Source organism: Ahaetulla prasina, chromosome 5 (genome assembly GCF_028640845.1).
Source record: "Ahaetulla prasina isolate Xishuangbanna chromosome 5, ASM2864084v1, whole genome shotgun sequence".
Classification (NCBI taxonomy): Eukaryota; Metazoa; Chordata; class Lepidosauria; order Squamata; family Colubridae; genus Ahaetulla; species Ahaetulla prasina.
In genome coordinates, this window is record NC_080543.1 from 57620044 (window position 1) to 57680991 (window position 60948).

Consider the following 60948-nt stretch of genomic DNA (forward strand, 5'->3'; position numbering starts at 1 on the left):
GTTTTTAAATCGGCTGTGAACTGCCCTGAGTCCTTCGGGAGAAGGGCGGTATACAAATTTGATTAATAAATAAATAAAAAATATAGGGAATTCAAGAGAGTATAACATGATCCAGAATAGCAATAGCATTTAGAGACATATAAAGCTTCACAGTGCTTTACAGGCCTCTCTAAGCAGTTTACAGAGTCAGCATATTGCCCCCAACGATCTGGGTTCTCATTTTACCGACCTCAGAAAGACGGATGGCTGAGCCAACCCTGAGCTGGGGAGAATAGAACCCCTGGAATGAGCAGTGGGTAAGCCTGCAGTACTGCATTCTAACCACTGTGCCATTACAGATAATGGAACACTAGACCAGAACTAGGCACTTTAATAATATTGAGGTGGTTGTTTACTCTAGCCTACAGCAAAGTTCATTGTGGTTTAACAAAGATAAAAACATTCCTGTCCAGCCATTTTATGTATTATATTTAAATACATAGTTCTAAAGTTTAAACTGAAAAATGATAAGACTCCTAGATGGGAAAGTGCTGTACTGAATTTACAACACACATCTATGTGGAGTGATATGTTCATATACAGTATTCAATCATGTTTTCCCCTTTGGGATGTAGTATATAGATACCTACCCTTTTCCCCCCAAAATAGGACATCCCTTGATAACAAGCCCAATCAGGCTTTTGAGTGCATGGCAATAAGGTCAAGTGCTTATTTCAGGATTCAAAAAAATATAAGACAGGGTCTTATTTTTGGAGAAACAAAGTATTAGCATTTTTAATATTTTACAGTATTTAGAATTATATTGTATTTGTATACTTCACAGTTTATAATCCAGCTTTAATAACTATTTTTATATCAGAAATGAAATCCCCAAATCACTTACTTATAAAGTGTAAAGTCAAGCAATAAAGCTTTACTAAACAGACCATATAAATAAATTGTACACAGATATACACAGCATTGTACAGTAGATAGAAATAATTGGGCATAGGAGTACCTAAAGGAGTACCATAAAGGGCTTTATAGTTGACGACCATCACTTCTCATTTTATCCAGAAGCTTACTAAAGCAACCAATATAGTTCATGGAACAACGACACATGGACATAACAAGTTATTCACTTTGTATCAGCTGTAGCTTTTGATGATCTTCAAGGGCAGCACCATATAGAGTGTATTTTATTGCAATATAATATAATATAATATAATATAATATAATATAATATAATATAATATAATATAATATAATATAATATAATATAATATAATATAATATAATATAATCAAGGTGTTAGTGAGCATCTGAACTGTGTCCCACTTGAGGAAAGTGCACAACTGATATACAATATGAACTTCCTGGACACAGCTGTCACTTGCAGATTGAGCAGTAGAAGATCCCCAGGTTGCACTCCTGCCTTGGAGAAACACCACCTTATCTAAAACCAACTGTGAAAATGGCACACAGCCAGAGCCACCCAGTCCTAATCAAGATTGAGCCAAAACCTGTTCCTCTCTAGACAGCCTCCAGATACTGAGTTAGTAGAGGTAGACAAACATGGTGATTTTATAATAGGCTATATAGTTTGTATTTTAATTCCTATTAGACCCATGAGTACTTTAGTAGGGTGGAACAAAAATAGGTAATAACTTTTCAGACCTCTTTTATTTTTTAGAATCAATGTATATAGAAGATTATAAAGGTATAGGCACGGTATAAGTACACTAATAGGTTATATCCGTGATGGCGAACCTATGGCATGCGTGGCACAGGTGGCATGCAGACCCCTCTCTGCGGGCACGCCAGCCATGACTCCAGCCCAGTTCTACCGCACTTTCACATGTGCCTCCTGCCGGCCAGCTGGTCTTCGGGTCTTTGCCGCGCATGCGCGGGGAGCAAGGTGCATGCTGACAACACACATGCGCATGCGCAGGGCACATGCATGGGGAACTCATATTGCATTTTGGGGGTTCCTCCCGAGGCCACCCCGTGCCCCATTTTGGGCCAGGAAAGCCACTTACATCAATCTGGAAGCCAAAACAGAACGCGGGGGGGCCAGGGCGCATGCATGAGGAACGCTCCATTGCATTTTGGGGGTTCGGGCATGCACGAGTGCATTCGCGCGCACACGTCCGCACTTTGGGCACTCGGCACCAAAAAGGTTAGCCATCACTGGTTATATCATAACAAACAAACAAAAAATCATTTTACTCAATTACCTCAAATACCCTGTCACCACAAGTATCTAATTCAAGTTCTTTTCTATAGGTAATACTCAACTTGCATTGAGAATTGTAGCACAGAATTTATGTTGCTAAGTGAGAAATTTGTTACCTGAATTTTATCCCATATTACGACCTTTTTTGCCATTGTAACTTTGACGATCACTAAACGACCTGTTGTAAGTCAAGGGCTACCTGTATTTAGAAGAAACAAATATGCTCCGCAAATACATTCCAAAAATTATAATTAACTAAAGTTAAGCTATAGTTCACACTATATGCTGGTTTTGAGGAGGGGAAAATCAGCATATAGTATATTTATTTATTTACTTTGTCTAGTACATATTAGATAATCTATATAAGTATATGCATGAATTGAATACATAAAATGAATACAATTAAAGGGAACATTAGGACATGGATGGTAGGCACGCTGGTGCTCTTACGCACACCCCTTACAGACCCCTTAGGAATGGGGTGAGGTCAACAGTAGACAGTCTTAGGTTAAAGTTTGGGGGGTTTGGGGATGAGATCACAAAGTCTGGGAGTGCATTCCAGGCATTAACAACTCTGTTACTGAAGTCATATTTTCTGCAATCTAGTTTGGAGCGGTTCACTTTAAGTTTGTATCTATTGTGTGTTAGTGTATTGCTGTGGCTGAAGCTGAAGTACTCATTGACAGGTAGGACATTGTAGCAGATAATTTTATGAACTATACTCAGGTCATACCGAAGGCGGCGTAGTTCTAAATTTTCTAAACCCAGAATTTCAAGTCTGGTGGCATAAGGTATTTTGTTGCGAGCAGAGGAGTGAACAACTCTTCTTGTGAAATATTTCTCGACGTGCTCAATTGTATATGCAGTGTGGGTTCTAGACAGATGAGCTGTATTCAAGAATTGATCTAGCAAATGTTTTGTATGCTCTGGTATATATTATATTATATTATATTATATTATATTATATATAAAATTTTTTAATTTTTTTAAAAAAATTATATATATAAAAAAAACTTAGAAGTCACCAGATTTCAAATAACTTTGGGCAGCTTACTTTTTAAAAAAAAAAGTAGGAAAAATAAATACAAAAAAGAAACACAACACAAAATGTAACGTTTCTGTAGCTGTTCAATGTGCCACCGGAAGTAAATCAGCTGTGTTTAGGGAATCTCGAATCATACAGGTCGATACTTTCAACCCCACCTATCGAGATCTGACTTCAAACACTACCGCAGTTCTATCAAAACAACTTTTCACAAATCTGTTGCAGTCTCCAATTCCGACAGTAGATGGAATCTAACGAAAAAGCCCAGAGACAGGCTCTACGAATGTACCATTTTTCCGGGGAGGGTCGGAGCGTCTTTGTGACCAACCGCAAAAGCGAGTCGGTCTTCGCATCGTTAAATTAGGAATCGGAACGAATACACGTGTAAGAAATTTCCTTACGACCTTTCAAAGATAACGTTCCATCCGTAACCACCATCTCCTCGCCTCTCCTGAAAAATGGTATTTCCCCAACCTGGCCGCGGAAGAGAGAAAGAGAAGCGTGACGTTCCCAAATCCAGCCACCCTTGAGACGCGCCGTTCCGTACTGTACTCCGCTTTTTCCTCCTCCTCCCCCCCCCGCCCCCGCTCCCTCCCATTTACAGTATTTTCCGGCTGTTGCCTCAGTCCCGCCCAGCCGTGGGACACGGACACGTCGCCCCTGCAAGAGGAGCAGCTGTAGAAAGAGCAGCAACGGCGACCCTTTTCGGACGGTGAGTCGGAAAGAAAACTGGGCTGACTTGGGGAAATTGCAGAAGGTGCCATTTGCTCCTCTTCCTTTTTCTGCAAAGGCGGCTGCGAGGTTTAGTAGCGAGGTGAGAGGCTGGATTCTCCCCGCTCGCGTTCCTTTCACACACAGAGCCCTTTCCTCTACTAAGCAAATCCCCCCCCCACCTTCTCGTTCCGGTAAAACACGTCGCCCTCGGTCCGAAGCGTTACTTCCCTTTATGGGAGCAGATGTTATCTCAATCCTTGCCAGTTGCAACAGAGGACATAACAACTGGGCGAGGAAGGAGGTTTGTGACGCCCCTTTTCTAAATCTGAGCTCAGAAAATCGTCCAGGTTATTGCAACCATATGTATAATATACCTTTCCATGTCTTGCCTTTTGTTCTTTGGCTCCACGGGTTGGTGCGTCCGGTGATTTCCGAGATTATACACGATGCCTCCTGACGCTGCTCTGGTACCAGCTGCTTGAGATCGGTTTGTCTATGTAACAGCTGTTGGGTTTTGTTTGCTTTGTAGGTAGCAGCAGCCTGTAAACAGCAAGGAGAGGAAAGCTTTTATTGCATCACGGGAGGATTGTTGTTGTTTTTAATCTTCTTTGCCTTATGTACACACCATTGTTAGCTGCATAATTTATTACCACTGCCTTTAAAAAGGTTTAAAGTCGTTTAAAGGAAAAAAGCTGCTCAATTCCATTTGGACGATGTGATTTCCATGTGATTTCCGTAGGGCAACGCATCACTGTTTCCTGGGTGTAAGCAAAATGGACTAAAGCTGGCAAAGAAAATACATTGCAATACTATCTAGATGTTAAATTATTGGTCTGCTATTATTCATGAAATAGCACTTCTGCCTTTAACCAAAACCTCTATTTTAAAGCAGCATTCTATATCTTTTTTAAAAAAAAATAGTTCAGAATAGTCTTCCATTTCTTCTTAGTTTTTGCCATCATTAAATAGCTAAATCCAAGATTGTTGCATATGCAGTGGGATGGACAAGCTGGAATTAATTTGTTTTTCCATCAGTCACACAAAATAAGTGGATAGTGTGCATCAATTCTCCGATTAAGTGTTTTAATTGTCATGAAAATCAACAAATTCTATCAGTTGTGACTTTTCATGTTATAGTGTTCATCTGCTAAAAGAGAACGTTGATTTTGGGGCATCTTTTTAAAATTTAATATAAAAGTAGGTAAGTTATCTTGCAAATAAATAGGGTAATATCATCCTCAACTGTTCAAAGTTATAGTGGTGCTAAAAAAGAAACTTTTGACCTGTCTTCACATTTCTACTGTTGCAGCATCCCTGGAGCCACTTGATTTTGGTACTTGGCAACCAAAATGTATTTATGAGGGTTGTGGCATTTTAGGGTTACACATTTTAGTGGTGGGTTGCTACTGGTTCTCCATGGTTTGGGAGAGCCAGTAGTGGAAATCTTGATATGAGAGCGAACCGGTTCGCTCCTAACATCATCTGGGCCTGCCCGCCCCCACGCTATACCTACCTTTATTCCTTTGTTTTTAGCTCAGCTGTAGGGCGCAGAAGAGTGGATTGCCATGCCTCAGCTATTTTTTTACTCAATGCATTTGCATGAAATGCAATTTTGGCATGCGCAAAGCGCGTGTGCGATGCAAACCAGTGGTAAAACTGGTTAGAAGAACCCACCAGTGGGTCACACGATCACCATTTGTGACCCTCCCAGTTGGTTTCTAACAAAGTCAGTGGGTTAAACCAGATTTGCTTAGTGGCCGTGTGATTCACTTAACAACCATGGCAAAAAGGGTGCAAATTTAGGCAGTCATATAATGATTTACTTAATGACCAGATTACTTAGCAACAGAAGTGCCAGTCCAACTGTGGTCATAGGTTTTCTGCTGTGGTCCCTACCCTCATGTGAGATCCATTCCTACACTCTTTTCAGAAGAGTCTTAAAATTTGGGTCTGCCACTTGGCTGCTACATTGGGGATGATGGATGGGGTAGAGAAGATTCTCAACCCCCCAAGCTGCCCAACTTGCTTTTAATGTTTTTATTCTTAATTGTGTTTAGCATCTTTTAACTTTTTTTAATATTGTAAGCTGCCCAAAGTCACTGTATTAGTGAGACAGGCAGCATAGAAATTTAATAAATAACTTGAGGACTACCTGTGTTTACCAAGTATGTAGAGCTTCATTTTTTAGAATGCAAAAACTATCAATATCATAAAGTAAGCCAACATATTTTTATAATAGCAGGATACTAAACTAAATTAAAGGTAAGTTCCATCATTATTTATCAAACTTTATGCTTTTAGGGCAGTGATAGCTAACCTTTTTGCCATCGTGTGCCAGGAGGGGGGGGGTCATGCATGCACATGTCCACACCCATAATTTTATGTGCCCCGCCCCCACGCATGTGACTATCCGCCCCCCCTCCTGGCACGCAATGGTCCGGTAGGCCCATTTTTCTCTCACACCTGGCTCCAGAGCCTCTCTATGAGTCTTGGGGGGGGCACGAAAAGGCCTTCCCCATCCCTCTGGAGACCAGAAACGGCCCGTTTACCAACTTCCGGTTGGACAGGATGATTTTTACTGTCCCCAGCCTCCAGAGACTCCTGAAGAGGCTCTGGAGGCTGGGGACAGCAAAAAAGTCACTTTCTGTCCAACCAAAAGTTGGTAAATGGATCATTTCTGGCCTCCGGAGGGCCTCGGGGGGGGGAGGCAGTTTTCGCCCCACCCAGACTCATAGAGAGGCTCTGGAGCCAGGTGAGTGTGAAAAACGGGCCTTCCCCACCACCATCCAGGCCCTCTGGAGGCAGGAAACAACCTGCTTCCCTACTTCTGGTAGGCCCAGAAGGCCCGAAAATCAGCTGGCTGGTGTGTGTGTCAAAGTTGAACTCGCGTGCCTACTGATATGGCTACACATGCCATCTGTGGCACGTGTACCATAGGTTCACCATCACGGTTTTAGGGGTTGCTCATCAGATGGAATGTTCAGTTTTTTGCTAGAGTATATGATCCTGTTTCCAGGACAGTAATAAGCCTATAGTTGATCACTCAGGCTTATCACTTTCCTGGAAGCAGGATCATGTACTCTGGTAAAGGGCTATAGAGCCCACCTGATGAACAATCCCTAACAGCAGAAAAGTTTGAGAAACAACGTTGGAACCTGCAGGGCTAGCCAATTTATGACTGGAATTTTTTTACAAGCTTGACCAATCCACTTCATTTTTTATCAGTATTATGTGTTTTCTCACTGAAGCATGTAGTTCCAGAAACATATGTTTGGATTAGACAGATCCATGAAAGAAATTGGCTAGTCTTTGCAATGGATATATATTACTTTCAAAATTGAAGACTATATGCCCCTCAATTCCAATTATTGGTATTTGAGAATACAATAGTGCTCATATTTTGTTGCCTTCTCAAAGGCATTAAAAGGTGGGCCTAATTATTCACTAAATATATTTTAGTTTAATTGAACAAAAATTTTAAACATTCTTAATTCTAGGTTCTTAATTGAGTTTGCTGTCCTTCCATTAAAAAAAGTTCCATTATTATCAATGTACCTGGGGAATAATTTTGTGGTTTCTAGTTTTAAATAGTAATTACTGGACATAAATCCATCCAATCATTCTACTGCATTTATAAATCTACTGCACTCAGACAAATTAACACCTACAGCAATCAGAGTAGAAAGTAGAAACAAGAAAGGTAGGTGTACCATTCATAACATCTACTTAGATATACACCATTAGATCTGAGGATTCTCTATTGAATCTATGTAGGATAGCTGGAATCAATTCTCATTTTTAAGATTTCAAACTAATTTGGAGTAAGAAATTCAGGATTCCCAGCAGCTTCTAAAACCCAATCTAGCATATGCATGTACTCTCTGCTGTTTGGGGAATCCTGGGAGTTGACGTCTGCACAACTTAAAGTTGCCAAGGTTGAAAAACATGGTCTTAGATAATTGCCTTTCCAATTGCCGTTACCTGGATGTTCTTATTTATAGTAGTTGTATATTTATGTGTTCAGATATAAAAACCTTTTTATAGAGATATACCTACAGTTTCAAAAGTAAAACTTTTGAAAAGCTATACGGGGATTACAGTCGAGTAATTAAAATATGAATATTGCTTATTCCATACATTACATTTCATGTGGCAAAAAATAAATTATGTCAGAGAGACAGAATGCTAGAATGCTAAATGTAAAGTGTACATATTCACATATTGAGTTAAGTATGTGATGCTTTCTTTTAGTCATGAACTGCAAATGTGTGTAATACCACAGTCCGTAATGTGTAATCCCTTTTACAGTGGTAATGCTGCAGATTGAGCAAAAAATCCAAATCAGGATATTGCCTGGCTTCTAGCAATGCTGAAATGAGAAAATGGTTTCAGAGTATCAAATAGTAATACAATTGATAAAAATGGATACCTTGATATTATTGCTAATCTATTTTTCATATTGCTAGGAAAATAGATATTTTATATGTAAAACATTCAAACAAGGTATTTTATAGAAATAGATGAAGAATATATCTCACATTATTATGTACTAGTTTATTATAGCCATCCCACTTCAAAAAGCTCTGAAATCTTTGAAAGCTTAACTATTTTATTAGTTATAACATTTCTAACTCTGCTGTGTTTTGAGGCATGGTAATGATAGCGATAGTAGTTGCTATGTAAAAATTTACCTCATTATTTCATAATAGAGTATTTAATAATAATATTGTACGATTGCAATGTAAGAACCACTAATAAAAACAATTGTTATCAAAAGAATATCAACAACATATAAAAACAGCAATAAAAACCCATCACTCATGAATGTCATCTCAAAGACAAAGAGACTGACCAAGCAGGATTGCCAATAGAAAAGAACAGACTTGGCCAGCTTCTCTAAGATCCTGGATTATTAGTAGGTCATTCAGTACTTGGATGAATATTCGTTATTATTTTTCTGTCAAGTAGAGAAAGAACAGCCTTTCCTGAAGAATATGTTGGAAAAGCTACCCCTTCAAGAAATTTTATTCCAGAATTTGGTCTGGAAATCAACTGGCAACCAATGAAATTGTTATAACAAGGGAGCAGTATGTAGTAAATAATTTCCCTGTAATTGTCTGAATTCAAAGAAGTTTTTGAAGTTATCCAGATATTTAACATATCGTTGCAATCAATTGATATCACCAAATCTATGTATTCCATTTTTAATTGCATTCCCTCATCCAATCAAGTCTCAGTGCCAGGCCTAGAAGGTGACAATAATTCATTCAAGCTATGAAAAGAAATAAGAGGTCTCCCTGATACATTGTATTGATTTAAAATGTATTTTCCTAAAATTCACGTAAGGAAGATGTAACTGATACTTTCTTAAGTAATTATATGTTGTACTCTCTTAATCTAAGATATAAACTTTTGGTATTGATATTTCATGTGATTTTCTTTAAGTTAATCATTAATTTGGTTGTTAATGCAGGAAGAAATTGTTTATTGCTTATATATAATCCATGAAATAAAATACATTCAATTTAGTGAAAATTAGTTTACTAAAATCATCTCTTTCTTCTGGATATTTACAAAAATAAAACATAGCTAGAAAATAAAATATGCATTTATTTATATAAATGTGTTTTTATGTTTATATAGATAATATCAATTTAATATTGAGTATGAGTTGGTCTCAATTCTACAATTTCATATGAAAGTAAAATGAACAATATTTACATATATTGAGTACTCTGAATATTGAACTACAGCACACCAAAGCTGTGGTCCTTGAGTGGTTTTCTTTGTTTAGCATTTTATGCTGAGTGTAAGTTTATTGTTTTTATTTAAAATATTTACAGACATATATATATATAAGAAATAAACTTATCAAAGGTTTGCTTTTAGTTCCTCAGAGCATTTTGATATGATCATTTAAAATGGATCCAGAAGAGCAGGAGTTGCTTGGCGATTATAGGTACAGAAATTATTCTTCAGCAATTGATAAAGCTTTGAGGAACTTTGAATCTTCAAGTGAATGGGCAGATCTCATATCTTCTCTTGGGAAACTCAACAAGGTGTAGTATCTGTCTTTTTCAATTATAAGTTTTTTTAATAAGATGTTAAGAAAGTAGCAATATCTTCTATGTAAGGTATTTTAGTGCAATATATTCCAATAGTGATGAATAGCTATGAAAGTTGGATTATAAGAAAGGCTAAAGTCGAAAAATTCACATTTTTTGAATTGTGATGTTGGACTTCAAGAAGATCAAATCAGTCAATCCTCAAAGAAATCAATTCTGATTGTTCTTTGGAAGGCTAGATACTAAAGCTGAAGCTCAAATACTTTAGCCATCTAATGAGAGAACTCATTGAAAAGACCCTGATGTTGGGAAAGATTGAAGGCAAAAGGAGAAGGGGATGACAGAAGATAAGATGGTTAGATAGTGGCCTCAACACGAAGAACATGAATTTGGGCAAAGTCCGAGAGATAGTGGAGGAGGAGGGGGCTGGCGTGCTGTGGTGTGTGGGGTCACAAAGAGTCCAACATGACTTAGCAACTGAACAAGTACAATACTAAAAATCTACAATAAAATATCTCCTATAATAAATAATAATAAAGAGGCTAATAGCTGTTCAACTAGTTTAAAACAGAGAACATTCACAAAAATCAGATCCCAGCTTTCTCTGTATTAGATTATTTCAAGTACAATGAAGGAATATTTTTCAAATACTCGAAAACCTTTTTGTCTGTAGGAAATCATGTGTACATAAGAGAATGAAGTCTAAAAAGAGAATGACGTTTACCATTCATAAATATTATTATTGGGAAATTGTTGGTTTTTAGTGTATATATTTGGATGATCCTTTCCAGTACTAAGTACAGTGAGATTAAAGTGAGAGCTCCTGTTTTTCTACCTCTTGAATGAGTATATTGGATCGTCATTTAAAGATCTTTTGGTTTCTTCAATATTTTTAGGCTACACGTAGACATCATACTTATATTTTATTTCAGATTTTGTTGTTTCATTGTCAAAGAACATTTCATTGTATATTTTCCATATATGTTTATTTTCTTCCAATGTAATTTCAATTCTAAAAATGAAGCTTTCTTATATACTGTATGACGGTTTTCTTTTTCAAATTATATTTATTTTTGTTAGTGTTGCTGGCAAAAAAATTCCTCAGGAAGCTACTTTGTATGGGATTGTAACTAATTCTGTTGGTTTCTTTAGAAAATTAACAAGTCTAGGTGAATGCGGTGCCCAGGTATAATGACAAGTTAGGTTCAAAAATATATGCTCTCTTTGTACTTCTTTATATCAACACCAGTCATAAATATTTCAATACTTACTTGACTGGAGAACGAATCATTATTTTAGTAACTACTAAAAGAGAGCTCTGTAATATTTTTTTTATAATAGTTTCAGTGCAGTGTTTTCTACCCCTGCAGAGAAAGAAAACAATATATTTCTTATGTTGTAGCTAGCCTGTTGTGTTTGTGTTTTTAAAAACTTTTCTCAACCTCTCCCATCCCACCCTTTTCAGATATGTGAGAGTAGCTATTTTCTGCAGGTCATTATGATATTTAAAAATGTTCACCAGGTAGGTAGGCATTCCTGACAGTTGCAGTATTTGTTCTTGCTGGTTTATTTGACAAAAGTTGTTATTTCTAAAATCTTATAATTGGTTTAGGGATTTAATCTGGTGAAGTGATATATTAAATAATAAATTTAGAGATTTCCAAAATACATCCATGGGTTTTGTGAACAGTTTTTATAAAGATCTCTGGAACTCTGTTAAAGAAAATCTCTGCATTTTCACTAAAATAAAAATATAACTACAATTTGGTTCCTAATTCATACCAATTTAAATTTAATATGTAATTCTTACTTAATTATTTTACAGGCTCTTCAAAGTAATTTGAAGTATTCCCTTTTACCAAGACGCTTGATTATCAGTAAAAGATTGTCCCAGTGTTTACACCCAGCATTACCTAGTGGAGTGCATATAAAAGCACTGGAGTCCTATGAAGTAATATTTAAAATTATTGGAACAAAATGGCTTGCAAAGGACTTATTTCTCTACAGGTAAAGTTTGGGGATTTTTAAAACCTCATTTTATTGACAAGTCCTCTTTCGACTTATCTTCTAAGTAAGGTCCAGCTAGTGTTAATTGCTTTGAGGAATCTTTATTAATTAGTGTATAAGGTTAAACCATGCTTAGTATGGAGGAATATACTATTGCTTTAGCAATACAAACACCAATTGCCCCACTTCCTTCAGCTTTGGCTATTTAGAAAACACCAGATCTCTTTTAATTATAGCTTTGCTTGAATTTTAATTATGGTTAATGTAACTATGAGCTTGATGAAAAGGCCAGCTTAATCAACCATAATAGACTAGTTTTGAGAAATAGCACTAATGAACCATAAATTCCCTGGGTTTGTGGATCAGAACATTTTGCAATTAAAATCTATCTATCTATCTATCTATCTATCTATCTATCTATCTATCTATCTATCTATCTATCTATCTATTGTATATATTTTAATTACAAAACTTCCAGGGTTCTCGAAAAGGGGAGGACAGATTTCTTGCAGCTTGTCCTCATAATATGTTTATAATTCAGTATGCAAGTTAACAGGCAGAGATTGAATTTTCACTATCCCTCTCTGTGTCTCTCCAGTTCAGGCCTTTTTCCATTGCTTGGAGTTGCAGCACTGTCAGTGAAACCCGTCTTGCTCGATTTGTATGAAAATTATTTTCTCCCACTTCAGAAATCTCTCCTGCCCAGTCTTCAGGCCTTCTTGATTGGCCTTTTGCCTGGTTTGGAGGAAGGGTCAGAATTCTATGACAGGTAAAGCATTTCTTTCACATAAAAAATTAAAATAATAAATACATTTTAACTCTCTTTTCATTCCAGACCTACAGTGGGAATTAGTCCAGGGGAAGATGAGCTACCAAAAATAAAGCCAGGAATGCAGTACTGCATACTCTTCTTTTATTTGGTCAGGGCCGTGTATTAAGCAGAAGCTTCAGTGCAGACAATCAGGTTTTTCCTGGTATATGCTAGAATAAAATTCTTGGGAGCTGTCTTTCCACTAGAAAAGTTCTGATCCAAACCAGAAAACATTTTCAGTTCATCATTTATAATCATTCTCAACCAAGTATTTTATATTTCAAATCTTATACTCTGCCTTTTTGAAGAAAAAAGCAAAGCAAAAAAGTTAAAGGTTACACTAAGTAACATATGCAACAGACCGTAAGTTGCAGTCATGATGAAGAAAAATTGAAAATGGAACCTTTTAAACATATAGTTTATAAATGAACCAGAAATCTGTATTCACACCATGGGTTATAATCAACTGTAGCTAGATTTATTCAGTATACTAACTCAACATCAAGCAAGCTATGACTAATCAATTAAAAGCTTCACTCAGCAAAAAAAAATCAATAGATTAAGATTCAGTTCTCTTCCATGTAGCTTTTCACATGTATAGTAGTTTAGGGGTTAAAACCCAATAGTAGAAACTGACGCCAGTAGATCCAAATACTGATGATTCTTCAACCTAAATCTAAGATTGTTCATCTACAAGGTTCATGAAGTTGTTGAATAGTTTAGAGAACAAAATGGAAGCCTGTGGGTATAAGTATAAAGCAAAGAGATTATCAATTTTCTCCCTTCCTTGGAACAAGAATAATTACACAATTTCCATCCCATAACAATATGGTTATTAATACCAAAGAACTTTTAAGAGATCCAGAAAAACTAAAATGGTTATTATCCTCCACCTGACCAGGCCTGATCCTACAAATCCATAACCACTCTGGCTATTTCAGATAGTTTCCATCATAACATTAGGCTGAAAACAAGACTTAAAAGGATCTACTTCATTTAGATGAAATATCTGTTTTCAGAGTTCTCAGAAAATTCTTATATGACCTTTTCTATGTAAAGGTCTTATAAATCAATCTTAGATTTGAAGTGAAAGCCTATATCTTCAATGTGGAGCAGCTGTAGTTTAGAGGTCTCTTCTTTTTTCTTAGGAATTTTTCTATTTTTCCAAACATTGGGAAAATACATTATTTAATATGTATAGTATAGATTTCAACATCAGCATGTACCAAATTAATTTTTTTTAATTTTGTAACTGCATAATCTCTTTTCTTGTTTTACAGGACTGATGCTTTGCTTGTGAAGTTGTCCCTTGTAATTGGAAAAGAAGTGTTCTATTCTGCCTTGTGGGCCAGTGTCTTGGTTAGCCCTTCTGTAAGACTACCTGCTTCCCTTTTTGTTGTCAGTCATATCAACAGAGCAATACCTGGAAAGCAGCAGAATTATATGATGGGGACTGATCCTAATCTCACAGTAGGTTAAATAACAAATTTTATATGATTTTATATGATAAATAAATAATGAAGAAAAATGGAAAATTGCAGATAAAATCATACACTTTGGGAAGAAATATAACTCTCTTCAATTCTTGCATTTTCATTATTTTCTTAGCTCACTGTTAGTTGGCAGTAACATACCTATGTATATATCAAGGTCACTGTTATGAGATGGAAAGCTTTATAAATCATATAAATAAATAATTGAATCCCTATGAAACATGCATTAGGATAATATATTCTGGTAGAAGTGCTTCTTCCTTTAACTGCTTTGAAAAGAAAGCCTTTTATAAGGCAACTAATGCAACTGGAGGGAAATTTTCCATTTTCTGTGCAATGCATAGCAAATGCATATTCATTAAAATTAAGTTTATTACTCAAGTTACAATTTGAATGTTCTGTCCATAACCATCATGCTAATTAGTCCCCTCGATTGCATTCTATGGAGGGTTGTGTAAAATTTAAATATTAATTCAGTGTTCAAGAATGCGTAAGCCCTTGTGTAACTATTTATGTAATATGGAGAAGGAGAATACATTCATATGCCCGCCCATCATAATATTCCCTTTCTGTAAGCAACATTATGGGCAGCATAGAAGAGAAATAATATATAATAAGCCAAAGAAGCACAGAAAAGGAAAAAGAGAAAAATTAATTGCATTTAGTTTATATCATCCTCATGCACTACATTTCTGAATATCATTCTATCCTTGTTGCTACCACATCCATAGGTCACTTCATACAATACCATTTTTATTGATTTTTCACTTCGCTCACTTCTATACAAGCACAACTTTCTTTTTCTGTCACTTCATATATTTGTCTTGTGATTTGATTCTCATAGTTCCAAATCACTGCATATAACCAAATCACTGCAGCATTCTTTGATAATGATCACTTAATTCTGTATTCAGTCCATATTATTTCAGCATCCCTTTCTTCCTGACCCTAATTAAGATGCCCATCTGGTTAAAAACAAGAAATAGCCATTCCTATTACAATCTATTATGTTTCTCCTACCATATTGATCTATTATTTCGATGTAATAGAATGGGAGGAAGTATGCTGTTATACCCAACAATTTTAAGTTCATTCCTTGTTCTATTTTAATTATTCATTACATACAGTAAACCACATACTGCTGTCGTATTTCTGGTAGCTTAAAATTCCTTCATCCGTTTTAACATATTTAGTAAACATGTTAACAAAGAACACAAATTCATCTAGTTTATCTTGATTTTCACATTTATGTGCCATTTGCAATTATTCAATTCATTTTGTCTGACAAACATTGGTTTTGACATAATAATTATATATTTCATATTCTTTGTTGCATCATACAGTTTGTATAACTTTTAAGTAAATCATTCAGGTTTTCAATCAGCAACTTGATAATATTGCAGATAGAAGCATTCATACATTGATATCCTCAGATAATTTCACCTTAATGTCATCATACATTCTTTATACATTTGCCAATATGGTAAGTGCATTAAACAAGCAAGGGCTATAATGCATTCTTACCTTACTTCCTACTCAGGGTTAAACCATTTGCCATTATGAGTGCTTTGCTTCCATTATAATCTGATCTTTTTTATACATTTGGCAATCAACCTTCAATCCATATTCATGGAAACATCCCATAATTCAAATTTATTCACTTGATATACTTTCCTCAACAATCAACAAACACATAGTTACATTTCTTTCACATATTTCACATATTTCTCAGCTATTTCTTGCAAAAACAAAATTATAATCTGTGCATTTCCTGCCTGGCACAAAGCTGTCTCATCCTTCCAAACTTTGTTCATTATGACTTTTTGCATATTAAGTATATTTTAGTAGGTATGCCTCCTGTTTTGGTGAAATCTGGGCAATACTATGTTGATGCTTAAAATAGTCTCTGAATTACTACTCTAGCTTGCATAGAATGAATAGGATTAAGATGGAATTTGGCTTTTGAAATGTCTAATATGTGGACAAAGGTGTCAAAATTTGCTAGTACTGTTAATTGGGAATGTTGGATATAACATATAACTTGGCTTATACTTTTTTTGCTAAAGAACACTGTGTTTATTGAAAATGAGAATACAGTTATTTTACATAATGAACCATTATTAAGGAGCAGGTTTGTGAAAGAGAGATTACTATACTTTTAAGGATTCGTACCAACCTGTTTACATGAGGAACTTAGTTCTTTTGAATGGACTTTACCTTGAATTGTGATTGTTGTTTCAGTTTATGTCCAGAATAATGTCTCTTAGAAGTTTGTCAAGCATAAATTCAGAAACTTTGACTGAAGCTTTTAATCATGGCCTTTTCTAGTACTGGGCCTGCCGCATATTCTTTGGGCTGCAACTGGTACAAAATGCTTCAGTTCAGTAATTTACAGATGTTACCTGTAAAAAAACTCTTCACTGATTGCTAATAGGTTTCTATCGAGTGTAATTCAAACTGCTACAGGTTTTGACCTATGAAGTCAGATATCTATATCTATCTATATCTATATATATATCTATATCTATATCTATATCTATATCTATATATATATATATATATATATATATATATATATATATAGGTCTTTGGTTGTTCGGGTTTTCTCCCGTGTAAGATTGGAAGTGTCTTGGCGACGTTTCGACGAAGTCTCATTCGTCATCTTCAGGCTTCAGCTTCGTGCTTCTGGGAGCAATGTGTGATCGCAGCTGTTTCTTCCTTTTAACTGCTGGTGGGGGTTTGAACTGATTGGGTGGGAGCTTGGCTGTGCTCTGATTGGATGGGGGTTTTTCTGTGCTCTGATTGGCTGGGGGTGTGTCCTGTGTTGGTGGGGGCTTGGTTGTGCTCAGTCTAGTCTGTGCTGCAGGGGGATTTGAGCTCAATATATTGTATCTTCAGGACCACCATCTCTACTTTGAATCAATCTCTCAGTACAATTATCCCAAAGTGATAATTGATAATCTCTCTTCAGAGTTCTGCATTGTTAGGAAGTGGGAATAGGAATATAGGAAACGATGCAGTCTCATATTTATGATTAGGAGATTATTTGAAGTTTGTAAGTATTCTTTATAAAATTGTTCATAATGATTTATTAATTATTGCATGAGAGAATTTATTTAGATATTACTAATTTTGGTAGTTGTGGATGTGGAATGTTAATAGCATCATTTTCATAGTTTTACTTGCTAGGATATTTAATTATCTATTGTTACATTATATTGTAGAAGCTTTATATGTTGTTATACACTATCATGAGTCAGATTGGAGTTGGCAGCAAGCAAATAAGATAAACAAATATACTAATGTGAGCAAATACATTAAGTGTGTTAAGTTTTGATTGTTAACAAACTATCTCCACTCTGAAAAATCTGACCTCCCCTCTTATTGTATGCCAGCTCTTTAAAAAAAAGTTGCTAACATATCATTTTGTCATTAATTGTTGAATAATTTAACATTATTCTGAGTTTAAGGTATTGTTGCATTATTCCTTTTCAATGGACATATTCCACAAATAATTTGGGAAAGGGAGTCCACAAAAAAATCCCTGCATCATCTTAGTCTTGAATTAGCTGAGGAAAGGTTTTCTCTTTTTTTCCCCATTCAGAATATAAGCTAATCAATTTTCTGATTACAATGTGGAAAGAGATTGAAAATTGAGAACTACTGGATTTTCAAAATAAATTCCTACCACACTTTTGTCATGAAGTTCTAGTCTACAGTGCAAAAGGAAATGATCAGTCTACTGGGGGTTATTATATCAAATGTTATTTCACTTTTTTTCTAGATACAAGCTATTTGTGTGTCGATGCTGGATTCAAATGTTCTTGTACAAAGAAACACTTTGGAAGTGGTTCTCTTCTTTTTCCCATTATATTCTTCTTTGGTAAGCAAATTATTTTTATTCAATTATTCTTGGCTTCCAAAGGTGCTTTTCAAAAGGCAATTGGACTTTCTTGGGTTTTTTCTTTGCTTCTATAAATACGCACTGTGATTCAGGTGACCTTGAGGGTACAGATAAATCTCCAAGTAGCCTCAGAGTGCTAATGATAACCTTCAGAGTGTTAATGATCAGGTGATTGCAAAGAATATAAATTCTTCTATTCCCTACCATTCAGTCAGAACTGAAGAAGCTTTTTGGATGAGAAGTGAAATGTTTTCAAGGGGAAAAAAAAACAAGAAAGTTCAGTTGCTTTTTGAAAAGCACCTTTGGGACAACCATGACCTGGATGATTGAATATTTATCTCAGTACATATTTCCCTTTGTTTACAAAATATCATGGAAGATTCCTGGTAAGGTTACTCCAAAGTATATTTGTGTTCAATAACTAGGTGTTTACTATTTAAGACAAATCAAGGTATCAAGAACATATATTTGGAGAGACTTCAATTTAACAAATCATCAGGTTTTGGTGATATCCACTTGAGATAGTCTTGATTCATTGTTATGTCCAAGTCAACAATGAAGGTAGCATTTCTCCAAAGCCCAATTGAGAAAAATAATAGAGAGAGAGAGGAATCTACTGACTGGCTAGCTATTGTGAAAAACAATGGATTAAAATGAATCTTGGCCCAATCTAACAAGGTAGCTTTTATTCTAATGAATAATTTTGTTTGGTTCTCATTTTCCAACCCGCCATCCCCACACAAAATGAAAAATGTATTATTTTTAATAATACATATCTTATTGTTTTAATCCATTTATTTTAACAACTTTTATATTTCTAAACTGTTTCAAGATGTGGCTTCATGGGAAGCAATATAGCAATATATTGTAAAAAATCAATAGTAACATATTGCAAAAAATCAATAGCTTAATGGGGGCAGGTACAAAACAATAGATTATAGGCAACCTACTACTGTCTAATACGATTCTCAGACATTTCTTTACATATTGTGAATTATGTACAGTATTGGAGTATGAATTGTGTGAATGATAATATTCTTAATGTTGCTGGTATTGTGTGGTTTTCTTCTGCATTTTCTGCTGTGCTTTAGTTTTTGTTAAAAGACATGCTTTCAGCTGACTTGTTGATTCTTTGTTTAGGACCCAAATGAGAGTGCTATTCCACTGCATAGGTCTGATGTGGTTCATCTTCTGTCAGCAGCTGCACAAACTCTCTTAAGAAGAGATATGTCACTAAACAGAAGGCTATATTCATGGTTGCTAGGTATGGTACCACATATAATTGTTATTATTTTTGCATTCTTTAATTATTCTGAATTATTTTTCAGAATAAGGTAGGGGTTGAGATATTAAATCTCAAATAGTGGTACAGTAATCTAAGTTATATACTTACAAAGAAATATCTGTTACTCTCTCTCCTCAAAATACTTCACTGGAAGGGAAGTATCATGTGCATATCAAATGCATATCAAATGCAACAGAGCTATGTTGAAGATAACTGATGCAATCCTAATGGCAAGAAATAGCAGTGGAGCAATAGGAAAAGAAATGTTCATCTTTTGCTGTGATTTTGTTTTATTAATTAAAACTATAATGCTATATGTACTTTTTGTCTTGTTACAATTATCTTTTTTTAAGGTTCTGATATCAAGGGAAGGGCTTCTGTACCAGAGTCATCTATTAATGCATCCTTAGAAGATTATGCCCACAGTTTTTTTGAAAAATACTCCAAAGAACTTTTAGTAGAGGTAGGTCCATATTATACTCTTTAAAGGATTACTTCATTAAGTGATGACAGTTTAATATTAGATTAATAAATTGTTGCTACTGGTTCTGGCTACTATTATATAATACCAGCTTTTAGAATCTTACATGAAAAAGTGAAAATTTAGACACTTGGCAACTGACTCGTATTTATGATAGTTGCAGTATCCCAGGGTCATGTGATTACCTTTCGTGACCTTCTGACAAGCAAAGTCAATGGGGAAGCCAGATTCACTTAACAATCATGTTACTAACTTAACAACTGCAGTGGTTCACTTAACAACTATGGCATGAAAGGTAGTAAAATGGGACAAAATTAACTTAACAAATGTCTCACTTAGTAACTGAAAGGTTGGGCTTAATTGTGATTGTAAGTTAAGGACTACCTGTATAGTGGAATAGTGTTTGAAAAAGCAAGATCAAAGTGATGAGAAATCTGGAAAGTAGGAGTAAAAGTATCTTCAGTTGATTTTCTGATATGGGCTGAATTAACTGCAATTGTCCTTTTTTCTTCCTAAAATTTTAGTTCAGTTCAGTTCAAATGAAGTGCTTTTCCTTCTCCTACAGGAGTGCTGCATTATTACTTTAGCCATGTGTCATTTTAAGAATAGTGTTGAATTTTTCAAATTATTTTTTTGGATTTTTAATAATAAAAATTACTAATAAAAAATTAGCTAAAATTATTTAAAAGGCAGAGAACAACTAATTTGCACAGTGGTCAGTGTTTTTTTCTTTGATTAATAGGGTTTAATTAAAATACTACATCAGAAATTTTCAGAATCTGACTTGGAAGAACAGCACCATGCATATTTGAAGCCATTCCGCATTCTCATAAGCCTACTTGACAAGCCTGAAATAGGTAAGAGAAAGAGATACTTTTCTTCAAGAACTAAATGTGCTAAATCACACTATGGACAAACATAGGTTTCTACTGAAAAGAATTTGATAGTTTATTACTTGACATAAATGCTGCTCAATCGTTTTAAGTTAACATTATCTAAATACAATGTTCTTCAGTATTTCTTAAATTCATTTGAATACAGCATGGAAAGAATACTATTTGTTGTTGTTGTTAGTTGCAAAGTCATATCCGACCCATCGCAACCCCGTGGACAACGTTCCTCCAGGCCTGTCTATCCTCTACCATCCTCTGGAGTCCATTTAAGCTCACGCCTACTGCTTCAGTGACTCCATCCAGCCACCTCAATCTCAGTCGTCCCTTCTTCTTTTGCCCTCAATCTTTCCCAGCATTAGGCTCTTCTCCAGTGAGTCCTTCCTTCCCATTAGGTGGCCAAAGTATTTCACTTTCATCTTCAGGATCTGGCCTTCTAAAGGGTTGGTCTCCTCTATGACTTGACTTGTTTGTTTGCCTTGCGGTCCAAGGGACTCGCAAGAGTCTTCTCCAGCACCAGAGTTCAAAGGCCTCAATTCTTTGGCACTCAGCCTCTCTTATGGTCCAACCTTCACAGCCATACATTGCAACTGGGAAAACCATAGCCTTGACTATACGCACTTTTGTTGGCAGGGTGATGTCTCTGCTTTTTAGAAAGCTGTCTGGATTTGCCATAGTTTTCCTCCCCAGGAGCAAGTGTCTTTTAATTTCTTGGCTGCAGTCCCCATCTGCGGTAAAATACTATACATCTCTCCAAAGCTTGTTTTCTGATATTCCTCTCTTCATTCAGAGACATAACATATTCTATCTTACTTAATTACTGCTAGGTATCTGTCATTGTTTGAGAAAATGGTTTAGGCTAGGGGTTCCCAACCCCTGGATCATGGCCCCACTACTAGGCGGTGCAAGCAGTGGCCGAGCATGTGTGCGTGCGCAGCTCCACTTACTCAAGCAGTGGGTGCTCATGCACAAAGCTCCATTTGCATGAGTGGCAGGAGCTCATACACAAATGGAGTTGCATGCACTCACACACATGCCTGCTGCTTACACAGAATCATCCCTCTCCCCCCTGCTGCCAGTCCACCAAGCCAGGAAGGTTGGGAACCACTGGTTTAGGCCTAGGATCTTTCCAGTTGTTTAATTAAGAGAATATAGACTATTTTCTTGGTCTAAGAACAGACATAACAAATGAAAAAGTACATAGAAACCAGAAGTCTGATATTAAATTTCCTTCATGAAAGCATAAAAAACGAACACTTGCATAATTCAATTGATGTATCAACTGAAGCTGCTGCTTCTGCAAAATAAATATAGTTAACATAAAACTGATATATGTGGAATATTGAGATTCTGTTCTAATCACATTGCTAATCATATATGTGAAATCCTAACAATGCTCTTAAAATTTACTGTATGTAATAATACACTGAACTGCAAAGAAGTTGTTGTATCAATATAACTTTATAGTAAGATTATTCACATGTGTTAATAAGTCTTTAAATATTGGATTCCTTTATATTTCCCTTATTGTAGGCCCACTAGTCATTGCGGACTTGTTTCTTGAAGTGATCAGAGCATTCTATAGATATTGCAAGGAAACATTGGGTTCTGATCTTAAACTTAGTTATAGTCAAACTGGGAATGTCCTTACAAGGTATAGTTCGTTTTCTGTTTACTTAAGTAGCTAAATAAATAAATTATACATCGCTTATGTTTTTCTGGTTGCTGGATACTGCTGCTAAATTTCTGATCACAATTACATATTTTCATGTATCCAGTTCTTCAAAACATGCCTTGAAAGTAATTTGAGCATTTTGCAAGCTAAAGTAATGTCCTGTTTCTACTGTTAAAGGAGATTTTCTATGGGGGTCTCTGCTAAATCAGTAGTTGCAAAAGTCTATCAGAAATATGAATTTGTCTATGTTAACACAAAGCCAATTTGTTAGAGTGGCTAAAGGCATTGGAGTAGAAACTGGGAGACTGTGAATTCTAATTCTGCTCAGTCATAAAGTCAGCTAGGTGATTTGGAACCAGTCACTCTCTCTCAGTTCAAAGAAGAAAACAGTAGTAAATGATTGCTAAACATGTTACCAAACTGATTGGTTTTGTCCATGAAGTCTCAAAGAACCAATACTGACTTGAGGGCAAAAAAAGTAATAATGGCTTAACAAGTTCATCTGGACAAGTTCATCCATAAAGCTGTTACGGCTACTGCTACTGCACATGCTTAAAGCAATTTAATCGAAACTGAGTGTATCCCCAGTAATCTTAATACATTGAGATTCTTTAATATCCTGGAAAAATGCTACAGAATTAGCAGTTAAAATGTCTATGGAGATTCTTAGTCATGGTTGTCCCAAAGGTGCTTTTCCAAGAGGCAATGGAACTTTCAGAAAGTCCCATTGCTTCATGAAAAAACAGCTTTGGGACTATCAGTTAAAATGAAATCCCATAATACTGCTTGAATGTAAAAGAATGTTGGAAACACCGCTCTTTTATGTTGGAAAAGAGCGGTGCTAAACTTGTCCCATCCTATAACTCAGACTTAAATTTCAGGACAGGTATGAACTTAAGTTTTCAGTTTCATTTCTGAATACCTAGTTACACGTTTTGTACCATCACCTTAAAATATGTTTGTTTATTATTAACATAATATTCCTTACTTTAAAAATATATTTCCTCTACATATGTTTACTAAATACTGTTGATTCTCTTTTTAGTGCAATAAAAGAAAACAGGAATGCATCTGAGATTGTTAAAACAGCTAACATGTTGATCACATCCTTAAACACAGATTTTCTGTGGGATTACATGACTGGTTGCATTGAGGACTGCTTAAGGTAGTTACAGAACTTGTATTTTTGCTTTGGAGATAAGAGAACAATATGGGAACAGTAATAATTTATCTTAAATTCAGAATACAAATACCATGCAGTATCACTGCTTTGCAAGCCACATTGACTTCCAATAAATTTCAGAGTACCATCTCAGGCAACTACCTTTGCAACTTAATCTTTGTTGCTCATCTCTGCACCCTTTCTAAACTTTCAACATATTTTTAATATCATGGTAATCAAAACTGGACAAAGCATTCCAATTGTAGTCTTATCTGTGCAGGATAAAGTAGTACCAACCTTGATATTATCTGTTGATGCAGCCTAGAACATCATGGTGATACAGCATTGGGGGGGGCGGTTGGCAGTTGCACCACACTACTGGTACTCCTAGATCCCTATCATACTTACTGCTGTCTCACCACTGAATTGCACAGTGTACAAGCCAGTCAAGATCCTTCTGAACCTTGAGCCTATCTTCTAAAGCAGAGGTCCTCAACCCCTGGTTTGCAGACTAATACTAGATCACGGCCCATTGGGAATCAGGCAATGCAAACAAGAGTTCACATGTGAAACTATCACCTGCCCCTGCCATTCCACTGGCGCTGCCAGTCTGCAGAGCCAGAAACATTGGGAATCACTGTTCTAAAGTGCTGGCTATTCCTCCCAGATTAGTATCACCTGCAAATTTGATGAATTCCCCTTCTACCCAAAATCTAAATCTTTTATGAAGATGTTTATGAGTACTGGCTAAGATAGAACTGCATGCTTCCCTCCATGTAGAATTAGTTACATTCAGGACTTCATGCTGAGTGTGGTCAGTCAGCCAGTTACAGTTGGTGACATTTTCCGCATTATTGTGAAACGTATCCCATCCCTTCCAGAAGCCCCTCATGTAAGTATTGTAGACCATAGTCTGGGATTCCAAAGTTCTCTCAGTGACACCATCTGTGGTTTACTTCAAAAGTTCTGTGTTCCCTCGTTGGATGCCTATTTCTTGGGAGTAGAAGAAAATACCACCTGTGGCCCCATCTCTGGCTTTTTTTCCCCTCTGGAATTGGTATCCTTGATGATGTCTCCTCTTCAGGTGTCTGCACATTTTTCCCAAGGGAGAGGCTATGAAATTGATCGTTTAGGTCTAGTAGGGCTAGACTGGACTGAGTTTGAGGTTTTTTTCCCTTCTGTGAATGACAATTTGTCATTGGTCTCTCCGTAAAGGTTCATTTTCTGTTTTAGTTAATTGTTCCTTATTATGTTCAGTTTCAATACAATCTTCAACCTTTGGTTGGAGTTTCTCATTTTGTTGATTGAGAGGGGGGGGAGGGGGGGAGGAAGTTTTTGATGTTCCCGGCAAAATTCCCACAAGGAAGCTCAATGGGTAAGGCAACAGAAGTTGCTCCTGTACCCACTGTGTTTTTGCCCACCCAGGGTCATTATTTTCTGTTTATATAAGTAAATATCTATGAAACAATGACCCAACAGAGCATAGGTTACCTAATATCTACTAAAATATGCTTTCTACTATGTTTTAGAAAATACAGTGATTGATTTGAGAAACAAAAGAATAATATCTAGAGAAGTTGGGTTTTTAAAAATGTCTTTGGAAGAACCACATAAACAGTTCAATGTATGTTTTAAGTGCTACTGCTTTTAATTGCATTTCTATTGAAAATTGCACTATGACCAAACTTGAATGAAAGGCTTTTTTAAAAAAAAGGCATCCTTTTTTTTCAGCGACAAAAATAAATCCACACAGACACAACTGCTAACTAATGGTGCAACAATTTCGGAAATCTGCACACTAACAGTATTTCTTCTAGATGTGATACCATTGGTAAGTCAAAATGTTTAATTTTGTCTCTTAAGCCATTTATGTGAATTATTTCCTCAATATGTATAGAGCTGTTCTACTTGCCAAAGGAAGTCTTTATGCAGGGGTATAGTTCCACTGGAGCTATTTAGTTATTTTTTGACATAATATATTTCTATGCTATGTTAACTTATAAAAACATTTCGTGTCTTTCTACAAAACAAGTAGCAATCAGCAAAAAGGAATAAAACTAAAAACAATTCAGCTAATCAACTAATAACATAAAACTTGAGATAAGAAAGACCACTTGCAGCTGAAATTTATTCTAGTTTGTAGAATTGGTTTTCACTATGCTAACATTCTGCTTCAATTTTATAGCATTTCTAAATCGAATAATCTTTAGGAATGTGGACAGAAATTATTATAATTCATAATTTCATTTGTTGACTTACACTGTTTTAATCATAGTTACTAATATTAATTATTTAATAGCAATTTTTTGGCCTTTTGAAACAGTATATTCAGTTATTCATAATTAATGACAGGAAAAATGGCAGAATATACCCTCCATGACATCTATAAACCCTTTGTTTATTGATATGTACTTTATTCTTATTTTTTCCTACTGCATCTTACTGTTTTTATATATATTCAATAAAAAAGAGAAAAATATAAAAAGAAAAAATCTTATTTTCATTAGCCAAACAAGTGGGATTTTGCAAGCAGGAATAACTAGAAGGACTTTTGAAGGTCTTAATATTCAGATAAACTCATGGGGAGACAGCCAAAACCTATGTGTATTGGCTTATGTATTTCTTTAAAATATACAGTAAAGCCGATACATTGAATTTAATTCCACAATAATGAATGCCTAGTAATGACTCTTGCATTGTTGCTATAATATGATAATACTGTGCCAAGGTTACTTCCCAACTATTAACCAATTGAAGAACAGTCTTCCACAGGATCCCAAAACATCATATTATGTTAGGACTCAGCAAGGTCTGACTGGCTTCAGAGCACTCACAACTAACAATTACACAGTTGTTACTTTTTTTGCCAATACTAAAGTGCTGCCAGATCTACTGAGCTGATGCAGTCCCACTCTCAAGGCTTGACTTTATTTTCTCATTTTATTTTGATTTAATATCAAGTCTTTTTAAAGTGCTTTTTAAACCACCTTGTTTTTGTAGGAACTTTATTCTGAAGTACAGTCTCTGTATCTGCCACAAATGCTTAGCTGTATGGTGCAAAGTCTTCTTGAAAACATGGAAGTATTAAGTTTATCAGAGCTCACATACGTGTTAAGAACATGCTTTAAAGTGCTTAGTAAAGTGCAAATGCCATCTGCCTACCTGAGTACTGAAACTGGAAGCTCAGACTCTGTAAGTATTAATGTTTTTCTGATCCATTTTTGTATAAGTTTAAGTTAAGTGTACTTTATAGTCATTGCACCTCATACAACAAAATTAAATGCCATCTTCATTGTACATTGTAACTATAAAAATAAAACACAAACACAAATCCTTCCCATTCTATATAATTGAATTGAAAACCTGATATTGCATTAGTATTACACTATACAGTAGAATTCAATATAGTTACTGCCTTGGGATAGAAGCTGTTTTTCAGTTATTATCCTGTACCATCTGCCAGTGGTAAAAGTTCAAAAAAAAGGTTGCCCAAGATGAGATGGATCTTTAAGAATCTTTTGAACTTTCTTAAGGCAGCAGGAGCTATAAAACTCTTCCAAAGAGGGGAGAGGGCAACCAATGATCCTCTAGGCCATTGGACCAAGTACCCAAAGTGTGTGTGCGCGAATGCACACACATGCCCAAACCCCCAAAACGCAATTTGCTCATGGTCCCTGCGCATGCGCCCCATCCCCTGCATGTGCATGCACCCCCGCTTGTGCCCCGCCCCCCACATATTCACTCGCAGACCGTATGCACCCCACCCTGCGCATGCACTCACCCTGTGCATATGCATGCCTCCCCCACACACACTCTATACATGTGCAGCAGAGACCCGATCACCAACTGGCCAGCGGGAGGCACACACACATGTGCAGCAGAGCTGAACTGGGGCGACAGCTCACATGCCCATAGAGAGGGCGCTGCATGCCACCTGTGCCACACATTCGCCATCATGGCTCTAGGCAATGATGTTAAATGCTGTCCTATCTGCCACTGTGCAATTGGCAAACCGTACACAGGTGCAGTAAGTTAAAATACTTTCTACGGTGCAGTGGTAGAAAGTCACCAGTAGTTTTTATTCAGTTGTTGTTTCCTGAGAAGTCTCAGGTAGTATAATCTGAGCTCTTTTGACCAGTGCTGCAATATGAGTGCCCCAGGTCAGGTCCTCTTAAACTTAAAACTGGCCACTTGCTCCACTCGGTCTCCATTGTTAAGCAAGGGTGGAAGTCTGATCTATTTCTTCTATAGTCCACTATACACTCCTTGGGCTTATTGGTGTTAAGGACCAAGTTATTGTCTCCACACCACGAAAGCAGCTTTATTTACTTACTAAGCCCATACCATGTATATTTGTATTTCAGAATCACCAGAGTGTTTCTGGTGGCTGCATTCTGATAGTTGGCATAAAATGAAAATTGTTCATTTAGCTGTGAGAACTATTAGTTCCCCAGAACAACATTTATTTTATAATAATACTAAAGTTCCAATACATATAGGAAATTATAATGAAGTATGGACTAAAATTGTGCTTATTTAAATACATCATAGGGAAAGATACTTAAAAAACAGGTTTTTACTTATTTCTTGGAGCAGGATATTTTTTGTTTTAAAATAATAGTTGATTCTTGTTTCTAAACTTTTGAGATTAAAAGATGTACATACTAATTTTTTTCCTAGTCTATGTTCGGATTATTGTGTTCGCATGTTTATGAACATTGGACTTCAGCAGTTCAAATCCCTAGTACAGGTCTCCTGCGTGAGCAGGAGGTTGGACTAGATGACCTCCAAGGTCCCTTCCAACTCTGTTACTGTTAAAAAAAAAAACATTGGTGCAGCTATTCATGTAATCTCAGACTATGTTTTATTAAGGTTCTTGTACTTAGGCAAATGCAATTGAACATTCTTGTATTGTGCAAAATATAAAGCATATTTGGCATCTAGTTTTACACAGCAGAAAATGCTTGTGGCTGTATTAATGAAAGTCAGATAGAAAAAGAGGCAGGACCAATTGACATTCTCAGAAGGAGAGGACCAAGTTGGACCAACTAAGCATTTGGCACCCAAGGACTGCACTTAACCTTTTGAGGTGGAAGCTGGAGTGGTGGGGTTACATCAGTGGTGAAATCCATTTTTTTTTACTACCGGTTCTGTGGGTGTGGCTTGGTGGGCATGGCAGGGGAAGGATACTGCAAAATCTCCATTCCCACCCCATTCTGGGGCTAGCCAGAGATGGTATTTGCCGGTTCTCCGAACTGCTCAAAATTTCCGCTACTAGTTCTCCAGAACCTGTCAGAACCTGCTGGATTTCATCCCTGGGTTACATCACACACGGGTGAGAATGAGTTGGAAAAAATTTGAGAGGTCCTCTTTGTTTCTTTTTTAAACATTAATAGTCCAATTTTAGGGCTCATACTATAGATTAATCTATTTTCTACTTCAAAATGACAAAAAAACAACAACACCCTCTATTCCCATATTTTGCCGGTTATGGTCCCCAGAAGCACTGAGGGCTGCAGAAAGGAATGCAAGGCCATCTGGGGCTTTGGAATTGAAGGTTGCCTGTGCAAGTTCAACTGAACACTTAAGCAAGAATTTAAATGTTAACTTTTAATACATGACTTCTAAACTCTAAAGGATATATTTATTCTTAGCTAAGGTTTTCTTTTGCTGTCATATAAAATAAATACATACTTATGTACTAAACATACTCATTGCAATATTGCAGAGTCCTGTAAAGGAAGAAAACCAGGAAATAAGTTCAGAATCCAAGGTGCTAGAAGATGAAGAAGACATTCCTTTACCTTCAATAAAATCTGAAGACAGTGGCATTGCTCTTAGTGCTTCATCTCCTGAACTGTTACAGCATTTGAGGATACCTAGGATAATCCCTGACAAAGATGATGTCTGGAAAAAGGATGGAAGCATGCAGATGACTTTGCACTATATCCAGGAACTGGTTGCCAAATTTGCCAGTAAAAATATATTTGAGATTCATTTACAGAATTCCAATAATGACAATGTTTCAAAAGTCCATGTCAGTCAAGGAAATAACAAAGAGAATAATTACCAAGTTACCATAAATATTGAGGACAAAAGGCACTCGTATGAATCCAGGCAGATAGTGGTGCCTCAGTTGAAGCGGATGCTATCAGATTTCTTCACTGTACGAGGATCACCTTTTAAACAGAAAGGTCTGAAGCTTTCCTCCCCTTCTGATGAATGTGATAACCCAAGGGATAAAGAAGAGAAAGATTGGGACCTTGATCAAGTTACATTTGATTTGGGAGCTTCACGAGAGGATTGCAGAGAGACCTTTTCAGCTCTGTGCTATCTCTTACTGGATTGCACTACATTTCCGGTCTATCTTTCTGAAGAAGAATCTGAACTATTGTATTTGTCACTCTTTCAAGTTCCTGGTAAGAAAAATATTCTCATTCTAGCATTCTGATAATTTACATCACAGAAAAATGCAAAATAAGGAGACTCTCAAGGGAAATATTTACAAATGCTAACCTAAAATCTATACATCTATAAATATAATTAAGGAGTTGAATACACATTGAATACATTGGATCCTACTATTCAGTGAAAGTATAGACTTATCTGTGGATGATATTTCTATATCTATATTGCAAAATCAATTAAGAATTGCTTAATTTAATAATTTGTTGAATAACTTAATCAGCATATTATCAGGTAAAATGCCACCACTAGTAAAATTAGACAATGCGTACCAGCTGGATTAGCATCAAAGTAAAGTTTATGAAAATTAAGAGTTATTAGTATGTTTTTCAATAATTGCAGAAATAGAGCTATTTCATATTAAGAACCACCATATATGTGTAAGCAAATAATTCAAAGAGACTAAGCATTCTTGGTAGCTTTGGAATATTGAATGCCACTAGGAAAAGAAGTATTCATAAAATTGTTGGAATAATAGGTCATCTATATGCTCTCCCAAATAGAAATACTGAGATTTAATAGTTGAATGTACACTAAAAATATTAATGCACACTAAATATAAATTTAATAAACACAATTCAATATGGGAACATCATTTTTATACTTTTCAAATCACCAGTTAATGATTGTTTGAATAATGCACCAAACTCTTTATCACTTTCATTAGGAGGCAGTGAATCCAGTTTTCCCTTGTGGCTTAAATCCTTGATGACAATATGTTGCTGTGTTAATGACTGCTACATTCAGAATTTGGCAATTTCTGTACTGCTAGAAATCATCAACCATTCCCAGTCACTGGCATTGGTTATTGAAGACAGAATTAAGCGATATAAAATTCCTGGGCAAAACCCCTTCTTTGGAAGACTACAGATGGTCACAATTCCTCCTATTGCTCCTGGAATCCTAAAGCTAGTTTCAGAAAAAACTGATTTCTATCAGGTGCTGTGCTTTTTTTCCCCCACTTAAGACATTTGTGCATATGAGACAGTGGAATATTTACAACTCATATTATTGTCATTATTATTACCTGAAGGTATCCAATAGCATTTGTTGTTACTTTCCTTACTTAAAACTAAGCCAACAAAATAATAGAGCCACTTAAGCGGGTGTGGGGATAACCGGTTAAACAAATACTCTTTCACTTCATTTTTGCCTTTAACATCATGGGAGCTCACAGGTTTAGCAAATAGTATCACATTTATAGTCGCATTACAACAGGCCTTCTCATCTTTCCTTTATTAAAAGTCTTATGAAATGATATTTTGTACAACATTTTAATCCATAATTATTCAAAACCAATGGCATAATAACAACTCTTGAGCACAAACTTGATCAGCAACCAATTCAGTAAAAAACTATAAGTACTAAGGAGCTACAATTAGGTGACTCCAGCCCAGTTTAGATTTTGTTGACATATTTTTTATTTATCCTATTCTTTTTAGATAACTGATGTAAGGTTGAAATTCAAGCTAGCACAATACATGTTGAGCCATAGTCAGTAACTAGTGGGGACAACTTTGGTAATGAAGTCAGCCTCTATTTTAGTATTCATGTTGTTGCTTATATTGTTGTAGGCTTCAATGAATTAGTCAATTGGCAATGAATATGGAGAAACGGGTTGAGTGGACACAATAGTTTTTCCTGTAACTAGTGAACAACGTGGCACTATTGTGCCAATGATAACTATATGAGAACTAAAGGCACTGTATTAGAGATTTTGAAGGAGCAGAAACAAAAATGAAAGAAAACAGTAATTTATAATAGCATGTGACAATGCCATCCAAGATAACCTACAATCAGTAATCTTTATTAAGGTAGCTAAGCATTGTAGTGATCCAGATTGAAGATAATAAGCAATTGTGAATAACCGCAATAGAAAATAAGAACATAAAGAATGTTATTAATAGCTTGTTTCTTTCCATACTAATTCTGAAAAGTTCTTGATATATCTATAGGATGTATTATATGTATTAAATATTGTAATACAATTTAATGTAGAGTTAATGAAAATTAAGACCAATATATTTTTCATTAAAATAGAGCTTTCTTTATCTTGTGTTAAATCTTCCTAAAATAGATAATTTGATTTTTTTTTTAAATTACATCAGAGAGTTGCTCAAGTGCTTTGGAATCAGCTAAACAAAGAGACACGAGAACATCATAATACCTGCGTAGAACTGTTCTACCGTCTGCATTGTCTAGCTCCATCTGCTAATATCTGTGAAGATATTATCTGTCATGCATTACTGGATCATGATAAAGTAAGGTTTTGTGTTTTGCAATCCTGTCTAAATCAACTCATCACAATTTTATTTGGGCTTCTTGAACACTATGCCAGGGTCAAACTTCAAAGTAGTTAAAATTCTCCATGACATATGAATAATTATAATTTATGTTATGTAAAATTAGAATTCAGTGTTTTGAGGTCCTTAAGTTATATACCACTATTATAGAAGATGATGCATACATAAATATAGTGCTATGTATTGGGGAAATTCCATCATAATCGTATGCATAGTTGTGGAAAACATGTGATGAACAAAACAGCATAAACATGAAAAATAATTAGAAGTTTGACATCAGAAATACAAGGATAAAGTAATTCTAGAGCATTTTAACTCCCTAGGATATTATATCACAGATCTCAAAGTAACATTTTGGAAAAAAGCACCACAGTCGAATAAGACATTGCTGAGCTCACATATCAGGCTATTTCAAAAAGTCTCAACATAATGGCTTTTTAACATACTACGTCAGGGGTGTCAAACTCAAGGCCCAAGGGCCAGATTCGGCCCTCGGGGTGCTTAGATCTGGCCCGCAGGGCCACCCTGGAAACAGCAAAGGACCGGCCCACGGTGCCTCTGCCAACAAACAGCTCCTAAGCCCTGTTTTCCCTGGCAGAGCGCTCAAGCCACCACAGGCACCCCCAACACAAGTGATGTTGAGCTTCCCCCCCACCCCCAAGGTCAAACAGAACCCTGATGTAGCCCTCAATGAAATTGACTTTGACACCCCAGTTCTACATTGTTAATTGATAAGGTACGTGTGATCTGTCTCACATATAACCTGCATCTGTATAATCAGCCTATCTTTCCCTTCCTCTCTTTCTCACATCATCATCCCAGTTTAAATCATGCATCAGTTTAACCACTCCATGTATCTGATGAAGTCAACAATAGTTCACAAAAAATTAAAATTAAACCTGTTTAAAATTGTTTACTTATAAAAATTGTTGAAAAATGAAGAAATAATCCACTCAATCATTCCTGATGCTAATAATGTTTTCTTCCTAAGCCTCACTTCTGTGATCAGCAAAGATTGAAGAAAAATTGCTAGTTTGGCTGCTGTTGTTTTAAATTTGATATTTTCTAAAAATATGTTAATTTTCATTTTAAATGTTTATGAAATTGTAAATAGTGATTTCTTTAGCTACATATAGGAAACAGCATATACAGTAAATTATAAGTATAATAAATATTATTAAGAACTGCTTCCCATATCAGCAAATTATTTCCATGTTCCTTAATTATCGTGAATGTTTGCAGGTTTGAATGGTAGAAATATGTGTGTTTATATATATACTACATTTAACTAATTTTTCTTTTATTCTGGATTTCTTTCCTGCAAGTGTATGAGACTGGAAGCACTGTTCAGATTCTCCATCATGTGGCATCTGACTAGAGAAATTCAAGGCAGCAGAACTACATCCCACAGCCGATCTTTTGATAGGTATAACTATTTTGAATTGGTATATTTTAAAAAACTTTAATGTAATCAGTATAATGGAAATAGACTACTGATATAATCTCATGCACAAGGATGTTTATTTTCATTTCATTATTACAGTATCAGGTTTTTGTATGCTGTGTTGTAGTCTTCTCAGTACATTATCATTAAAATTCTATTAATTTTTTTCTGTAGATCCCTGTTTGTTGTCCTGGATAGTCTGAATTATTCAGATGGAGCAATTAGTGCTGCAGCACAGGGTTGGTTGATACGAGCACTCTCGCTTAATGATGTTACAAGAATTCTTGAACCTGCTCTTCTCCTTTTATTACATCCCAAGACACAACGTGTCTCCCTTCACTGTATCAAGCAGAAAAACTCAGCAGGTAAGATTGTATTTAGGAAAACTCTTATTAGATCAGACCAAGATACCATCTAGCCTAGAATGTCTCTTTCCCAAGATGATCGTTCAGGTACACCTGGGAAGAATACAAACAGTAGTTCTCCTTTTGCTTCTCTCTGCCAATAACATATTTAATAAGATGTTTTCTTTGACCTAGAATTTTATTTAACAAGCACAGATAATATTATTTATAGATCTGTCCTCATGATAACTAATTTAATTCTTTTTCAAGTTATTTTAGTTTATTGGCTATTGCCATTGTTTGCTGCATAGAATGTTATAGCTTATTTTGTCTCGTAAATGTACTGAGTTCATCTTATTGGATTACCAAGTTGTATTGGAAAAGAATAATTGATCTCATTTAAATCAACTTATTATTTATAATTTTTAAAAAGGATTGCTAGTGTCACCATTAGTATTATTTTCCCAAAGAGAGCAACAAAAAAAAACACCTTTAATTTTCTTGAAATGAAAACGCTGCAAGTCCTTAATAATAAGCTCCACCCTATAAAATAATTCAAAAAGTTATAATTACACATTTCAGATTTGACAAAGTAACTGTGTATGTGTGTGTACACAGTATATATGAAAAGCATTATGATAGTGGTAATTCTGTTTTCAGTCTCTGTCCTCCTTAGCATGGTATTTTCCTTTTGCATTGCTGCTATATGAGTGTTTGTGTATGTATGTGCATGTGTTTATAAAACTAGACTCTGTGTTCCTTTTAGAAGACGTGTCTCTGTGGTATACAAAGAAGACCGTCTTTCAGGAATCAGTGAAGTCTCGAGGTCTGAGTGAAAGCAGTTCTGAAGAAACTTTGCCACTGAGCCAATTCACAGTTGTGGATAGAGAAGCTATATGGGCTGAAGTTGAAAAAGACCCAGAGAAATCTCTCTTAAAAAGTGAACTCTCTGTGAACAAACCTTCTCTGTATGCTGAATCACTATTTGAAATGGGCAAAGATGAGAGTGAACACACTGAATCTGCTGATACCAGTACCGGGCCTTTGGACAGTGATAATACTTCATCATTTTCATCTTCTCTTGAACAGCAAGATCTTATCCATGAGGGGAATAATAGTGCCTCAACAGATGGCAGAAACAGTATGAAACATACTGGTTCTTCTAATGTTTATCCTGCTGACAGTTCAAAATCAAGTGCTGTAATAAACTTAGTACGTACCGATTCTGATCGAACCCGGGCATCAGAATCGCTCTCGAGTGAGGATGAAATGGATTTGGAACTTCAAGCACTTATAACAACTAGATTACTAAAGCAACAGAAAGAAAAACAGGAGATGGTTGAAGCTCTCTTTAAACATGTTCTCTTATACATACAACCCTATGATTCAAAAAGGGTTCTGTATGCATTTTCTGTGCTTGAAGGAGTGCTTAAAACAAATCCTAAAGAGTTTATTGAAGCTGTAGCAAGCACTAGCATGGATACAAGTTCCACAGCTCATTTGAATTTAATCTACAATCTTTTAGCTCGCCACCAGGAATCACTTGTGGGACAGAGCTTCTATGGAAAACTTCAAATTCAGTCGCCAACAATGTGTCCCCATTCATTATTAATAGAATTGTTAATGTATCTATGTTTAAGTTTCCTGCGTTCTTATTATCCCTGTTATTTGAAGGTGACTCACAAAGATGTGCTTGGCAATAGAGATGTCCAAGTAAAAAGCGTTGAAGTATTGATCAGAATGGTGACTCAACTAACAACAATGGCCAAATCAACAGAGAATAAGAATATAGAATTCATACACAAGTTGCTTGGAAGATGCAAAATTCAAGAGTTTGTTCTTCTTTCTCTCTCTGCTTCTATGTATATTAGTCAGAAATGTTATGAATGTATGTTAGCTAATAAGACTAATGGTTTAAGTGAACACTATATCCTTGAGGAGAGTCTTATCAACTTTGGTCATGATCAGATTTGGAGTGAACAGCCTTTACAAATTGAATTACTTAAACTTCTGCAAGTGTTAATAGTGTTGGAGCACCATCTTGGGCAGACTCAAGAGGAACAGGAAAATCAGCCAGCCCTGTCTAAGGAATGGCAGAGGGCTCTTAGTTTTCAGGAAGCCATCAGTGCTGTGCAATATGTGCATCCACACCCTATAACTTCTCAGGGGCTGTTTGTGTCTGCAGTAGTTCGAGGCTTGCAGCCAGAATATGGCTATGGCATGCATCCATCTTGGGTTGGTTTGGTTACATACTCTTTGCCATACTTTGGAAAATCGTTAGGATGGACAGTAGCCCCATTTATTGTACAGATATGCAAGAATCTGGATGAGCTTGTCAACCAATATGAGCATGAAGTGCTGAAGATGTCAACTAAAATGTCAGCAAGGTAGGCAACATCTACTTGTAATCTTTATGTTTTGCTACTTTAGGCTTTTGCTTGGATGAAATACTCCACATTTTCAAAGTAAAATGTTAATGTCTACAGTGTGCTTGATTTTTTTTTCTGTGGAAAAGAATAATATAAGATGTAGGAATATAGTTGTATACCTGCACAGAATATTATGTTTCTAGCACATTATCATCTAGGCTGACTATTGGCAATTAATGTAGAGTTTTTGCTAATGATTAAACTTGAGGTATCAGGAATTTGTTATTGAGATCCTTTGACCTATAAAGCATATGCTTTACCATTGCATAGTTCCTTTCCTGAATTAGGTGGTTGTATCAAAAGGAGCATGTAGATGAGGAAAAAGTATCATTTCTTTTATCTTTGGTAGATTTCTTCTCTACAGAAGATTCTGCATTTGCTCTCCCCCCCCCCTCAACTTTTTACAGAAAACTTGCATGTTTGTTTTTATGCATAAAATATTCTTGGCTAAATAGCCATAACATATATTTTCTTTGAGAAAAGAGTGAATAAAAATGTATGGCTAATGGACAGTTACTTATTGAAACTTTCTTTCCTAAAGCATAAATTATAAAAGGGAGAACATTACACCAGATTATCCTTTAACTCTTTTGGAAGGACTTACAACTATTGGCCATTTTTGTCTTCTGGATCATCCAAACCAAACCAAAAAGGTATGTGTATGCAATCAAGTTGTTCTTATGGGAGAGCAAGAATGGTGAAGAAAATCTAAGGAAGGTTTGTTTCTTTGAATATTGATTCATTTGATTTCTCTCAAAATGATCAGTGATCTCACCTCGTAAATTTTAAGGACATGTGTATATTTGGTGTCAAAAATTTTGAGACGTGTAATTAATAAAAATTTGCTAATTTTTTTAAATTACTGATTTTTTTTCTTCTAGTCACGTTTTAATGCTGATCCAACAAGTCTAAAAAATGCTAGGAATGCTATTTTGGAAGAGCTTCCTCAAATCATTAACACCATGTCTCTCCTCTGGAATGTCATTAAAAAGGAAGATTCTCAAAAAAGACCATCTGATTTCCTAGGCGTAAAAGGCTGTTCATCAATTTATTTCAAAGCAACAAAAGTATGAATGTTTCTATAAACTTTAATCTATAGGTAGGATTGGAGCATAATGGGATAATATTTTCTAATTTGAAATTTTTTACTGATAGTGTAGAAGTGATTAACAGCTTTTCTAAAAGTTTGCATTTTGAAACTTAGAACATTAGTGTAAAATAACCTTAAATCAAACTATTATATTTCCAGTTTTATTTTTCTAATATTAATTGCATAAATTGCATAAATAAAAGCAGATACTTCTTTTTTTCAACAGTCATAAAGTTAAACCATAGCTTTGTTCACTGCAATTTCATCCAATTCAGGATCAGCATCCCGGCAATATACAAACAAGCGTTTGTCTATGAAAGAACAAAAATATAATTAGTTTATTCTTTTGTTTTCTTAAACAGATATTAAAGAATAAAATCCTAGACTTCTTGAATCCCCTCACTGGACAACTTGGTGTGCAACTAATAGCTGCAACAGCAGCAGTTTGGAGCAGTAAAAAACCTCATAAATATCAAACAAAGGTAAAAAATGCAAAATACCAATGGATCATTCCATTGCCAAGATTAAGTAGACCCATTACATCCTTCATACAAAAACTTAATCCCTTTAGAGGTAAGCAGTGTTATGCCATCCACATAAAAGGTTGAGCAAATAGCAACCGAAGAAACTGAATGCATGCAAAGTTAAGGTAGTTTACACCAAACATATTTCTTTCTTTCTATCTTTACAGATTATCCTTGTTTCTACTTATCTACACAGTGCTTTATAAAATGCCTTTGTTTCTTTGAATTCCTCACTTCTTTTTCAGAATCTGATCTACTTTATATCAGACAACTCCCTTGGTCTTTTCATTCTTTTTAACCTATTCATTCTTCCTTCCTATATTTCTTTTGCAATTTGATATTCCTTCAGTATTGATGTAGAGCTAGTCCTCGGTTAACAACTGATTAACGATTTTTCAAATTTCAAAAAAGGAGTTTTACAAACAGTTCTCAAACATATGACTGTTGTACCATCTCTGTGGTCACACAGGTGCCATTTTTGAGTTTTCCAGCTGGTTTCCCACAAGCAAAGTCAGTGGAGAAGCTGGCAGTTAAGTTGTAAGTCACATTCAGATAATGTCATACTTAACAACCTGCAGTGATTTATTTAACGAATGCAGCAGACTTGATGTCATAAGTCTGGCCCAATTATGTGATGTTTAATGACCGCATGACTTAGCGATTATTGCCAATCCCAATTGCAGTCATTAAGTGAGGAAACCAACACCAGCCATTCACTCTTGATTCTGTCTTTCTTGTTTTATCTGCATACTTCTTAAATGCTTCATTTGTGCCCCATTCAAGTAATTTTTTGTTTCTCCAGACATCTCCAGTTCTGTTTACCCCATAATCAAATGGGCACAAGCACACTTTTATATACAGACATTTTCAGTTGTTGTGATAAATATTCATTCCTTGCATACTACCTATTATCTTTCAAGCAGCACTTAATGTCTTAAAATTTATTCATACATTTTTCCATCTTCAGTAAATTTTACTAAAATATAAGTCTTCGTTCACTTGCTGTAGTTTGTTGCCATTTAAATATATTTTAACAATTGCTCCATCAAGTTTACTTGTCAAATACCACTTTATTTTGTATTGAAAGTTTTTTTGTCAGATCTACCTTCTTCTTGCATTATGTAATTTAACATTCACTGCAACATTCTTTTGAATAATGAGGCAACAGCACAGCATTAGCTGCATAGAAAAGTACACATATATTCACATCTTCAGCCAACATATTCTATCACAAGTATATATTTTATATTTAAAAACATTAATCAACAACTTTTTTATCCTTGCTAAATAAGTCATTCATTAAGTGTTATACCTATTTTTACACATGCTTTACTTTCATCATATACCACTTCTGTAAAACTCCGTAGTCAACTTTCAATACAAAATATTCATATTCACTCTGCTATTTATTCATTAAATTTGCCACCCATCTTGCTGCAAGGAAACTCTCGGTGACTTACAATGTTAATCACACTTTCTCATACGAACAGGGCAGGGGTCAAATCTAAAAATTTTCCCTACTGGTTCTGTGGGCGTGGTTTAATTGGTGGGTGTGACTTGGTGGTCAGGTGACTGGGTGGGCGTGGCCAATAACAAATAATAAAAATAATAAAGTACACAAAAGAATAAGAGGTACCAAAAACCAGCTTTCACATTTTACATACACACAACACAACACAACTGACTCACATACAATGTAAAAGCAGCTGCACTTCACCCATAATGGCCCCTGCAACAAGCAGGAACCTCACACAACCACAAAAAGCACAAAATCCAACTTTTACACTTTACACACACACAAAACAAAACACAACTGACTCGCACACAATGTAAAAGCAGCTGCACTTCACACAAAATGGCCCCTGTAACAAGCAGGAACCTCACACAGCCACAAAAAGCCCAAAAACCAACTTTCACACTTTACACACACACAACACAACACAACTGACTCAAACACACACACACAATGCCATATACAGCTTTGTGAGATTTTGTGTGTTTGTGTAGTTAGAGTGAAACACTACAGAAACACACCAAATCACAGAAAACTGTACAAATATTTTATTATTTTATTTTATTTTATTTATATTTTTAGATAAAAGCAGCTAAATTTTAAACTTCCTTAAATTGCTGTGTCTAAAAAAAATAAAACTCCTAAAAATAAACCAATTAACTATTTTTTTAAAGTTCCCCCCTCCCCTTACTTATCTAATTCAAGGGAAAAGGCAGGCAGATTGAGTTGCTCAACAATGAGATGGATTGCAGGCAGGCAGATTCAGCTGCTAGCTGATGCAATTGATTGCAGCAGCCGAAGCAAGGCCTGAATAGTGAGCAAGACTGAAAAAAGCATGAAGCTGCCAAGTAAGCAACTGGGGACCGGGCGATTGGCTGGGCATGGGCGGGGGGCCAGGGATTTTTGCTACCGGTTCTCTGAACTACCAGCCCTAATTGCTACCAGATCGCGCGATCCGGTCTGAACAGGGAGCATTTCACCCCTGGAACAGGGGCTATGCATCAACTGCTTGATGAGTTACAAAACTTGGTAGATGCTCATCAGTAAATTTTAGCTTTAAGTACTTGAAAGTACTTTATGTATTTTAATCTTCCAATCAGTGAGTATTCATTTGCCCCTGTTGTTCAAAAGACACATTGAGCCTAGCTTTCATGAACCATTGTTAATAAAATGAAAGTACTCCAAATTATAAAGCAAACATTTGTTAATCATGCTTTCTTCCTTATTTCTGTTAGATATACCATTGAATTCCATTTCTGTAGAACCAGCTTCATCTGATCTGTTACTTTTAGGAAGTCACAGGTTATATGAAATGGAAATATAAAAATGTTCCTTCCAAGCCACTATTCTCTGGCAAACTAATATTAATGCCTTTAAGGTGAAGTTCCTGGGGATTGAGGTGGGGTATGGAAAGAACTTCATGGACAAAAACAAAGAACTGTATGCATGAGACTTCTGGGAAGGTCCAGTGCGGTTTATGTGTTGAATGTTTCTCATTCGTTTAGTAAATTCTAAAAAAAATATGAGTAATACTTTCTTTGATTTTTTTTCTTTCAGATGCCTCCTAAAGCTAATGCATTACAGCTAATACTGGTTGATCTTGTTTGTGCTCTCAGCACTCTGAAGACTGACATTATACTGCAGCTAATAAAAGAAGTTGTAAAGAAACCTTCTCAAATTAAAGGCGAAGAGGTAAAAAGTATATTTAATGGAACAGTGTAACTAACCTAAATTGATGAAATAATATTTACCTGGGGTTTTTTTATGCAGGCAAAGAAAACAAGCTTTTTCATTAAAAGCTACATTTCTTAAATTTTAAGTTCTAAGTGTTAACTGCTAGTGTTTATACAGACAATTTATACAGATAGTTCTCGACTTATAATCACAAGTCAAACATATCTATTGCTAAGCAAGGCAATTATTAAGTGAATTTGCCCCATTTTATGACCATTTTTGCCACAGTTGTTAAGGGAATCACTGCAGTTGTTCACTGAATCAAACGAATATGGCTTCCCCTATTGACTTACTTTGTCAGAAGCCACCTGGGAAGATTAGAGATGTAAATCACATGACCCTGGGACAGTGAAGCTGTCATACCTACATACCAGTTGCCAAGTGCCCAAATTTTGATCATGTGACCATGGAGATGCTGCAACAGTCATAACTGTGAAAAATAGTCATACATCCCGTTTTTCAATGTCATTGTAACTTGAACAGTCACTACACAAATAGTCATAAGTTGAGGACTACCTGTAGTATAATGCACTATATTTTCTTTCACAGAAATCTGCCCTAGTGGATATACCAGTGCTCCAATTCTGCAATGCTTTCATTCAAAGGTAAATAGTCTTCCTCAAACATATTCCAACTATTGACACATTTGGGTTTTTTATACACATAAAGTATGTCTATTCCCTCCTATATAATTTTTATTCCTGATACTGCAAGGACACAAAAATATTTCAGTTAAAATAGCTGCAAACATATATAATCTCCATTAAATTTCTTATTATGATTTATTACCTTGCAGTGTAGCATCTTAGACTGTTATTCTAGAAAAAATAAATTTAAAAAAGTCATCATTTACATAATTGTATTAAAAAGAAACACTAACAAAACTTGTGTAATGCTTTGGAGATACACATACATGCATACATAAGTATGCATTATTTGTATCTCATAACAATAAGAGTTTATTTATTTATTTATTTATTTATTATTCATATTTTTATACCGCCCTTCTCCGAAGACTCAGGGCGGCGTACAGCAAAAATAAAACAATAAATATCGGAAAAAATTTAAAATACAATAAATCAATTAAAAATCTAATTCAATAAGCTGAAAATTAAAATTTTTGAATAAAAATAGTAAATAAAATTAATCTCCTTAAAATCCCATTAAAACAGTCAATTTAAAATTATATCAGGCCAGCCCTGCTTGGTAAAAGAAGAAGGTTTTGAGCTCGCGCTTAAACATAGGGATTTTTTTATAGCCTTTTTTGTAAATCTGTATACGCCCTTCAATATTTTCTAACTGAAACATAATCCTCCCACTCTCAGGCTTCCAGTTTCAGCCCTGCAGGAGAACTTCCAGTCATTATTAGGAGTGTTCAAGGAATCTGTGCAATTGAATTTAGCACCACCTGGTCATTTTTTGCTTCTCAGGTATGACAATAGCAATCATTTTGGTACATAGGCTAATAATCACAATTGATCATTTTGCTGAGTTTTGTTTCTTTTTCTGCAGTACTCTGAATGACTTTGTGACGAGAACTCCAAACCAGGAGAATAAAAAGAATCAAAAAGACTTGCAGGTACTCCGCAGCATCTTTTGAATCTTTGCATTTGGATTTGGAACTCTGTACGTGTGTAAAATAGTATGTCATTTTCTACCATGCAGCAAAATTGACAAGCAACTTAAAAGTGTATGAAAGATCAATAATTAATCTCTCCTGCTATAGATGAGATTAAACTACAATGCTAAAACAGTTTTTTTTAAAAAAATCTTCATTGAATTGTTCCCACATTCAGAATCTCATGCTTTCCCAGGCCTTCAGGCAAAATGGTGGTTATGGATTGTTTTATTGTAATTCAGAGTCTTCTGAATGTTTATTATTTTTTCTTTTCATTGTTCTTACTTTTTTAACATAAGCTGTCCAGAATCATTTAGAGTTGGACAACATGTATTAAATCATAAACTGTATGAATAACTGGAATTTTTCAGAATTTACTAAATCTGGCAAGTTGTCTGTGGGCTCTACCGTGCACACTTCTGAGACAACTGTCTCAAGCAGTCAATACTGAAGTTCACAAAAGAACAGCAATCTTGTATGCAAGGGAAGGAAAAGTTGTTTTTTTCCACCATTGCCTATTTGTATGGGTTGCTTTTCTTTCATAGTCTGTTTGCCTTTCAGGATGTAACTCAGAAAATATTGGAAGCAGTGGGAAATGTTGCAGCTTCTTCTCTAGAACAAACTAGCTGGCTCAGCAGGAATCTGGAGGTGAAAGCTCAGTCTCAGATTTCTTTAGAAGAACCCAATGTGGAAAATAATCTGCATGGTAAGTAAACCAGAAAGTGCATTAGGTAACAATCGAAGTATGGAACACAAGTTTTAAACATATATAGCTCTTAAGCTAAATGTTTGGTGAAATGTAACTTTTGATAGTAGCGTATACCAGAGTACTGCCTGCAATATACTTTTTAAATCATAAAATGGAGAAAAGCAAAAAATTAGTTTAAAGGTTATTTATTTAAAAAGTATTTAACATTTAAAATACCAGAACCATCTATCATTAATGTGTCTGAGAGAGAGAGAGAGAGAATTGAAGCAGACACAAAACTATCTGAAATTGAGCAAGCCAGTATTTAAAAGACTTATTTTTTCACGTAGTTCAAACATTTACTCTTTTTGCCTGAAAATACAGGTTTAAGGTATCTGCTTTCTGCAAAACCTCTAATGACAATTGTCAAGATTTAAAAGTCACCAAGGTAGTTTGCAGGCCATTCAAAATTATAACAGTCCATACAGATAACTGTCAACCCTCACTTGATCATAACCAATAAAGTAAAACCTATAGTCTTGATTGCAGTATATTTTTTTCTTAGTTATTAGGATCAGTGTTATGATTCAGATTCAGAAGCTGAAAAACTAGTCTCATCTGAGTCTCAGAAAATGAGTTGAAGAGAATACACCTGAGAGGCAATTGTGTTGGCTAAGTCATCTGATGCAGCCCTCCTAGCTATACAAGTTCTGATCTTAGCAACGTTGCAAATTAAGAAGACAAAGGCAAAGGAAGTCAGGATTTATTCACATTTTTGAATGTAATATATTTAGACTAGATGCTTTAGACAACAAAAGGATTTTCAGTTTGTGTAAGATTTATTTCATTTCCTGCGGAAATTATCAACATTTATGGCAAGACTACACTTTAAAAATGTACCTGTTTTCAACATTGTAACTACTATAATTTTTAAAGAAATATTCTAAAACCAAAAAAATAAAGGGAAATCCAATACCGTTGCATCCACAGATCATTCCACAGTATCATCTGTTGTGTCTGCCTCTGCTCCATCAGTATACAGTGTTCAAGCTCTAACTCTTCTTGCAGAGGTGAGTCTTAGGTTTTTGTTATTGTAGTTGTTAGCAGAGCAGTTAGCACTTCTATAACTGTTGCTTTTCATATATGTGTTGTGTGAACACAGGTTCTGCACACAGTGACTCAGTGACTAAGATGCTGAGTTTGTCAATCGAAAGGTCGGCAGTTCAGTGGTTCAAATCCCTAGTGCCGCGTAACGGGGTGAGCGCCTGTTACCTGTCCCAGCTTCTGCCAACCTAGCAGTTCGAAAGCACATAAAAAATGCAAGTAGAAAAATAGGGACCACCTTTGGTGGGAAGATACTGTAACAGTGTTCTGTGCGCCTTTGGCATTTAGTCATGCCGGCCACATGACCATGGAGACATCTTCGGACAGCACTGGCTCTTCGGCTTTGAAATGGAGATGAGCACTGCCCCCTAGAGTCAGGAATGACTAGCACATATGTGCGAGGGGAACCTTTACCTTTACTAACTCCCTAGTGATAAGCATAAAGTGCTTGACTTTTCTGAACCTTGCAATACAAATGTATGACACAGCAAAATCAAGGTGCTATATTAAACCTAATAGCACACAATAGAAGTTGAGGGTATTCTGAATTTTCTGTACTTTTTTTTACCCAAAAACATGTCCTGTTTATTTTGCTAGGTTCTTGCTTCTCTCCTGGATATGGTTTATCAAAGTGATGAAAAAGAGAAAGCAGTCCCATTAATCTCACGCTTGCTCTACTATGTGTTTCCTTACTTACGCAATCACAGGTAAAACCATTTGTCCTTGGATTACATATTTTTTTTTTGTTTTTATTTTTATTTTATTTTTTTAACATTACAAACAAACAAACAAACAAAAAAAAGAAAATACATTTTTCCACCCTTGTGCTATACATAAAAAAAAAGGGAGATTTGGGTCTTCGGATATATCCTCATGATTGCCAAAATCCAGGTACCGAGGTACAGGTACTGAGGCGTCCAATGTTCCAAGCGCATAGTCCACGAATGGTTTCCAAGTCTTCCAGAAAATATCTTCTTTATTTGTCCTTGGATTATATATATGTAACTATATAAAGTACATTTTCTTGGATCAGCCCAATTCTAGGTAGTTCTTGGTTAATGACCACAGACCATTCAGCAACCATTCAAAGTTACAATGGGGCTAAACAAGGAGTTGTTACAACCGATCCTCAAAGTTCTGGCCATCCCAGCACTCCCACTGACATGTAACCACAATCTGGGCGGTTGGCAGCTGGCTTTCACTTATGACATGCAGAAGACTATCCCTCTTTGTCTAACACTGAAAATATACTTGATAATAAATTAAATTGGCATTCTTTTATAACATCAGTATACTGCTTCATATGGCAGTTTACTTCAGTTGTATAATCAGTCCTGTTCCTCACAACACAACTTAAACCGTTCCAGTAGTGTTATTCTGTAATATGCTACTGAACTGTATTTTAAGTCATTAAATTTAGTTAATTTTCTAGTTTGCATGCATGGCGTATTACTAAAAATTGAAAATCAAGTACAGTATAATAATATAGCGGGAATACCTTCTGATCAGCACTGTAGAATTTAGCATGTGGAGATATACTGTGTAAGAAATGTGTATGTGTATGTGATCTGCTCATTTTATTCCTTTGTCTTTACAGTGCCTATAATCTTCCTAGTTTCCATGCTAGCACTCAGCTGTTAAGTTCCTTAAGCGGCTACGCCTATACTAAACGAGCATGGAAGAAAGATGTTTTAGATCTATTTATGGATCCTGCTTTTTTTCAGATGGATATTTCATGCATTCAGTAAGATATACATTTAAAACAATCTTGTGACTTGTTTTTGATTGAACTAATTGGCAAATTGCAAGAGGTTATAGATCAGTTGTAATTCTAAGTCGCACTTGGAATCAATGCCAGTTAGTTAAAATTCATTGGCCTTTGTTGAAGGAATTAAATAAATATGACATCACTGTGCAAAGAAAAATATCTTAATACTATTTTCATCCTCTATTTTTTTCTGAAGTGTGATTTTAAAGAAATGCAAGATTTGATATGTAACTTTAAATACAATTCTTATGGCACCTGAAATTGAACACATTTATGATAGCATACATTTGTGGATTATAATGCATAAAAAAGTGTTTTATGAGAAACATATTGGTCTTTAAGATGCCACAAGAAACTTGGATGATTTTGCTGCAAAAAGGAAATATAATTACTCTCCTCTGAATAGTAATTAAAATGATATTTTTTTTAAAAAGTCAGCTTTATAGAACATCAGTTATAAATTACTTACCTAAGCTCTCATGATTTGTCATAAATATTTGCAGAATTTTCATGATACATGGTTTCTATTCCAGTTACACCAAACTTTACTTTTTTTTCAGCTGGCGAACCATTATTGATCACTTACTTACACATGAAAAAACTATGTTTAAAGATTTGATGAGTAAGCATTTTCTCATAATTGTTACCTAGGTAACTGCTAGAAAATATAGAATACAAATAAATAATTGAAAAACCACAAAACCTATTTATTTGTTCATTTATTAGATTTTATATAATGCTAAGTGCCAAAGTTTTTGTCTATTTACATTCAAAAAAGTTGAGGACTAAATGCCACTAACAATATAAAGCACAAATAAAGTTAATAGCCTGAACAATGTGCATTTTAAGACATTGAAAAAGTTAAACTTTGTCGTTAGGACCCTAACTGTAGTACAAACATAACTCATTGTTGGGCATAAGGACTGGCTGCAGTAGCTAGAAATATTTCAGTTATATTGTTAAGTTTAGAGAAAAAGAATTCTACTCCGCTGGTTCATCAGTTAGAAATATTTGAAGTTCTATAAATGTCAGTAGGTTGATGTCATAATAGCTGATCTTTAAACACTGACTGCAGTTGGTCTGACCGTTTAATATAAGGTGTGAGCAGGTACTTCAAAAGAATAGGTAGCATATAAAGGGCAGTATAATACCATATGATTCATATGCTTCTATTATAATTTCGCTCCTTGTACCAGCTAAGACAACTCTTGGAATAGATATGTTAACATCCATTGTCTTAATTATAGATATGCAGAGTAGTTCCTTAAAACTTTTTCCAAGTCATGAACAAAAGGCAATGCTGTTAAAGCGTCAAGCCTTTGCTGTTTTCAGTGGTGAAATTGATCAATATCATCTTTATCTTCCTTTGATACAAGGTGAGTAATAATTCATTTATGTTATAAATAAAGGATGCGATGTAATGTATAACATTAACCAAAAAGGATAAAATAATTTTTAGAGTGAAATTAAAAAAGACTAGGAACAACAGTTCCTAGTGGCAGTGGAAATGTGGAATTGTGCAGAGACACATTCGTTATTTTAATAACTAATTCAAGCACCATAGAGTTTATAAATTGATGATACTTGTATATCTTTTAGAGTAAAACAGTTTTTTCCAATTATGCTTTTTGATAAATGCCATTTTCACTCACATTATCCTCCTACCTAGCCATTATGGTAAGTACAACATGTCTTGTAAATAGGAATTATCAAAAATGTCATTGGATGTCCTGATATTCCCAGATTCAAAATCCACTAATTAGGAATATATCAAATCAAGATTCTACTTTATTCACACAAATACACAGATATACAGGTAGTCATCGACTTACAACAGTTCACTTAGTAACTGTTCAAAGTTACAATGGCACTGAAAAAATTGACTTATGACCATTTTTCAGAGTTATATTTCCAGGATCCCCATGATCATGTGATCAGAATTCAGACGCTGAGCAACTGGTTTGTACTTATGACCGTTGCTGTGTCCCAAGATCATGTGATCAGCTTTTTCAACCTTCTGACAAGCAAAGCCAATGGGGAATCCCGATTCACTTAACAACCGGGTTACTATCAACTGCAGTGATTCACTTAACAAATGTCTCACTTAGCAACAGAAATTTTGGGCTCAATTGTGGTCCTAATTCGAGGACTACCTGTATTCATTATTCTCCATAAATAAAAAGGAGAAGTTCTATCCAATATTAGGGTAAAGGAGATGATTCACCTTTGCAGTTCTACAGTAGAATGGACTAACCACACTCAATTCACTACTGACTTAACATTGTATTAGTTAAATTGCAGTCATGGCCATTACTCAATAAATATTGAAACTTTTGTTTGTGAAGCACTTGGCAACCCCGTGACATCATCTGAGCCTTTCATTGAGATACAAAAAATAAACTTTGTCGGACAGGTGTAGGCAGGCAAAAATGTGGGTGGGCATGACAAAGCAGGCATCATGAAGCAAAACCATACCTCACACAACTTCCTGAAACATGGGCATGTAAAGGCAAAACCTGCATAACTTCCATATACATCGTTTTGAAGAATTCTTTGCTTCCTCTGGATTACTATGCCTCTGGTGCTCTAGTTTTGCTTATACAATTCTGCATCTTCATCAGGATTATCAATTTGAGTCTTTAAACTCATAACTGATTTGTCTGACATCAGTTTTGTTGACATACTCACTGCCAGCTCTATTCATAATTTAGCCTTTATCATAACCAGGAGGAGTTTTGATTTTAAAAAGTTTCAGTGCTTGTTTGAAAAGAAAGGAAAAATAATACACTAACTAATAAATCAGAATGATGGTAACCAAACCACTTACATTTCAGTACTTTTCTATTTCAGTACTTATTGGTTTTAATTAGGTAAAAATTATTGTTTATAAGTACTAAGTTTTCATAATTGAATTTTTAATAGTCTGGATATTTTTTCTGTATTTCAGTAAGCCATCATGAGTTAAGAACATTCAACAGCATATAAAATAGATTACACTGTTAATTTATCCTCTTTCTTTCTTTCTCTGTTGTAATTTTTTTTTTCTAAGAGCGATTGACTGACAATCTACGTGTTGGACACACTTCTTCAGTAGGTGCCCAGATGTTCCTTTTTTTCAGGGTACTTTTATTGAGAATTTCCCCGCAACACCTAACCTCTTTATGGCCAATCATGGTGACAGAACTGGTAAGAGTAATAATTAATAACAGAATGATGATAATAGTAGAATGAGTGATATTTTAAAGAAATAAATATTTACTAATACATTTTTCTCTTTTCTCTTCCATTTTACTAATCATCCAGATTCAAACATTTTTACAGTTAGAGGAAGATCTAACAGATGAACCAGCAAAGTAAGTTTTTTCCCCAATACACTTAACAAAGAGAAACAAAAAATAAGCAAGATGAGCAATCTGATCTTAATAGTTAATAATGTGGTGGGGAATTAAACTACAGTTCAGCACTAGTAGAATATAGGCCATGCGGAGGAATAATATACCACAGAACAAACAATGTCTAATGCTCATTTTCTGGATCAAGATTTTAGACTTCATTAACAATATCTATAGACGATGCAAAAGATACAGTCACCCAGCCCAAAAAGGAACAAAAAGACTGAAGCACCTTTCCACCAGCAATCAGCACCCAGATCACCATAAATTAACTCCAAGGTTAACATCAGACCAACAAGTAAACAATACCCCAATCAAGAAACTATCAAAGAAGCCAATAGTAAACAGTCTGATCAAAGAATCTCTTCAGACCACCACTGACAGGACAAGCCACCAGAATATAAACTGACAGCAAACCACACTCCTTACTAGCACTGATAATGTTACCTATGTTGGATAATGAAACATCTGCAAGAAAACAAGCAAGCTCAGAAAGCACCAATACTCTCCTTTATTAGTGCAAGAAATCTTTTTGAAAGGCTGCTGACATGCAACAGTTAGGGCTAGTAGAACAATTCTGTTACGAGTCCCCTTGAAATTATATGGAAGATTATCCCATTGTGTTGCCTGGTTTGGAAAAGAAAGAAATGTTAAATTTAAAATAGAAATGGTAAATTTTAAAATGGAAATTTCTTAGCCGTTTTAGCTAAGTTCCAGTAAAATTAACTCTCAGCATTTTCTTCTTTTTGAAATTCCAGATACATTTGTATTTGTACTCTTGTGTGAAAGGGTTTAATTAATTGTTCAATTATAGTGTTCACATTATTTTTTTAAAAAGTCACCAGGTCTGTTCTGCAGTCTTTGATATTTCCTGTTATAAATCTCACAGAAACAGCAAAAAAATGAGCAGACAGAAAGCATCATCAAATGGCAGCGCTCGGTTACTTGGAGACATACACCAGAATGAATTAACCTTGTATTTATCAGCCTGTAAATTCTTAGACACGGCACTTTCTTTTCCATCTGACAAGATGCAGTTGTTTCAGATGTAAGTGTTATATTCTTATTCTTAGCAAAATAGTAGAGTATTTGAAGATTATCTCAACGTAATCTGATTGCGCCTCTCTACTGCATAGCTATGCCATTAGTTTATTAATTCTAATATTTTTCTGTCACTTTCAGAATCTGGTGAAACCTGTGCACCTTAAATATTATTTAAATCCTTAAAATAAAATTTATAGATACAGATTATATTGCAAAAGAATTCAGTTAAGCTCAAATATGGTTCTAAAAAGGTTAAAAATAACAAATATGTAATATAGCAATATATGTGGAAATAAAGTTGTATTTTTTCCTCTTCAGGTTTTTAGCAGAAAATTTCTAGTTTAATAAAATGAAGGCAAAAATTGTTCCTATAAGACTAAAATGACAAAAGTATCAAACATATGTAGACAAATTTAAAGAGGACATAGGTTTAAAGATTTTGTGCTGTGTATCAAATGAGATAATCAGCATTTTCTGTTAATCAACATGATTAAAAAATAAGACTATATTAGATTTCTTACCTTACACAATGTCTGTTTTTAGGTATAGGTGGGCCTTTGTTCCAGAGGTGGACATGCAGAGTTGCAACATGATTTCAGATGTAATGGAAAGTCACCAGGAATGCAAGCCTCATGTTGCTAGAATCATGGATTTATTAAAGCTAAAATATGGGGCAAGTACTATCTTTATTAAATGACTTTCATATCCTGAAACTCCATAGTTTCTTTATCAAATAATATTTGTAAATCAATATTTATGCTGGTCAGATGAACCCAAGACAGTTCTCATGTATTGAACAGAGCTGCTTCAATTCAGCAACATTGCTCAGCAACATTTGTATACATTTGGGAAGGTACAATCTAGTAATCCTTCTATAGAACCCCATTCAAGTTAATTGACTAGTACATGATATGGTTAACGTAGTGCATGTCCAATTCATATAAAATAAGCAAAGTTATTCATACTTAATGCAAAATAAACATATTATATGCAGCCTGAATTTGTGTTCAAGAAAATATGGATTGTGCTACTTTGGATAATATTTTAACAAGACAGAGTTGGAAAACACTTTTATTTTATTTTATTCTATTGTTTTCTAAAGGTTGCTTAGCTATTACTGTGGAAATGTATTTAACATTTCTACATACTTATCTCAGGTTGTTGAGGACAACACAGATGGCTTACACATTAGATCTGGTTGTTATCTCAGATTGAGTGTAGTATAAGCTGTGGTTTATCCAACTTCATTCTTACTTCCCTAACTTGGTTTTTCCTGTGATTGTGGAACATATCTAGCCATGCTTCTAGAGCCATTGTTGTGAATTCTCTTGTCATCCTACAATATTTTGAATCACAAAAATATGACAAATATTATCTATAACTTATAAAATAGACTGTTGAAAATGTCTATGATCAAACAAAAAATAGTGTGTGTGTACATGTATATATATTAAATACTTGATATTAAATTGATATTAAATACTTCCGTGCAAATGCATATTAACAGTTCATTTTTTATTTTATTTTTTTCAAGGAACAAAATATTAGTGATGAAGCAACAAAAAACTGTGACTTTCCTCTTTTGGATCTTCATTCTGTAACAAATATCACACAATTAATTCCATTCTTTAATACATTAAACTCTGCTTTTAAAAGTCAAAGTGGCAGATTACTAAACACACGCAACTCCAAGTCTTTTAAAAACACCTATCCCACCAGCAGTGGAACAAGAACTTTGAAGCTGTTGGAAGAATATGTTGAGCGTGATTTTATAGATAATATGGAAAATGATTCATTGTAAAATATCTGTTCAGTTCTTATAATAATCAGGTTTCATTTTGCTATAATGTGAAATGCTTGAAGCCACATGCAACTTTCCCTTGCTTTACCAAAACAAATTAGCTTAAGTTAAAATGAAGAATCATTATTTTTCAATTAAAATAATAGTTTAATTGAGATGCTTGTTTATGAATGCAGATTTGTTGACTTTCAATGTAAAAAAATCCTTCTACCAGGAAATACAACGTTCTATATTTCTCAAAAGATAAATTCTTCTAAAGTTAATTTAATTCTGCTCTAAACAACTTCTGCATAGCAATTTACCAAAACAAATTAGCCGTTACATTACTCATGTTTTTCTGACCCCAACATCAGACATCATTTGCAAGATTGATCAGCCCTAGGTGGACCATGCCAGAAATTCAATTCCACAGAATAGTAAAACTTCCTATTTTTATTGAGATTAGCTAGAATGCCAGTTAGATTGTTTTGTGAATTAGTTTACCTGAGGTGCTTCAAAACATTGTCTTATTCTTGCCTTAATAATGCTTCAACTCCTTTTGCCTAGGCAACAGATCATGCATAATCTCCAGCAGGTCATCCTTCTTACTCTCTATAGGTGATTGACTCATATAACCTGTGGATTACATGAAGTTCCCCACATTGGCATAATCTTTTTTTTTTTTAAGAATAGAATAAATTCTTTATTGGCCAAATGTGATTGGACACACAAGGAATTTGTCTTGGTGCATACGCTCTCCGTGTTTCCAGTTTAGTGTTAGGCCTGTGACTGTAAACAAAAACAAATTTACTAGCAAGTTAGCTTCACCAAACCCAATGATAATTGCTTTTTCAGTAAATATTTTTAAGATTTGTCTTTATGTTTCCATGAAATGTATAAATAACCATTCTAAAACTAGGAGAAAAACATTTACTTGGAAATTTTAACTAACTTAAAGCCATGGTTGCCTTTTACAGTTTTGCTGAAATGGTACTTAATTGTAATAGGCCAATAACAATGTGAAAGAATGTATGTTTAAGAACTGTACAGTTCCTATAGACAAGTATATATGTATAGTATGTATAGATTACTATGCTGCATTATAAGCACCTACTTCCAAACCTGTTCACAGTTTTATGCTAAAACATTCTTGTACAAAAATGTACATTCACTGAAAGTATTATAGAGGTAGTCCTCGACTTACGACCTCAGTTAAGCCTAAAATTTCTGTTGCTGAGATATTTGTTAAGTGAATTTTGCCCCATTTTGCAACCTTTCTTGCCTCCCTTGTTAAGTGAATCATGCAGTTGTTAAGTGGGTAACATAGTTGTTAAGTGAATCTGGCTTCCCCATTGATTTTGCTTGTCAGCAGATCGCAGAAAGTGATCACATGATCCTGACCTGCAACCGTCATAAATATGAGTCAGTTGCCAAATGTCTGAATTTTGATCACATGACTTTGGGGATGCTGCAATGATTGTAAGTGTGAAAAACAGTCATAAATCACTTTGAACAGTCACTAAGCAAACTCTTGTAAGCGGAGGACTACCTGTTTAAGACTGGAAGCAAATTGTTTTATATTCAAAGATTCCTTTTGAAAGAGAATGGCTCTTCTAGCTAGGTTTTTCCACAAGATTTGTAATACATGAGCAGAACCAAGGATAAGAAGAAGGTCAAAGATGCCATGCAAATAGAAAAACATAGATAACAAAGCAAAGAATGTATATATTCAAAAACTACTACTCTGCTGTTTAAATGCATTTAGTATTTAATTGTACTTTTTTAAGTTCAGATTTTTTTTATGTGACTCCTCCTTTCTCCATCTGTGATGATTAGCACTTTGAGTTTCTCAAATAATATACACTGGGGGGAAAACAGCTCCAACGTGAATATTTCTGTTTCCCATTTAGGTAAACATTTGAATACCTTTGTTGAATTTGTTAAATGTCACATAATAGCACATTTTTCATTTTGTTTTGCTTTTCATTAAATGCCCACCCAGATCATAAAAACCTGGTGTATGATGTAAAGATGTACTTATTTTAATATTGTAAATTATTTATGTATTTTGTAAACTTAAACAAATATACTTTAATTAAACTTTCTTTATCATTATGAATGTATACTTATGCCTTTCTAAATGTTTTTGATCAAAGATATATGGTCCGCTGTATAACAGATACTGCTGTATAATACTGTGTGTTTCCTGTCATGTGGAAATTTAAACATTTTCAAAATCTTTTGACAATGTTGCTAGCTCTCAGGGAAAATAGACAGTCTTTGTTTGCAGTGCCAGTTGTATCACAGGAGAATCTCACATGTCCCTTGCTCTTTGTTTATTCTGAGGAAGTGCAGCTAATGTAGGCTGTTTTACAAAACATATAATTCCCAAATCTAATTTAATCCTCTAAATTTGAAAGTTTAGTATCCCAAATACATTGTAACATATTCTTCCATTACATCCACCACAAAATTTTCTTTTTTTCCCTCTCTCCTGTTTTTTCCTCCACCCACTTTGAACTTAACTCAGGGGCTATATTTATGACTTTATTGTAACTTTCTATTTCATTTGCCGGTAACCATTTGTTTAAGTAGATCACCTTCTTTATAACAAGTCTTAAAGGGACCAAGGTTGGAGACCCCTGCTCTATAAGATACATTGATGCTTCATGCCTGCAGGAGGTCATTTGCTGCTACATTGTTTAATTTCATTCAGTCACACAAACGGTATATTGCCTTTGTTTCTTCAGGGCCCATTTCCCCATATCCTGTCTAACAAAATGTAGTTCAATTAATTGAAAATGTACCTGACCCATTAGATTTACCATCCTTAGGTCTCTATAATATTTCAGTAGATTTACTGTGCACAAATTGTAGCTGCACAGCAATGTGAGATTAATAGCATATTGAGAACCAGTTTGGTCTAGTGGTTAAAGCATCAGGCTAGAAAGCTGGAGACCATGAATTATATATAATTCTGCCTTAGCCATAAAAGCCAGCTGTGTGACCTTGGGCCAGTCATTCACTCTCAGCCCACCTGACAGGGTTGCTGTTGGGAAAATGGGATGAGAAAGGTTGTGTTGGATATGTTTGCTGCTTTGAATTATTTGTAAAAATAATAAAGACAGGATTTTTTTTTTCAAAATTTGAAATCAATATTGTAAGTCTGTTTGTCTTGAAATACCACTATTATTGAAATGCTTGTTTTCCAAGTAATCATAATATAGATGGAAGTTTTGATTTGATACTTACTGTTTTAAAATGACTGATAACTGAGTATCTTAATTTATGACAAAAAGAAATTGGGGATGTAATTACATATTTAAAATGATTGGCAAAGGAGAGTGGAGTATTATGGTAAATAGGTGCTGTATAAAGTTGTAATTAATATTGAATGTAATTTTCATAGTCAATGTTATTTCAAAACACCTTGAACATTAAATGTTTGTTTCTACCACTTATATTCTTTATTTAGATTGGTCTTTCATACTGAATGTTTTGTTTCTAAATCATAACCTTTTGAAACATACACATACCTACAAAGAAACAGTCAAAAAATAAATCATTTTAAAAACAAAGCTTCAACTCTTGCAATTATTTTGATAATCTATTAATCTTTTTTGGGATTTCATTTATCACTGAGCATATAACAGACATTTCAATAGCATATACTATATTATACAGTTTCAATCTCTGAATCTAAGCACATGTACAGTTTCTATATGGAAGGTTGACATGTGTATTGATTGTCATCCTGATGGGTTGCACCCCAGTTTGTCCCAGGGTAAAAAGTTGTCTGTGAAAAACTTGTAAAATATTGAAGAAATGTGTAGGCAGGAATGGATAAATGTGTAGGGAGTTGCAATAATACTGCAGAAAAGATAAAAACTTACTGGCTCTATCAATTCATATATACAAGTCCCAAATTCTCTGTCTGAAGTCAGCATTTATCAAGAACATGAACAGAATATGTCAGCAAAGAAAGGCTCAAATATGTCACATCATTGTTAATTTGTCCCCTTAACGTAGACCTAAAGCAATCCCAGCAAGTTGAATGTAAAAATTAATGTAAAAGTGATAGTCCTCAATGATGGCAGTTGGGACTGGAATTTCCATGACTGAATGACATTATCAGTGCTGGAGGCCATCTTTTCTTTTGGGTCTTCAGGGCTGCCAGACATAGTGCTGTGGGGGGGGGGGTTGTATGGAGTTTGTAGAGTTATTTAGCCATAACATTCTTTTCTCTAAGAGTCAAGGAAGTTCAGCCTGCACCTGGAGTGGCGTGACTGGGAGACATTTCCAGTTGGAACAGTGGATTGATTATTTATTATTTATTTATTTGATTTTTATACCGCCCTTCTCCCGAAGGACTCAGGGCGGTGTACAGGCAAGATAAAACAATACAATATACAGATTAAAATACCATTTAAAAAACTTATTTAAATTAGCCTAACATTAAAAAATTTCCATACTAAAAACCCCGTTTAAAAATTGATAAAAGATAAAATTCAAGACAGACCCCCGCAAATAAAAGATGCGTCTTCAGTTCGCGACGGAATGTCCAAGGTCAGGTATTTGGCGAAACCCGGGGAAGTTCGTTCCAGAGTGGGAGCCCCACAGAGAAGGACCTTCCTGGGGGCTGCCAGCCGACATTGCTTGGCGGACGGCACCCTGAGAAGTCCCTCTCTGTGAGAGCGTACGGGTCGGTGGGAGGCATGTGGTAACAGCAGGCGGTCCCGTAAGTACCCAGGCCCTAAGCCATGGAGCGCTTTAAAGGTCATAACCAACACCTTAAAGCGCACTCGAAAGGCCACAGGCAGCCAGTGCAGTCTGCGCAGGAGCGGTGTTATATGGGAGCTACGCGGAGCTCCCTCTATCACCCGCGCAGCTGCATTCTGGACTAACTGAAGCCTCCGAGTGCACTTCAAGGGGAGCCCCATGTAGAGAGCATTACAATAATCCAGGCGAGAGGTAACGAGCGCATGAGTGACCGTGCACAAGGCATCCCGATCAAGGAAGGCGCAACTGCGAACCAGGCGAACCTGGTGGAAGGCCCCCCTGGAGACGGCCGTCAAATGATCTTCAAACGACAGCCGTTCATCCAGGAGGACACCTAAGTTGCGCACCCTATCCTTTGGGGCCAGTAACTCGCCTCCAACAGTCAGCCGCGGCTGCAGCTGACTGAATCGGGGTGCCGGCATCCACAGCCACTCCGTCTTGGAGGGATTAAGCTTGAGCCTGTTTCTCCCCATCCAGACCCGTACGGCTTCCACGCATCGGGACAGCACTTCCACAGCTTCATTGGGGTGGCCTGGGGTGGAGAAGTACAGCTGGGTATCATCAGCGTACAGCTGGTATCTCACCCCAAAGCCACTGATGATCTCACCCAACGGCTTCATATAGATGTTGAACAGAAGGGGCGAGAGAATCGACCCCTGCGGCACCCCACAAGTGAGGTCCCTCGCGGTCGACCTCTGCCCCCCTGTCAACACCGTCTGCAACCGGTCAGAGAGATAGGAGGAGAACCACCGATATACGGTGCCTCCCACTCCCAATCCCCCCAACCGGCGCAGCAGGATACCATGGTCGATGGTATCAAAAGCCGCTGAGAGGTCTAATAGGACCAGGGCAGAGGAATAACCCCTGTCCCTGGCCCTCCAGAGATCATCCACCAATGCGACCAAAGCTGTCTCTGTGCTGTACCCGGGTCGGAAAACGGACTGGAACGGGTCTAGATAGACGGCTTCATCCAGGTATTGGGGTAGCTGTCGCGCCACAGCACTCTCTACAACCTTCGCAACAAAGCGAAGGTTGGAGACTGGACGATAATTACCCAAAATAGCTGGGTCCAGGGAGGGCTTCTTGAGGAGGGGTCTCACCACCGCCTCTTTCAAGGCGGCAGGGAAAACCCCTTCCAACAAAGAAGCGTTGATAATCTCCTGGAGCCAGCCTCGTGTCACCTCCTGAGTGGCCAGTACCAGCCAGGAAGGACACGGGTCCAGTAAACATGTAGTGGCGTGAAGCCTCCCCAACAGCCTGTCCACGTCCTCGGGAGCCACAGGATCAAACTCATCCCAAATGGACTCAACAAGACGTGTCTCCTCTCCCTCGCCTGGATCATCCCAATTTTGGTCCAGACCATCCCGGAGCTGAGCGATTTTATCGTATAGATAACCACTAAACTCCTCAGCACGTCCCTGCAACGGGTCATCCCGCACCTCCTGATGAAGGAGGGAGCGGTCACCAAACAGGGCGGCCGGGCGGTTATCTGCCGACGCAATGAGGGTGGAGGCATATGAGCGCGCCTCCCTCATTGCCACTAGGTAGGTCCTAGAATAGGACCTAACTAGTGTCCGATCAGCTTCGGAACGGCTGGACCTCCAGGTGCTCTCTAGACGTCTTCTCCGGCGTTTCATCTCCCTCAGCCCCTCGGAGAACCAAGGGGCCAAACGAGATCTGCGCCGGGTCAGAGGTCGCAAAGGCACGACACGATCCAAGGCCCCAGCCGCGGCCCGCTCCCAGGCCGCAACTAGTTCCTCAGTCGTGCCGTGGGCCAGATCCTCAGGAATGGCCCAAGCTCCGCCAGGAACCTCTCGTCCATCAGGCGCCTGGGACGGAACCACCGTATAGGTTCCGCCTCCCGCGATGGTGGATGGCGGTTCGGAAGTCTAGTCGAAGGAGGAAATGATCGGACCATGACAACGGTTCGGTTACTAAGTCATCTAATTCCAAATCATTTAACCACTGTCCAGAGATATAAATCAGGTCCAGTATGCCTCCCCCCATGTGCGTGGGGCCATCATTTACCCGTATCAGGTCCAAGGTCATGGAAGCCTGGACCTCCTGAGCTGCAGTCGATAACAAGCCAGCCGATGGCAAGTTGAAATCCCCCATGACTATAAGTCTGGGGGTCTCAACCGCCACGGAGGCAAGCACCTCCAACAGCTCGGGCAGGGCTGTGGTCACGCAGCAAGGAGCCAGGTACGATCAACAAGCCCAACTGATTCCTATGGCCCCACCTCACATAGAGGATTCACAACCGGCAATCTGAGGAACAGTGGCCTCCTCGGCTCTAGATCTTCCTTAATGACAACCGCCACCCCCACCCCTACCTTGGGCCTCGGCTGATGAAATGCTCGAAAACCTGGAGGCACAGCTCAACGAGGGAAACCCTCCGGACCCAACTAGGTCTCCGTAATGCCCATAAGGTCCGCGGACTCCCCTGAATAAGATCACAAATCAGGGGCTTTATTAGCCACGGACCGGGCATTACATAACATCAACCGAAGATCCAGGCTCTGAGGATCATGGCCGCCTGAGGAACGGGTAGGGACTGAGGGGCCGGAGCACGTGATCGCCGTCAAACATCGAGCACGTGCTCCCAACACTGACACGGCCCCTTCCGCCATATCTGCCTCTCCCGCTTACCGTACAGATTGAACAACCCTTTAGTCCTGGAACAGAACCCTCCCCCCTGCCTTCGGGCCAGATGTAATAGTGTCGCGAACTAGCACAGGGGCTGGATCCCTCCCCGACGGGTTCTCTCCCCTACCCGTCGAATCCCTCCCCCCCCTCCCAACCCTTAAAATCCCCATTAAAACTCCCCTTAAAAAATCTCTCAAAACAGCTAATTAAAAAGCCCCTAAGCCTCCTATTTTTAGCATGCCACCTAGACCATGTGATGGACATGTGGGTGCAGGGGAAGGGACTTTGACTTTCTTTTGGGTGAGGAAAACCTGGGAACTTTCAGATTTGGGTTTTCCCAGATGTGCCAATATGACATCTCTAATAAAAATGGATCTTTGAGGAAGTGAATGCCTCAGAGTCTTACTTAGTTGGGGGTGTTAACTTGGAACCCTGACATTAACCCAAATCTCCTTTAAAACCTCAACCTAACTCCCCGATAAGTGGGGTGCTGTTCAGGGTCCTGAGCCCCGAGCCCCGATCTGATAGCTTGACAG

General features: G+C 36.2%; 1 protein-coding gene across 4 annotated transcripts; it reads left to right on the forward strand.

The window, feature by feature from the left end:
* Window positions 1–3844: 3844 nt before the first annotated feature.
* On the forward strand, window positions 3845–54942 carry DOP1B (DOP1 leucine zipper like protein B). 4 transcript variants are annotated; one of them, XM_058186864.1, is made up of 37 exons: window positions 3845–3972; window positions 9864–10033; window positions 11865–12046; window positions 12645–12815; window positions 14138–14327; window positions 18135–18233; window positions 19395–19518; window positions 19893–20002; window positions 20763–20877; window positions 22444–22564; window positions 23631–23750; window positions 25479–25578; window positions 26748–26939; window positions 29476–30166; window positions 30880–31151; window positions 32321–32473; window positions 33841–33941; window positions 34134–34324; window positions 35070–36690; window positions 37274–37385; window positions 37614–37799; window positions 38185–38304; window positions 41417–41551; window positions 42143–42198; window positions 42919–43023; window positions 43106–43172; window positions 43773–43917; window positions 44890–44969; window positions 45601–45710; window positions 46601–46747; window positions 47332–47393; window positions 48019–48147; window positions 49821–49957; window positions 50075–50124; window positions 51053–51211; window positions 51751–51880; window positions 52742–54942. In XM_058186864.1, exons 2-37 carry the CDS (start codon window positions 9896–9898, stop codon window positions 53006–53008), a joined length of 6888 nt encoding a protein of 2295 aa, XP_058042847.1. In that variant the 5' UTR covers window positions 3845–3972; window positions 9864–9895; the 3' UTR covers window positions 53009–54942. The 4 variants fall into 4 exon arrangements, with proteins under 4 accessions (XP_058042847.1, XP_058042849.1, XP_058042848.1 ...); XM_058186865.1 differs by having other exon boundaries at window positions 3865–4074; window positions 35073–36690; XM_058186863.1 differs by having other exon boundaries at window positions 3866–4074.
* Window positions 54943–60948: the final 6006 nt, after the last annotated feature.

Coding starts and splice junctions, on each gene's coding strand:
- DOP1B (XM_058186864.1), top strand. CDS start 9,896: ATGGATCCAGAAGAGCAGGAGTTGCTTGGCGATTATAGGTACAGAAAT. Junction 31,152..32,320: donor AAAAAACTGATTTCTATCAG/GTGCTGTGCTTT, acceptor AAATTACATCAG/AGAGTTGCTCAAGTGCTTTG. Junction 48,148..49,820: donor TTATCTTCCTTTGATACAAG/GTGAGTAATAAT, acceptor TTTTTTTCTAAG/AGCGATTGACTGACAATCTA.